General features: G+C 32.3%; 2 protein-coding genes and 3 pseudogenes across 2 annotated transcripts; all 5 read left to right on the plus strand.

The window, feature by feature from the left end:
• The first annotated feature begins 18,455 nt into the window (after nt 1-18,455).
• On the plus strand, nt 18,456-20,932 carry LOC145609484 (shikimate O-hydroxycinnamoyltransferase-like). The gene is made up of 2 exons (XM_081664959.1): nt 18,456-19,161; nt 20,231-20,932. Exons 1-2 carry the CDS (start codon nt 18,456-18,458, stop codon nt 20,911-20,913), a joined length of 1,389 nt encoding a protein of 462 aa, XP_081521085.1. The 3' UTR covers nt 20,914-20,932.
• A 6,592-nt stretch (nt 20,933-27,524) lies between these two features.
• On the plus strand, nt 27,525-29,231 carry LOC145606911 (anthranilate N-benzoyltransferase protein 3 pseudogene; annotated as a pseudogene).
• A 2,655-nt stretch (nt 29,232-31,886) lies between these two features.
• LOC145606912 (anthranilate N-benzoyltransferase protein 3 pseudogene) lies at nt 31,887-33,862 on the plus strand (annotated as a pseudogene).
• A 14,857-nt stretch (nt 33,863-48,719) lies between these two features.
• LOC145608003 (remorin 4.2-like) lies at nt 48,720-53,168 on the plus strand. Its single transcript, XM_081663597.1, has 2 exons — nt 48,720-49,751; nt 52,645-53,168. The coding sequence occupies exons 1-2, from the start codon at nt 48,984-48,986 to the stop codon at nt 52,834-52,836; spliced, it is 960 nt and encodes a 319-aa protein (XP_081519723.1). The 5' UTR covers nt 48,720-48,983; the 3' UTR covers nt 52,837-53,168.
• Nucleotides 53,169-57,933: 4,765 nt separating this feature from the next.
• LOC145606914 (cytochrome P450 81Q32 pseudogene) lies at nt 57,934-60,566 on the plus strand (annotated as a pseudogene).
• The last annotated feature ends 6,394 nt before the right edge of the window (nt 60,567-66,960 follow it).

The raw sequence follows: 66,960 nt of genomic DNA on the forward strand, positions 1-66,960 counted from the left end.
ACCACGAGCAACCATTTTTTAGAATATGAAGACCCCACTTTATCCCCATCCAACCCCAGGACCCTGATGTCCTATTACACCACTTGTTATCAAAAAGAGATTTCTCATCAATGCCATACTTAGCACGGTACACTTTGCTAGATCAATGTATCAGTTTTCTTGATAATTCTCCAGCCTTGTTTTGCTAGTAATGCCTGGTTAAAAAATCTGGCATCAAGAATTCCCAATCCTCCTTCCCTTTTAGGAGCTGTCAAATGTTTCCAGCTCTTCCAATATACTCCTTTACAGTCCTTGTTTCCCAACCACCAAAACTTGGCTATAATACTGTTGATCTTCTTGAGTACTCCCATAGGACACTTAAAAACAGATAGAATATAAGTCCCTAAACTTGAAAGCACCGATTTGATGAGAGTGAGTCTTCCTGCGGATGAGAGAAATATAGAGTTCCACACATTAATTCGTTCTTTCACCTTATCCACCATGAATCCAAAAATTTCTCTCTTTGTAGAACCAAAGTCAGCAGGAATTCCAAGGTACACTCCAAAATTGTGACTTCTTCCTATACCCAAGGATTGACTAAAGTTTATAATGTCCTGCTCCTTGGAGTTTGGACTGGCAAGTAACACTGATTTAGCTTGATTAATAATTTGACCCGAAGCCTTACAGTGGTCACTCAACACTCTACTTAAGGTAGAAACACATTTCTCGATCCCTTGAATAAAGAAAACCGAGTCATCAGCGAAGAAGAGATGGCTAATATTAGGTGCCCTTTGCCCAACACTCAAACCCCTAATGTTACCAGAGTTTTCTTCACGCCTAATCAGACCCGAGAGTGCTTCCATACACAAGATAAATAAATATGGCGATAATGGATCACCTTGGCGAAGACCACATCTTGGTATGAAGGCCTTTTGAGTACTACCATTAATAATGACAGAGAATGACACTGAGCACACACAGTTCATTATTGTTTTCACCATCAAGGTAGGAAAACCGAAGGTGCGAAGAACCCTTTCTAAAAAATCCCATTTTATTCTGTCGTACGCTTTACTCATGTCTGTTTTGACAGCAATTTTGCCTCTAACCCCTTTCTTAGTTTTCCTTATATTTTCAAGTAATTCATGAGCCAGAAGGATATTGTCTGAGATAGCTCTTCCGGGGATAAAAGCATTTTGAAAACAACTCACCAGATCACAAATAACCTTCCTTAATCTGTTAGTGATGCACTTAGAAATTATTTTATAGGTTACATTGCATAGTCCTATCGGTCTCATTTTATCCATTGAATCCGGGTTGACACATTTAGGAATTAGAGCAATATGAGTAAAATTTAGCTCTCTCAAGAGATTACTAGAGCTTAGAGCCGATTGCACAGCTGCAATTACATCATCTTGGATCCACGACCAATTCTTCTGGTAGAACCCAGCAGGAATCCCATCCGGTCCGGGGGCTTTCCAAGGTTTCATTGAAAAGAGTGCATTCTTAATTTCCCTTCTTGTATAAGGTCGTGACAGCATGTCCTTTTGATCCTCGGTGAGAGAAGCAGAAATACCCCTTACCCCTAACTCAATTTCATCCTCTCTATTCTGTAGCGGAGTGGCAAGATTGCAGTCATAGATATTTTTGAAGTAATCTATTGCAATAACAGCGATGTCCTTATCCTCTGTCATCCAGTTACCTTCATCATCTTTAATTGCCTCCAATCTATTCCTAGCCTTCCTTCCTTTCACAAAATTAAAGAAGTACCTCGAGCACGTATCACCCGCATAATCCCAATTTAATTTAGCACGTTGTCGCCAATAAATAGCTAAATTTCTCGAGTATTCCTCTAATTGTTTGCTAACTCTATGAAAGTCCCCTGACTCTCCATCACTTTCAAGTATTAGTTGAGCTTCAAGCATATCTTTTTCAAACTTATCCCACTGCTCATTCCATTCACTTCTTTTATCCAAACTCCATTTTTTAATTCCCAGTTTAGTTTGCTGAATTTTCCTAGCCAATTTATGCATAGGTGAACCACTTTGTGATTTATTCCAATTATTACGTGCTACCTCAATACAATCTGCATAATTTAGGCTCCACTTTTCTAATTTGTAGTTGCTCTTTTTCCTTGATTTAATGGGAGAAGTTTGGAAGATGATCGGGGCATGATCAGATATTTGGATTGGTTGGTGAGTGATTATCAAGTGAGGGAAAAGGGAAAGCCACTTACTGTTTGCATAGCCCTTATCTAATCTTTCAAGAACCAAATCTTCCCCCTCCCTACCATTAGTCCAAGTAAATCTAGGCCCCTGGAAATTCATATCATGCAAGCAATTATCATCTTTCCATTCGTTAAAAATATTCACCCCCTAATAAGAGAAGCATTATGTCCCGTTTTATCAAGTCGGGAATCCACTTGATTAAAATCCCCAACTATCACAATTGGCAAATCCAAAGAAGAATTAACCCAATGGTTAAGACAATTCCAAACCTCGCCTCTAAGCGACGTGCAAGGTTCCCCGTAAACCAAAACCAACCTCCAACTTCCATTAATAATATCATTGACGGTTACAACCATGAAGTTAACACAAGAGAAAATTACATCAAAAAGTGATTTGTCCTTCCATCCTAACCAAAGACCCCCACTTAGACCCTTAGCATCGATACCTTTAAAATTATTGAAACCTAGACTTCTTAAGCGATTAAAAACTAAGACCGAGCTACATTTAGTCTCCGTAAGAAAAATAAAATCCGGTCCAAAAGACCCAACTAATCTTTTCAGTTTAGGATTATCGGGGTTGTTGGGCCTTTAATGCCCCGACAATTCCATAAGAGTCCAATCACTGAGCTAGAGGCGGTTGATTTGGGTCAACCACCGCAAGCTCATCACCAGCATAAGAAATAGTAAGGCAAGCATCAAACGAGAGAAATAGACCTGGCCCAAGCCCAGGCTTAGCAGAAGACAATCCAGCAGCAGCCTCCTCTTCAATTAGGCCCTTCCCTTTTTTGTTTTTTCTGATCATGTGGGAGTCAGCATCATCATCAGTTTCTTCTATAAATTGAATAGAGACGAGGTCAAGATCTGAAATAGCCTTTCTCTTGAGAGGGCATTTATCCTGCTTAAATCTCCTCTTCTCCTTCCCTTTCTTGAAACGCCTGTTTCTAACCCTTCTTCCTCTTCTATCTCTCTCACCCCATTTTGTGAATAAGATCGCACTATCCGACATAGTTTCCAAAGGCACATGTGAATCAGCCTCCTTAGATCCGGTGACAACCACCTCCATGCGATCAATTTGGGGGCGATTTTGCAAAGGTTGAATTGGCTGTGCTTCTAAGCTATTTTCTTCAATCTGATTATCCTCGTTAACTTCAACATCAAATTCCCCTTCCCACGGATTCAAGGGGTTCTCCGGTACTTGACCGATTGGAAAAGCATCGTCCTCTCCTTCCCCTTGGAAATCCATCGGATCATAGTTCGGTGAATCGTACACCGGCGATTCAGGCTCCCTTATCTCCACCGCCCTTGGGTTGTTCTGGTTGTCAAATTCCACAACAAATCGTTGGTTGTACCCTGAGTTATCCAATCTTCTATGAGCAATATCATCGTTCAATTCCACCCTCGATTGAATCGCCGAGCCCATTAGTACATCAAAACGGATTCTTTCAATTTCTGGCCCGTAATGAGGAGCAGCTGCACCGGATTCTCCGCCTTGAGCTAGCGCGTCGATCCTTCCCTGCTCCGAATCCGCCGCTGCTGCAGTCTGATACAGATATCCCTCCTCCACATTCATAAGTGGGTTTCCAACGGAAGCAGATCCCACCCCTTGAGCTACCTGAATCGCCTCCTCTCCTTCCGGCGCAGCGTTTCCTCCCTCCACATCCATGGCAGCCGCATTGCTCTGCTGATTAGATTGTTGCGTAACCCCTGTTTCACTCACCACAGGACCCCGAAACGGCGCACCCATGGAGTTAAAGTGCTGACCTGGTCGTGCGACCCTTCCCCCATTTTGAATGCCTAAATCAAAATCAACAAGAATGTCAGATGCTCTGAAATTCGGCGATGGGGGTCTATCTGGATCCTCCACTAGCCGAACTCCCGTAGTAATAGATCGTTCCGATGCCGGAGTAGCCCTTAAATCCAGAGAGAACATAGAGAACTCCTCTTCCACTTCCACTGTCGGAATCCCCCTCGAAAGGTATTCCATCATTTTGTGATCCACGTCCTGTTTGATAAGTTCCTCGTGCCTCCTACAACGAGTGTACTTGTGTCCAATTCTTCCACACCTAGTACAATATTTAAAGAGTTGTTCATACCTCAACTGTATCCAAATGAGAGCATCGTCGTCCAACTTGAGAAAGAACCCCGGGATAAGGGGCTCTCCCAGATTGAGCATCACGCAAATCCTGAGATAATCATTTCTGGGAATGAAGCTAGGCTCCAAATCAATCTCAAAGGGCATGCCAAGCATTTCCCCTATAGTTTCCGCCATATGCGAATTGAGATATTCACATGGCAATCCGCAGATTCTAACCCAGAATTTAGCTCGTCGGAATCTAACTGTTTGGGGCACTTGATTCAGCCACCAAGGAGAGAAAACCATCAGCGCTCCGTCAAAGCAAGCCTTAGTCATGTCAAGCATCTCCCTCCTATCGTCATCACTCGCACACTTGAACACATAGAGATCGTTCATCTTGAACACCTCAATGTGGTCTCTCTTTCTCCATCTAGAGTTGATAAAACCGCTGATCGATTGCGCGCTTAGGCTACGATAATCCACTAAATAGCCATACACGCATTGCTGCCAAAATGCTCTGCTCCCTTGAACTCTGTAAGATTCAATCTCATCCAAAGGAGCAGCTCTGTTAGTGGCATTGTGATTATTAGATTGATGATTCATGATTGTGAGTTGGGAAGTGTTCAGAGAACAACAGGGAAAGGAAAGGAAGGTGGACAGAGGCGATTAAGTTGTGGAGAGGTTGTGATTTAGTGCTACTATTTATACTAGCCACCATGTCAAGGAGGCTCTTCAAATCCTGTCTTGGTTTAGGAGACAAAACCATGCAGATTAACATTGGAGAAAGTAATAATTACTGCCGTAATTAAATTACCATACCGTAAAACGAAAGCGAAATACGAAGAAATTGACTTGTCTGATTAACGTCGTTAGGAGAATTAAAATAACACAGAGACAAAAGAGAATAGAGTAGTTTAACAGAGTATAAGAGAATTAACACTGTTAGAAGCTAAATGATTACACTTGAGGAAAGCTATTGGCCTTTTAGAAAGGCACCAACTAACAATGCCAAGTGGCAGCACAGGGTGAAAGGCAGCAGAGAGAGATTATCCGCAGGCACTATTCACCGTAAAAAGGAAATGATGAGCTGAGGAGTAATTAGAGTTGGATAATTGGGTGGCTACCACCCTCTAATAAAATAAAAAAGAAACTCTATTTCTAGAGTGAGAAGCTCTCTTTCTAGAGAGAGAAAATTACAAAGTTGTACAAAATACACTGATAGTGATACTCATTGCAGTTTTAGTGGTACTTATAAAAATCCTCAGTGGTACAAAATATACTCTCAGTAGTTGTGGTCCCAATTTTTTTTGTCGTTTTTGCACGTGAAACCATTTCTGACTCAAAAGGTCGGCCCTAACTCACCTTTTTTCACTCTCTCTATCTCTCTCTTCCTTTCTCCGATCCCTCTTCCTAGTACATTTGCTATATTATTTTATGGTGTGAGACATTTTATTTTGTCTCACAACCCTTAAAATACATACTTCCTCCCTTTTAAGCTCTATAAACATGCCAAGTCATCAATATATGCCACGTCACCTTCACAACACGAATTAGATTTGACATCTAAAAAATGCTTATAGCAAGACTTGAACTTGAAACCAACAAGTATCACAATGCAAGTCTTACCGCCTTAGCTATCCATATATTGTGTAAATTTATCCAACAAAATAATAATTAACTTGGATAAGATGATTAGTCCTTAATTGTACTATTTGTTTATCATAAGATAATTTAACAACTTGTATTAAATTTTGTTACAAATATTAAATACGGTTCTCCTAATACAAATCTTTTTTCAAAATATTAAATTTTGAAGATGATTTTTAATACATTAAGCAATAAATAATCAAACGTTAATTACAAACTAGCAACTCGGGGCATCGCCCGAGCCACACACTAGTTTTAATTTGAATCTTGTACCTTAGCCACTCCGTAATTAATGTGGGCAAAATACAAGTTTATCATCAGGATAAAATAAATAAACATTTATCTAATGTCATTTTTGTAAATAAATTAATAACTTTTTAAAAAATATTGGCCCACAAATGTTGATTTATTTACGAAAATAACATGCTAACTAAATTTTTTTTGTTGATTGATTTACATAAATACCACTAGATTAATGTTTTTTTTTTTTTGGAAAATTTGCAAATTGCAGCCATTTAAAGTTCGTATTTTGCAAATTGCAGCCATTTAAAAAAAATCGTATAAATTGTAAATTGCAGCTTAATTCAACTTTTTCATTGGTTTACAAGTCAAAAAATCTTCGGTTAAGGTTTAAGGTTTATTTTAGACCTTAGAGGTCCAAATTGACCTCGAAATTAGCAAAAAATAACGTAAGTGTCTCATGTTTACAGTTTACCACAAATCGATACATCTTTGTTACGCAAAATGAGGCACTTACTTTATTTTTTTGCTAATTCCGAACTCAATTGATCCCTAAGAACTAAATTGGACCCTAAAACCTTAACAGAAGATTTTTGACATGTAAAGCGATGAAAAAGTTGAATCGGGCTACAATTACAATTTATACGAACTTTTTGGGCTACAATTTGCAATTTTGTTTTTAAATGGCTGCAATTTACAAAATACGAACTTTAAATGGCTGCAATTTGCAAATTTTCCTTTTTTTTATTGTTTTTATTTCTCATGATGATAAAATTGGGTTTCCTCATGCAGTTATTTAATTTGTTTCAATGTGTGCCTTAAAGATCATATGTTTATAATTTTTAGGAAATTTTGACTTTTACCACCTTTAGATAACCACTTAATTGAATTTACCACCTCCAAAAAAAAAAGATTTACTTTATCACCACCAAAATTTCCAAAAATTCGATTTTACCACCAACTAACGGATTCCGTCCCGAATCCGTGAGTAGGGCCCACATTTTTGACGTTGTTCTTCATCTTCCCCGATCTTCCATGTCAACCAACCAGCAACGAAATCAACTACCTCGATTGGTCGGAATTTCATGTGGGTTTCGCGTTTGGGTGGTGGTGGTTTTGAGTCGTAATGGTTTCGCGTATGGGTGGCGTGGTTTCTAGTATAGGGTTAGGTTGGTTGGGGTGAATTGCGGTGGTTTCGCGTCTGGGTGGTGGTCGTTTCGGGACGCGGTGGTTTCGCGTCTGGGTGGCGGCGGTTTCTGGTCTGGGTTTGAATGGTGGTTGAGTTGGTCGTAGCTGTTAGGTGGTGGCTAGGGTTTTGAGGTCGGAAATTGGTGAAAAGGGTAGAATTAGGTGCGGTTGTGGTGTGCGGTGGTAGCGGTTAGTTGGTGGGGTTGGCCGTAGTTGTTAGGTGGTGGCTAGGGTTTTGAGGTCGGAAATTGGTGGAAAGGGGGTCGAAATCAGTGCGGTGGTTGTGGGTCCCGACGGTGGTTGGTAGCGGTTAGGTGGTGGGGGCTGGTCGTAACGGTTAGGTGGTGGAGCTGGTCGTAGTCGGTTCGGCGGTGGTAGCAACCACCAGTTTATTGATGGGGATTTTTAAAAAAAAAATTTGTTTTTTTAAAATTTACCCAATAATATGGCGACACGTGTGCAAGGTAGGCCCTACTAACGGATTTTTGGACGGAATCCGTTAGTTGGAGGTGATTGGTGGTAAAACTGATGTTTTATTTTTTTATGAGGTGGTAAAGTAAATTTTTTTTTTTTGAGGTGGTAAATTCAATAAAGTCGTTATTTTTACTATGATAACCAATGGGTAGTGGCAGACATGCATAGCTTAAACAAGAAATTATGAAAAGCAAAAAATGTATATACTTGTAATTCATTTTATTCCAATAGAAATGTTTTGACTTTTACGCTATTTGCATTCCTCAATTTTACCACAAATTTAATTAATAATTCCCCATTCATCTAATTGCATCGGTTTGACTTTAGCTCGTTTTAACGTACACATTCCACTATGTACGACACAATAATTTATACTTAAGAAAAATTTAAATATATAGGGTCTTGTTAGATACATCTGAGTTTATAATTTAATTTTATGCGCGATATTATACTATTATAATTTTTACATATAAATACGAAGAGATTCAAATGATTAATATTATGCATTGAGAACCTTGAAATGAAAAAAGTTGCAACCAACCAAAATAAACCCAGAGGAAGTACATAAAACTATCTCCTCATATACTCATATATTTTGATTACCCTCATGTATTCATATTTTTTTTTTTGAAGGAACGCGCGACAAGCAAATTTATTAATCAATGGATAAAGTGTCCGAGAGTACATAAGGGGCAGTTTCTACAGGGCAATGGTTAACCCATGTTTGCTCAATACCAAACGGAATGACTTAAGCTAAATGGTGTGCTACATTATTCCCCTCCCTCTTTACCCTCATGTATTCATCTTATGTAAGAGATTGCTGCATTAATCTGACATTAATGTGTATTTAATATTAGACTATAATAATAATAATAATAATAATAATAATAATTAATATAAAATAAAAGTTTGGACCCCTCACGTAGTCACGTGGGCCCATATTCATTAAATACGAAAATTACATACAAAAATGCCCTTATTCAAACCAAGAACATGAACACTCCAGAACCGTGCATAGCACACATCCCGAGAAACCCTAATACAACCCAGCAATGCCTAATACGGCCCATAATGGCTAGAAACCCTAATTCTAACACTAATCCTAACCCTAACCAAGTTAGTTAATCCTCTCCTATAAATACTAATCTTTATAAATTAGTCAGGTAATTAATTTTCTCCATTTTCTCTCTCTACAAATTTTCTCTCTTTAAATATAGTTGACTGACTTGACCATCGGAGATGCAGTTAACTTTCTTTATTTTGCAGGACTCGGTTTGACCAGATGAGCAGGCTCCCCTCCACAACTCAAATCTTGGAATTCTATCGCAGAAACAATGAAATATATTAATTTTTCTATTTTGATGAACGCATTCATTGTTAAGTACTCTCTTTGATTCTTTTTTCTCTTCCCATTTAGAATCGAACTATTCATTAGTTACTAGTAAAAAAAATTTAAATTTACTCTCAATGTGTAAATCATAACCTAATCATATTGGGTGTTATTTGAGTCCTGACAATAAAAATGTATTGGAATTTGGAAATATTGGGTCTTTGGCTTAAGTAGTGCTTAACCTAAGGATCTTTCTAAAATCAATTACTACCTCTGTTGCAGGTTATGTGCAACGATTAGACATTTTCCCTCTCTACTTTATGTCAAATCGTTGCACATAACATGTAACGGAGGTAGTAATTTCAATTAGACAACGTATCCCAACTCCCACCTGCCCACATTATCAAATCTATATCATTGGGCATGCTTTAGGTGATTTCTTCTAAAATAATACAATGCAGTTTTACACGTGTTCAGTGCATACTGTGGAATTAAGATTTGATTAAGTATAAAAAACTTATAAATAAATTATACCAATTCAATCAATAAAGCAATTACTAGTATTATTTAGTGAAATATTAGAATTTATTTCTTAAGTTAAGTAACACCCATCACATATTACAACTAAGAAAAGAAGAGAGAAAACTTAAGGGATTGTTTGGTTGTACAAAGAAAATGAGGGGAGTGAAAAATCATGGGAATTGGAAAATGGGTGAATTGTTTGGTTGACATTAAAAAGTGTAAATGAGGAAACTGCAAATTCATGGGAATTACGACTTCCCACAAAACATGGGAAGTTAATTACCCAACCCCCCTAGGTAAGTCAAAATTCCCATGATTTGCAACTTCTTTCATGTCAATCAAACAACTTCATACAATTCTCATGAATTTGATGTAGAAATTTAATACCCATGAAATACAAATTATTATGGGAAGTAAATTCCCATAACAAGTGGCATGATTCTTTTACTAGAGACTCAAATTTGTATACATGCATGCAATGCTACCCAAAAACAAGTCGTTGTCATTTATATTCCAAATGTAAGCAATACATTTACAAACAACTTTCATACCTTTGAGTAGGTAGTAGACATGATTATAATTAAAACATCTCATAATGTCCTTATCACTGCTTTTGTAACTTTATGTCTTTATCTATCTCAACTATATATTAAAAGGCGTTTCTAAAAACGTCAATGTGCCACGTAATTCCCTTTTTTAATTTGTTGCGCCACGTCATCTTTCTAACATCTATCTCTCCATACTAAAACGTTAGGATAAGGACTTAAGGAGGATCGAACCTCAAACTCTTACAAAAGTGATAACTAATTCACCATCTAAGCTAATTACAAAATATGTTATTAATACGTAAAATATATATATATATATACACACACTACAAGATTCAATTAAAAAAATATATATATACTTTAAAAAAAATAAAAAAAAAAACTCAATTTTATTTTGACAACGACAATTACAATTTAAAAAAGTTTGTAAAAAATATTTATCAATTACACGTCTACAACAGTAGAAACCCGGGGCAACGTTAGGACAACTCACTAGTTATTTATTAAATCAAGGAAAACAAAAGATAGTCTAACAATGTTCATTGTTAAGCCTTGGCCATCAAACCTATTGAGCCGTACGCTTACCTTGATTCCTGCGTTAGTGTGATATTGTCTGTCAATATCCATATATATATATATATATATATATATATATATATATATATACATATATATATATATATATATACATATATATATATATATATATACATATATATATATATATATATATACATATATATATATATATATATATATATATATATATATATATATATATACTCCCTTCGGCCCTGAATAATAGTCACTTTTGAAGAAAAATCACAGGAATTAAGGAGAATTAAAGAAAGTATATTGAAAAAGTAAATTTACATTGGGTATGTAAAAAAGTAGAGAGAGATAGTAATTAAAGTACATGGAAAAGTAAAATTTACATGGGAAAGTTAAATTTGCACAAATATTCATGCAAATGTTAGAGAATTTTGGTAAAAAAATAATATTAATGGTACTTGAAAAAAACAAATGTGACTAACATTTTGGGTCACTAAAATGGCAAAAGTGACTATCATTCGGGGGCGGAGGGAGTATTATTTATGACAAGACATGTTATTTTGCCATGTGTCATTAATTTTGTCATTTGGCATATCATGTGACGTCACATCTTACCAGTCCTTTAATGATTGGAAAACTCCATGCATTAACCTCAATGTATTAATGTTTAGTTTAATTAAAAAACTCTTCATATGCATAACAGTCTATATAAATTTTCCTTGAAATATAACTCCTTAATATCGCACAATAATATAATTTGTAAGAAATTAAACATTACTCCATTTTTTTTTATCAATTTTTTTTACAACGGATTTGATTTATCATTAAACCTTTATTTATTAGTTTAAAAAAAAAATTCTTATAGTCAAACCAGATCATACAACAACAAAATAGTTAAGCTATCATCTTTAAATAATATAAAATGAAAACCCACCACTTAAGCTCTTAGTGACAAACAAGATTAAGGGTTTGTTCACTTCAGCTTAATTTCAATTCAGCTCCAATCAGTTCAGCTTAGCTCCAATCAGTTTAGTTCTCAATGCCCTCTCTCATAAAATATTCATTTTAGTTTTATCCAGTTCAGTTCAGTTCAACATATTTTAGTTCAGTAAATGTGAACATGCCATAAACATATATAATTCGATTAAAAATTTACAATGACCCGGGACATCGCCCGCGCCAATAACTAGTTTTAAACTTAACATATATGGATTTGTTTTTGGGCACCTTATCCAAAACCCTCTTATACTGATAAAGTATGTGAAAACTATAAGCACGTACAATCTTCCCCTAAAACCAAGGCTAGATACACATAACTCTCATATAACCCATGGGTGGTGATCATCCAAATTGAGGTCACATTCACATACTCACATTGTCACGAAGACCACGTATCTTCAACTGTAAGGTCACATTAGGACTTCCCACATAAAATGTAGCCCACTCTCCAAGTCCAACTCTCGAGAATTGTAAGCTAATAACTAAATTGTAGTAGTTTATCCCTAGATCCAAGACTAGGCACCTATACCTACACCCCCTTTCAAATGATGTGCATAATACCCACTGCACATCAACTACTACTTTTTTTTAAAAATAAAAAAAAATAAAACCACAATTTTCATTTATTCATTTTAATTTCTCTACACATTCTATCTCCTCACCCATTCTCTCTCCTCACCTATTCTCTCTTCACATCATTTCTCTTCCATTTTCTCTCTCATCAAAAACTTTTATTGTAAAATTATTACAAAATTATCACAAGAAACTTTTCTATTACTACAAAATTCAATAAAACAAAACAAACTTTGAAAGAGTAAGTTATTTGTTCAAATTTGAAACGAAAAATACTATAGTTTATTAACTTTTTTGTTGCAATTGTATTTTAGAAACATAATTGAAACATCAACATTGGAAAATGTATCATCGTAAGTATCATACTATTGCTTTAGTATTTTTTTTTTCAAAAACTAGTAAATTAAACCAGTGCATTCTTCAACTTTTTTTTACAGAGCGAAGAAAACAGTAGTATTAATAATTAGTTCGTAGTGATTTTTTTTGGACAAATATTCATTTTCATTTTGATAAATGGTCATTTCCATATTGAAAAATGTGCATTTATATATTAGTATACTATAATTGACATAATAATGTTAATTGTTTTTCAAAGTTTGGAGTGGAAAATTATTTTGATGGTTCAATTGCATAATAGTACATAGTCATTCACAATTTTTCATATTAATTAACATTTTGATAAAAGTTTATATTTGTGTCATCTTCTTCCCAATATTTCATGTTCATTTCAATTTTGAGTTTCAATATATGTTTTTTCTTATATGAATATATGGTCAATAACATATTGATAGCTTCAAGGTTTATTCACGTATATATTTCATGTTCATTGATCGGTATCTCTATAATAGATGGTCATTTCAAACTGATATATGTTCATTTTCAACTAATATATGTTCATTTATATATTAATAGATGTTCATTTCCATAATAACAGATGGTCATTTCAAACTAATATATGTTCATTAATATATTAATAAATACTCGTTTCCATAAAAATAGTTGATTATTTTCAAATTAATATATGTTCATTTAAATATTAATAGATGTTTATTTTCATATTGATCATGTCAACTAAGGGCCTGTTCTCATTGACTGAACTCAGCTAAACTGAACTGAACTGAACTGAACTCAGCTGAACTGAACTGAACTGAACTGAAATGAATATTTTATAAGAGAAGGAAATTAGGAGCTGAACTGAACTGAACTGAACTAAACTGAACTGAATTGAGCTGAACTGAACTGAACTGAACTCAGCTGAACTGAACTGAACTAAACTGAACTGAACTCAATTTCAACGTAAGAGAACAGGCCCTAATATATGTTCATTTATATATTAATAGATGTTCCTTTCCATAATAATAGATGGTTATTTCAAACTAATATATATTCATTTACATATTAATAAATGTTCGTTTACATAAAAATAGTTGATTATTTCCAAATTAATATATGTTCATTTAAATATTAATAGATGTTTAGTTTCATATTGATCATGTCAATTGTTATACTCATCCATGTTCATATTCATATAAAAATTGGTTCATTTCAACACTTATATTCTTGTTCAAATCTAATGATTTATATGTTTATGTCTATTAGTTAAAATAATTCATGGATATATTAGATCAAGCCACACAATAGCATGAAAAAATGAAGATGGCAAACAGAAAAAAAAAAAAAAAAAATCAAGAAGGCATGGAGTCGTTTAGCAACTTAAACCAATAACACAATTATCTAGAATTGTTCGAATTTGGATTGAGAAATTTATTGTGTTTGATAATGTATGTGGAATATGATGTATATATAAAAACTAAATATTCATAACAACTTGAATTGGTGATTGGCATTAACAATTGTAAATTTTAAACCTTCACTAACTATATATATATTAGAATATTTGGGAAAAAAGTTATACTTTGTATGTCATAATTCATACAATATTAAGTAATTGTTTATTAATCATTATCAACATAATAAATGTTCATTTACAAAACTAGGTTTAAACCAATAAAGAAATACTCGTATAACCTTAGCAATAAAATAATAAATGATAAAATGTTCATGAACCAAAAAGCATATGATAAAAAATAATTACAGAAAATCAAACACTTAATAATAATTACTAAAACATAGCTACATACAAAAATGTTCATTTATTATTACATAAATGAACAAGTTTCCTAAACAACAAATTTGACATAAAACTTGTTTGTTTACCAATCTATTCATTAATTTGAAAATGACATTTTAATCGCGATAAACATTTTTTTTTGAAAGAAACTAGTAAATCAATATTTATTTTCCATGAACATGTATTATTACCCCACAAATTAATTAAAAAATAAGTACAAAATATGTAAATGTAATTCATTTTTCTATAATAATGGATCACAATTAAAATGTTCAATAATAATTAATTATATGTTCATCTGAAAAATATTATATGTTCAATATGAAATAATTACATGTTAATTTATAATTATTATTAAAAAAAAATGTTCATTTACAAAATATTGTATGTTCACTTATAAAGTCAAATACGTTCACTTATAAAAGTTTTACATCTTTGGTTTAAAAAAAAAAGTTTTATATCTTTATTAAAAAATAAAAAAAGGAAAAATCAATAAATATAAAAAAGAGGAAAAAATTTAAAGGAAAAACACATCTGTAACTTTTCTCTTTTTCTTTAACACTATAGCTACCTTATGAAGCTTCAAATTTCTCTCTCATGATACTCATACCATAAGAATTCATCAATGGAGGGAGTAACTACATATCCAATTATTTACCACAATCCCAAATTACACTAAATAACTTCTAGATTTTAGTCAATATTCACTCTAAAATTTCATGATTTCATCAATAATTTCTTCAATAAAAGGGGCACCTCAAAACAAGCTACCTCCCATGGAAAACAAACACACCTCATAATCAAAACCACACCTTCAACCAAGTGAAATTAACCATCATAAACCCTATTGTTTAACTAAATAAACACAAATATAATTATAATGAGCAAATTAAATATTTAAAAGTCAACTATTGTTGCCTCGTCGTTGTCACTACTACAACAATTCAACAACAGTAGGCAATTTTGGATCAAATTATTTGAACAATTATTGTGTTTGTTTGTTGAAATGGCTTCGTTGCGGCGGTGGTGGAAATTAAAGCAGTGGTGTTTCATTGGAGTAATACTCATGAGTACATAGGGGGATTGGGAATACTAATTAAAACTGTAGTTTGATAGGAGGTGTAGGTATTACTAGATACACCAGGGTCTAGAGAAAAATTTGTAAGCTAAAGTGAACGTAACTCGATATCTGTTTAGGGCTACTATATATAGATTATAATAGTAAAAAATGTCTTCTAGTTGGGCTTTGAAATCTTTGGACTATAGCCGTGTATCCAATGGGCTTGGTCTGACTAAATGAGGCTCAATTCACATTAGCCTGTCAACATTTGATATGATATATGGCTATCAAATCAGATTAGATTAGATTAAAAATATTCATATCAGACCAAATCAGATCTTACATCGACTACATCACCTTATTTAAGATGAGGAGAATCAAAGGTGCTCTTTACCAAAAGTTAGGTACTGCAGATCACTAGCCAAGCTGTGATACTTAGTTGGATGTAAAATTTAAAACAAGTGACCCGAATGGAGTAAATAATGTAGGTGAACAATATTTTAATCTATTACATTACATGCATATAGACCTGATGTAATTTTAATGTGGAGAAAGATAGATACTAGCCAATTTCCCAACAATAATCATAAATTTTATAATAGCAATGCCAACACCTGCCAGAGAAAATCCGATACTGGCTCAGAATAATTAATGTAATATTTACGCGAAAAAGATCTGATTTTAATTACGCATATTAATACTAGTCCGTACAAGATAATGCATTTCTTGATCTGATTATAGATTGCATAATCACTAGTCAATCTTGTGATCTTGTCGCTAATATTGTCAAAATCGAGTAGGAGGCTAAGGCCCTGTTCACTTCACTTTAAAAAAGTAATATTAAGTAAAAATAATTTCAATTCAGTAAAACTAAGTTCATTTCAAAAAAAATAATTTCAGTTCAGTAAAAATAAAGTTCAGCTCAGTAAAATTTTGTTTTCTTAAAGAAGAATTATAATTGAAAATCAGTAAAAAAAAAAATAATTTCAGTTCAGCAAAAATAATTTCAGCTAAGTAAAATTAATTTAAGTTCAGTAAAAATAATTTAAGTTCAGCAAATATAATTTTGTTTCAGTAAAAATAATTTCAGTTTAGCAAAAATAAGGTAAATTGAACAAGACTTAAGACTTAAAAATGTTTGTTAATTAATGCTATTATGATATTGTTAAACTTTGTTTTATTTAATTGTGTACTATTACGTATATTGTAAATATTCCCCTAAAATATCTCCTAAATTGATCTAAGTTCAGCTGTTGACAAATTTTACTCTATATTATATTGTACTTAGATTGTATTTGATAATAATAACTTTTAAGTTCATGCACGAGTTGGTACTTATTAGTTTATGTCAAAGATAAGTTGCGCGATGTTACATGTGATGTTAAGGTTCATCTTTCTCCTCCCTTATGCACTCTTTGTTGTTTTAGAATAATTGATACATTTTTTTAAAAAAAAAAAAAATTATTTCTATAATAATATAAGCCAAATTACGGGGGTTGTAATATTCCCTATAAATACAATTTATACAAAAAAATATTCTTCTTCTAAAAATAAAGTTTAGATAATAAAATACAAATCACCAATCAATAAAAAAAAAAAAAAGAAATATCAATCAATCAACAAAAACCATTACTCCCTCCGTGTTTTAATAAGTGTTACACTTATCAAATCCGGCTGTGTTTTAATAAGTGTTACACTTCCTTTAATGAAGGAGTTATATCCACTCAAAGTTGACCTTCAAAACTGACCAAAATTGACGAAAGTAGATCACTTCCAAGATTGTGATGAATTGAAAAAATTTTCAAAAACCTTGGTCGCTCTTAATACCAATATAATTTGGTGTGGATTAAAGTATAATAAGGGATACTAGCAATTAGGGTAAACTTTATTCAATAAAGTTTTAATCTTTTCGACTCAAACAAGAAGAAAAATAATGCAAATTTTGATCTTTTCGAAAGAAAAACAACGTTTTGAAATCAATTCGATTCAGTCGAACTAACTCACAATTTTCATAATTTCATAAACTTAACCAATCTCTCTATTCTCATCAACAAAAACAAATATTTAAAGGCGTACAATCTCATGCCTGATAGGATAAACAAATCTAAAAGATTAAATTAAATTTTAACACTCTAATAATATTTTATAAAAGATAAATATTCCTAATTCTTTAGCCTAAATAAATCATAGGACTATGGAAAAATAAATCCTAAGGAAAATAAATCAAGACTCTTGAATTCTTGATGCTTTATCCGCATCACTAAATCTGTTCTGTAATCTGTATTCCTCAAGAGCAATAAACCTTCTCCTTTTTCTGTTTGTGAATGTAGCCAATGCATTGTTAGTAGTGAAACACGTAATCTGTGTGTATTTATTTGTTGATTTCGCTTATCTATCTCGCAAGATAAACTCACCAGTATTTAATGACAAACCTTTTGTACGTTGATAGTCTTTGTTTTTTTTTTTTTTTTTTTCCCTTTTGGTTTGTGCGTGTGAGTGATCTTGAGAGAGGACGGACTTGTCCTAAATTCTATGTATCTTTCTATATGTAAAAGAATTGTAAATACTATGACTATATGTGACTTCATGCGTTACGTATTTCATTGTGATCTTGTGGAGAAATCAAAGTGAAAATAAGTATGTAAATGGAGAAAATATCTAATGTAAAACAAAACAACCGCCTGCCAACTAAATTGACAAAACTTGTACATGTATTAATTTGTTGTATTATATAACCTCACCGAATCACCAATGACTTATCTACCTAAAAGCTCTTCTTCCATCATTTTCAAGTAGTTTTTAATTCCATACTCTAAGTTCCTCTTTAAAATTAGCGAAAAAAAAAAGGTACTCGTAGAAAATAGAAATAAAGGTAAAAAAAAAATCAAAAAACAACAAATTTCTAACTTGTAAGATGAACATCAAGGTGAAAGAAATAACAACTCTTTGCCCGGCAAATGAAGATACTCCAAAGGGAAGTCTTTGGCTCTCAAGCTTAGACTTAGTCACCCGGTCGCCTTACACACACACTCAACTTTTGTTCGTCTATCAATCGTCCTCGTCCTCATCCTCATCCTCATCTGCATCTTCATCAGCATTTTTCGATACCACCCTTTTAAAGGAGGGACTTAGTAAAGTCCTTGTGCCATTCTACCCAATGGCAGGAAGACTAAAAACGGGGTGGAAAAATGGTAAAGGTCGATTAGAAATCGATTGCAATGCAAAAGGGGCCTTATTTATCGAAGTTGAGACAACACACGAGCTAGACAATTTTGGTGATTTTAGGCCTAGTAGTGAGCTCCGAAAAGTGGTTTTTCCTACGTATGACTATGTAGGGGGGCTTTCGTCGTTCCCCTTGCTAATGGTGCAGCTCACACGGTTCAAATGTGGCGGCGTAAGTCTTGGGATTGTGCACCATCACCATGTAGCCGATGGTGCTTCGTGTGCACACTTGATCAACTCGTGGGCGAGACTAGTAAGAGGGCTTGACCTCGCGGTTAAACCCTTTCATGATAGGGCTTCTTGTTTATCTCCTAGTAAACAATTGCTAGGGAAAAATATGTTTCGGCATTTGGAGTATGAACCACCCTTGCCACCGGTACCACTTAAAGGCTTTTCAGGTGAGTTTCATGATGACATCGTCAAATCTATATATTATTCTTTTATTCAATATTATTTGCAATATTTTTTGTATTGAAAATTATCATAATAATTGCTGCAAGTAACTGAGTAATTATTTTATAACGTTTAAATATTTTTTATTTTATTTATTTTATATTATTTTTTTATTGTTACACATGTAATTATTGACTTTTTATTAATTATTAGAACTTATGTATAATGCACTCTCCTTATACTCCGTATTATTTTATTTTAGGTGAGCAAAATAAGACCTAAAGTGATGAAAACAAGATCTATTAATATTTTTTTAAAAGATAAAGAAAATAGTGCATAACAATAATATGTTCATGAATCATGATTTGATTATTAAAACCTCAATATTAAACGGCTTAACAGCAATAACTTTTTTTTTTATATATAAATACATAGTTGATTGATAGATCTGATATGATTCTAACGACCCGCAAGTACAAGGTAAGATGGACATCCAACATCACCCACAAGTAGTTCATGTGTGAGGTCGATCAATTTCACCTTTAAGTTTGGGTGTGTTTTATTCACCTGAATTTCACTGATCTGAACTTACCTGAACTTATTTGAACTTATTAAACTTTATTAAAACTTATTTTAGTTGTAATTTATAATTGTGTACCCTTATTAGAACTTATTAAACCTGATCTGAACTTATCTGAATTTATTACACCTGAAATAAGTGAAAATAAGGTGAACTGAACAAATGAAAAAAGAAGATAAATGTACTAACTTCAAAAACAAATGAAAATTAAAACTATCATCATATGTTTATACATGTATAAGAAAATGTCACAAGTTTGCAATATTAATGGTTCAATTCGTTGCTAACCTCACACTAGATCGACCACGCATGCTTTTGTCAATTTTCAACTTTGTAGTCTTTGTTCATATTATTTTATTGTTTTAATATTAAGATGCATATATGCATGGTCAGTCTAACATTATTCTTCTTTGATAAATATATATAGCCTATATTTGAAATTGGCTGAAATCATGCTTAAGTCCTTAATTGTAACATCAATTATTATGCATTAGGTGCAATGCCCACAGTAACAGAGCGCCACTTCAAATTTTCCAAGGAACAAATCAACACCTTAAAACTACTAGCAACATCTCAAGGAGGAACACCGCCTTTCAAGCTAAGTACGTTTGCCATCGTAGCTTCACATGTGTGGCGCGCAGCATGTAATGCACGAGGCCTCAAGGACGAACAACACGTGAAACTCTACATACCAGTTGATGGGCGATCAAGATTAAAGGACAAAATGCCACCCGGCTACTACGGAAACTCAATCTTCTTCACAGCTTGTGTTACTAAAGCTTGTAACATAAGGAATAAGCCGTTATGGTACACTGCTAGAATGATTCACAAGGCAGTGAATAAAATGAACAACATTGAGTATTTAACGTCAGCAATTGATTACCTTGAATCACAACCAAATATGGATGCTTTTGTTCGTGGGGCTCACACTTTTACTTGTCCAAATTTTACCATTAATTCATGGGTAAATATCCCATTTAACGAGGCTGATTTTGGATGGGGTGGGCCCAAATTTGTCCGACATGGTGGGATTCAATATGAAGGCCAATCATATTTGATTGCTAACCAAAATGGAGATGGTAGTATTTCATTGGCTATTAAGCTTTATACTATCCATATGATTCAATTTGAGAAATGTGTGTATGATTTCTCTGCTCCCCTTGTTACTAGGTTATAATATGAAGAAATTGTACCTCTTTTGTTTTAAAATGATTGACATGTTCTTTTGAGCACGTAGTTTAAAAATGTGTTGATGGAAGATTATAAATTAAATTAAGTTGTTTAAAATAAAGTTAGTGTATTTATTTTATGTTGTGAGAATTTTGAACATGTGAGAATGAAAAAGTAAATGGACCATAAGAGATTGGGTTAAATCATTAACATAATGATAGACCATGTTCAAAAATAAATTGTATTGATTATTCTGAAATGTCTAAAAGAGGGAAGTGCATCAATAGATTCTTGTAAGTTTTGCTCATTTGTAACTTGCACGATTCTTCAACGCATAGTACACATATGACTAATTGTGTATTTATTTCGCATAAGACCAATTGTGTATTATACCAAGTAATACTTGATCTAATGATAAGGATTAAATCTCACAAGTCATAACCTTATTAATACAGGATTAATCCTCACAAGGACAAGTTGAAGGTGGGAACCTTAGTGAGGATTCCTTAATCCTTATGTCCCCCCCCCCCCCCTCCTCCTCAACTCCCTAAAGTTTTTCCAGCCAACTCGAGCTTCGTTAACTTGTGAGAGATTTCACTCTAATTAGCCCTCATTAATTAGTTTTGATGTAGAACAAGTGCTAGAATTGCTCATATAATTCTTGGTTGCATGGCTGTGCAGCTAGAATAGCTGCAACACTCTTAAACACAGGATATTCTTCATTAAACACAGCCCAAACTCAAATCAATCAACACAACTCTTTGTTTCCTTTTTTAAATTCTTTGTTTCCTTCTTCCAAATTCTCTCTCTTCTGTTTTCTTTCTTATAATAATTTTGATCCAAATTATCATCAAATTTTTCAATATAATTTCTTTTTCTCTTTTAATTTGTTCTTCATTTTCTTTCTCCTCTATTTTTTTCACTTTTTTGTATTACTTTTTTGATTGAATTTGTTTCTTACAACATGGAATTAGTTGTTATTCCCAAAGAGATCGTCAATTGAGATTAGTGTTTTGTTTTGTTGATTTGCATTGTAATTTGTTTTTTTTTTTATGTTAGTTTCAATTGTAATTTTTTTTTTAAAAAAATTTTTGGTTAGCTTCGATCAATTTTGATTTATTATATATGTATGAATTTGGTGTGAATTTCGATTTATTTTGTAGTGATATTGTGCTTAATTTTGATTGATTAGGTTTTATCTGATTATTTGAATTTATTTGGCATTTGGTTAGCTTCGATCAATTTGATCTATATATGAATTTCGATTAAAAATATGAACATGCATTAAAAATATGAGTATATATTAAAAATATGAATATGCATTAAAAATATGAATACATGCATTTAAGAAAATAAACATACACATTCAAAATATGAACATATGCATTGGTTCATTTTTTGAATGCATATGAATATAAGCATTTCAGAAGGTGAACATATACATAAAAAATATGAACATATGAATTTGAGAAAGTGAACATATACATTTCAGAAAGTTTACAAAAGCATTTTAGAAAGTTTACATAAGCATTCAAAATATGAACATAAGCATTTAAGAAAGTGAACATATGCATAAAAAATATGAACATATGCATTTCAGAAAGTGAACATAATCAAACAAAATATGAACATATGCTTAGGTTCCCTAGAAGTGAATATAAGTTTTTCAGAAAGTGAATATAGACATAAAAATATGAACACATGCATTTCATAATATATATATGAACATAGGCATGCTTTTCAGAAAGTTAACATAAGCATAAAACATATGAACACATGCATTTCAAAAAGTGAACATACCATTGAAAATATGAACATATTAATTGTTTTCCTTAGTGAATGCATAAAGAATATGAAACATATGAACATCTGCATAAAGAATATGAACATATGCATGAAAATTATGAGCATATGCATTTCAGAAAGAGAACATATAAACAATTTTCATAAAATCTAAACATCAATTTCACTAATTAAAAGAAAATTTTCCAAGAACAGAGTTTTAAAATATTCAAATAAAAATTCTCATAAATTCGAACAAAAATAAGAGACAATTTACCTTTTCTTGGGATAATCCTTTTGATTTTGCGTCTATACTCGTATATCCATTGTTGATTTTTTAGTTTTTAGTGAAGTAAAATCATGTAGAGGAGAGAAAATGAAGTTTGGAGAGAGAAAATTAAAGAAATTAATTGCAGAATTTTATTTTTGAAAAATTAATGAGAATTAAAACGATTTTTTTCTTAAAAAAATAAGTTGAAAACCAAAATATGACAGTTGTAAATTGATGGTTTTAATTTGGAGTGGGTCGCGTTTGAATTGGGAAGTGAGGGTTTGGGTTGCGTTTTCATTTTGGGCGAGTTTTGCAACTGAGCTTCTTTAGTGGGCCAATGTTGCATGTTGAATAGCTGCACAAGGGTGTAGCTTAGACTAATTGCTAGACTAGGACTCGTAAATAAAATGTATTGAGCTTTAAGCTGAGCTTGACAGGCCCATATGAGACCAAGATATCTAATTCTCAAGACAACATCGACATATTGGATCTTTAATTTTTTTTTTGTTTGAATAGCAAAAATATTTCATTAATTAAAAGCCATACAACATCTACAATAGAGATTCGACGTTAATAAATACATAAGATATTGTATCAAATAAATTTTTTTTTCATACAAACTACGATCGTTGATAGGTCCTAATTTGTACATATTTTAGGTGCTTATCTACACTCAATTGTTTATGGATTTAGAAGTCTAAGTTGTATTTTTACATTATTTGCTTAGGTTATGCTCTACTACTCTCCGTTTGTGTGTTTTGATGAATTTCAGGTGATTTAGATGCAAATGGATTATGGTTAGCTAATCTTGAGTATAATAATAATAAAGTATGAAGCTACGTTGCTCTAGGATCTCATATCATGTCTTCGAGATGAAATAAGGATAGAAAGAAGCAAGGACGTTGATGAAAGACTTGGCAAATATGAGTCCCGTCCACTATTTTGATCATAACTTTTGATCTACAAATGATATTGGAGTGATTCAAATTGAATTGGAAAGTAGACTTCAAGATCTTTCCAACGATATATTACACGCCTCAAACAAAGATCTGGAGCTCAAGTTATGACCGTTTTAAGAAGAGCTACGCGTGCAGCAGCGAGATACACGAACGTGCCCTATGCTTACACGCCCGTGTGTGGACAATTCTTGGACGATTTAGCCCGAATTAGTTTCCTAATTCTATCCTAATTCCTAGCTTTATTATAAATACTCCTTGGCTTTATTATCCCATAACCCCCATTAGTTTAGAACCCTAGTTTTCTCTCTAGTTTTATTTTATTAATTCAAGTATTATATTTTCTTCATCTCTTTCATTTATTTTATTTCTTTTATTATGTCAGAGTAGATTATTATTCTAGGGTTAGGTTTAACCCTAGCCATGATTGATACTTGATTTATTCTTTGAAATTCTCAATTAATTGTTATATTGTTCATGCTTAATTAATTGTGCTTATGCCAATACTAGATTAGAGATAATTGGTATTGTGATTATTCCTTTGTTTTAATCGCAACGAAAGTTGGGTTTTAACGGAATCGAATAGATTAATTAAGGGTTTGAAGTTCATCATGAAAATAGTTGAATGGATGATTAGGAAGTTAGAGTAATGTGCTTAATGTCTCTAATTTGCATGATTCCATGAAAATAGGCTTGATTGTGATTAGAGAAGCCATTGATAACTCGAAAGAGACCTTTGGTATTATATCTAGGGATTACTTTTCCTTGTGAACATATAATTAATTGGTTGGGGTAAGAATTTGTCTTGCATTGATTATGCTAGTGGTGATACTTAATTCTAGATGTTTTTATTATTTGATTTTCTTGTTTTAGTAGTATAATATTTTGATATTTTCAACCCTATTTTGATTGACTCGACTAATTTTAATTCATAGTAACCAATATTGATACTACCTTCTCTGTGGGATCGACCCTGACTTACCCTACTACATAATTAGGAGGTTTAGTTAGGTATTATTTTTGTTAGGTGTGCGACCGCCTATCAATCGTCGAGTAGATCTTGCACTGTGGAACATCTTCCGCCTATATCATTGGAAAATAAAGTCTTGTTGTGATAACACGATATTATACATGATTTATATGTGATATTTGGTCATATTTTATTGTGTTTTCTTCATTTTCCTAATCTTTTAGAGTTATTATTCTTCCTATTTCTATATTGCTCTTCTCGGTTTGTTTGTTTTTGTTTTTATAGGAATAGGGCTCGATTTGTGTGGAATTCAACTTGGACGCGAGATAATCTTCATATGGAGCGTTTCTAGCATCCACGAAGCTTCACGGCAGCCTAATCCGCAGCTTGATTGCGGTTCACCACGATTTACCGCAGCTTGCCTACGGCGCACTTCAAGGGAGAAAGAAACACAAGGCTGGCAGCCTACTCCGCAGCCTTACTGCGGCACGCAGCCTTGTACCGCAGCTCGGTTGCGGCCACTTATTTACCAACAAATTTAGCCCAATTTTTGGGATATTAGGAGTCCTAATCTTATGTAAAGACTGCTACTACTTTCCTAAATTCCTAGCATATAAATAGGTTTTAGATAGTCTTTTATCTAACACTTTTACATACATTATTTTAAAGCTTTTTAGTATTACGTTCTTGAGGATTATTTTCTAGGGTTCTACTTTCAAGATTTCATAATTAATTCCAAGTATTGATTTCTTTTCTCAATTCTCTTATTTTATTATTGTTATTATGTTTTCTTTAATTATTTGTCTTGTTATTTCTATTATCATGTGTGAGTAGTTTCATAATCTAGGGTTAGGTTGAACCCTAATATGGATTAATGTGTTATTTAATTTCCCAATTCCCAATTTAATTAATTTATAATTCCTCTTTGTTAGGGTTGGTTTTATTATCAATGATTAACTAGAAATAGAATTATTGAATGTGATTAGGTTTACAACGAAAGTTGATTCTTAATTGATTTTAGAACCCTAATTAAAAGTTGGAGCTTTTATGCATGAAAATAGCTAATTGTTCTTGCTAGGACTTATAAGATGTCGTTCTCAATGTCTTTAATATGTATGATTCCATGAAAATAGGTATGATTGCATGTTAGGGAAACTATTAGTTGATCGAAAGAAACTCTTAGTATTGGTTTAGGGAGCATCTGTCCTGTGGAATGTTTATTGATTTAATTGAGGGAAAGGGATTGTTCTATTGTATTGATTCATATTAATGGGGATACTTAATCTTATTAGATGGTTTTAAGTTCTTGATTAATTCTGTAGTATTATTGCTTATTGCTTATTAGCTAATATTGTTCTAGTATAGATTCCTCAATATTGTTTGGTTACTTGCTTAGTAGTTGCTTGAATCTAATTAATTAGTTGAACTATAGTCTCTTGGGATCCGACCCTTACTTGCCCGTCTACATAGTAGTGGCCTTGTTAGGTTATTTTTGTTAGGTACACGACAAGCCTATCATGTTGGAGAGACAATCTAACGACGCTTTGTAGCCGTGATGATGTTTTCCTTCTGATTTATCTTTCTGTATTCGAAAATTTGATAACTTCTTCACCAACGAAATAATTTCACAATCGACAATCCATTAGATTTAATATCATGGATTCAAAACTAAGAAATTTCTCCCCCCAAAAGAGGAGATAAACCTTGTCTATCAAAGAAGGTCGAAAAATCCTTGTCTCTGAAGGAGATCGGAAACCCTTTCTTTCGAGGGAGAAAAATTCCTTCCAAAAGGAGGAAGCATTATTATAAACCTAAAATAAACTTTAGAAAAACCAGGATTGGAAAACCAGTGGAAAGTCCTTTCAAAATTCAAGAATGGAGGCTAGGGTTTTTTTTTTTTTGGGTGCAAATGAGTCATACAAATACTTATACTAATTCAAACAAATTTGCATCATCTGTACATGATAACATGTATTTCTAATATTACTTTAAAAAAAACAACTATATTTAAATTTTAAAAAATCAAATATTGCAAAAAGTCGAAATTTGACAGATGTTTGATAGGAGCACTTCAAACAATCAAGTGTATTAGGTGCAACATCTGCAATCAATGACATCTTCAAAATTAAAAAAGATATACCTCTACTAATCATTTTTTAATTCTAATGATTCCAAACGAAAACAAATTTTGTGAGGTATATTCTCAATCATTCACTAAAAAATATCAAAATCCTCGTACTATATTCCCAATTATTCTAAGTACGACATTAGACAATATTCCAATTTTTTTGTTTATCTTATTAATCATCAATCACTAATTCAAAGACAAAGCATGACTCACTCCATCCACAATATAATACGAGTAGAAGTTTAATATTATTCATTTTTTTTTGTTTATTTAGTTACTCCCTCCGTCCCTAAATTACATTCCTACTTTTCTCTATTATGTAAGGAATAAATACTAAAAATAGGAATGTAATTTAGGGACAGAGGGAGTACTAGTTAACCTAGCTTTTGATCACTCTTAAAAGTCAACGCCAATTGCATCCCAAGCACTAATTCATAATAAGCTCCCCTCCATTGTTAAGCACTTTTTAAGCTTTAAACATAAGGTTGAGAAAACAACAAATATTACGAAAATGAGCGTGATTGTAAGAGAGTCGACCATGGTGTGCCCGGCTGAGGAGACTCCGAAGCGAAACCTTTGGCTCTCGAGGCTAGACATGATCATACGCATGCCATATTCCCACACCAACATTATAGCTGTTTATAATCCATTAAAGGATAATAACGGTCCAACATTTTTCAACACGAAAATTTTAAAGGAGTCCCTAAGTAAAATTTTAGTGCCATTCTATCCTATGGCGGGAAGATTAAAAAAGAATGAAGAGAATGGTCGATACGAGATCGATTGCAATGCAGCCGGTGCCTTGTTCAAAGAGGTGGAAACAACGCATACTCTTGCGGATTTAGGTACCGATTTTCGCAAGGTAGTGATTCCTACGTGCGATTTCTCGGGTGGTCTTTCGTCGTTTCCCTTGCTAATGGTACAAGTCACACGGTTCAAGTGTGGTAGTGTAGTCTTGGGGTGCGCTACACATCACCATGTAATTGATGGAGTTGGGTCTGGCTACTTCCTTGTATCATGGGCTAGATTTGCTAGGGGGCTTGACCTCCCCGTTATGCCCTACCACGATCGGGCCGTTTATGTTGCTCCTCGTGATCCGCCTCAGATCAAGTTTCGACATTTGGAGTATGAGCCACCTTTGCCACCCATGATACCTAAGGGTCTTACAGGTTCGAGTCACATTCTAACACAAACTTTGATTTTTTTTTTATTTTTTTTTATTTTTTTATTATGTTTACGCAATTTCGGATGGTTGACTCATTTCTATGGTTAAAACAAGACATGTGAATAATGCAAAATCTATATGAAACGAAAAGTTTCAAATATTACTAATCTACTAGAATTAATGAAACAAAAATTGCCTATTAACCAATTTAAATTACGAATTCATTTAAATTGCCCACTAGAATTTGTCTATTTTAAATTCGCGTGCTTTGAGCCAAAAAAAAAAAATAATAAAAATAAAAATAAAAGAAATAAAAAAATTATATAGCAAATAATGACTAAATTCTTGAGGTGGCTATGATTTTAATTAGGTGAAATGGCAAGCGCAAGGGAATGTATGTTCAAATTCTCTAAACGCAACATAAACAGCTTAAAATTACAAGCAACATCACAACCACAGGAGGTACAAACCTACAAGCTAAGTACATACGAGGTGCTAGCAGGGCACATATGGCGAAGCACGTGCAAAGCACGCGGTTTAGCGGGTGATCAATATGTGAAACTCTATATACCCACAGATGGGCGTACAAGATTGAAGGATCCAACTCTACCACGAGGATACTTTGGTAATGTAGTTTTCTTTGCAGCTTGTATTGCTAAGGCGCGTGATCTCACGTGCAAACCGGTATCGTATGCCGCGAGTATGGTTCACGAGGCGCTAAAGAAAGTTGAAAGCACGGAATATTTGAGATCGGCAATTGATTACATAGAATCACAACCTAATCTAGATACACTCGTACGTGGGGTGCAACATGTTACATGTCCAAACCTTATGATAAATTCTTGGGCTAAACTCCCTTTTAATTTAGGAGATTTTGGTTGGGGAAAGCCCAAGACTGTGGCCCAAGGTGGAATTAGACATGAGGGGCAGGCATTCTTTATACCAAGCCCAAATGAAGAAGATGTCATTTTATTGACTATTAAGCTTTACAATGATCACATACCTCTCTTTGAGAAATACTTGTATGATTTTGAAATTACTCCTAATTTATAATTTTATAAATTTGGAGAATTTGAAACATTTCAATGTTGTGTTATTTTCTTAGAAGTTTTGTTTGTGCGTGTTCATGTTAGCCGACCCCATTTATGGGATTAAGGTTTTAATTGATTGATTGATGGATTGATTGATTTTGTTTGTGCGTTATGAAAACAATGTGTTGATTGTGTATTTTCTCTTCTACCGTATATTTTCAACTTTTTATTCAATTTGGCTCATTTCTATGTTGTACATATGTCAAATAAAAAAAATTGTTGCAGATGTCAAATAATTCCTTCAAATCAAAATAATTGAAATGGTTTTATTAATTACATATGAATTAATTGAAGGATCCAAACACATGTTGTGAATTTAATGATACGGCTTACCCTAATCTGAATGTCTGGCTCCCATTTATATAGATACTACGTACGATGGTACAATCACTAGAATACCCTTAGTATCCTCCATTACATGTAAGTAATTCTCTTAATGATCATAACTCAAGCTACGATAGATAACAACTTAAAGATCATATCAATGATATCATCATTCAATCCAATTCTTAACATGAATTTTATCAATACAAATACTTCACATATGATTCATACAAAGTATATTGTGTTGACATTCATAATTTTTTTTTTAAAAAAAAATAAACATGTCAACTAAAAAAGATCAAATGAAATAATGTTTAAGTCGAGTTATTTGTCCACTAGTACGATTGGATGAGGTCCTAACGAGATCGGAGCGGGATTGCAATGTTAGCTGGCTTGATGCATGACTTGTCATGTACTTCCTCCGTTCTTTATTACTTGATCCGCTTTGACTTTTACACTATTTACCACCGCTCTTTTGACCGTCTTTTGTGAATAATATGTAACAAAAAACATATTCATGTGAGATCTTTTTGAATTCGTCTCGATAAGTACTATCATAATATATTTTTTTTATAATTTTTACTTATGAAAAATTAAAGTTATTAATCGTTAAAGTTTTGCATTGGCAAGCGTGATAAAAGAAACAGGTCAAGTATGTGTTTGGGAGGGTGGATAATGTATACTTGTATATTCATACACGCACGTTGTTTTGTGAATACTGAACATATATACTAGGGTAGTAGGGTGTCATCTTAGACTTGTTTCTCGTAAAAAAAAAAAAAAAAAAAAAAAAAAAAAAAAAAAAAGAAATAAAAAAAAAAGAAAAAAAAAACATCTTAGACTTATTTCTCAGCCGACAATTTATAACTAATCTGTTTGTTCGTTACTGATCTAATACAATCATTACAATTAATCAACATTTTACAATAATTGCTTTTATTCTTTATTCAGTTATATAATATATACTACTCCTCATGGATGGTGCAAACGATTTTCTTATTCATAATAAGAACTTACTTCGCAATACGGAGTAGTATACTTCATCTTTATAATCATAATGAAGTATTAACAGCTTGTTTTATTTACCTTTTTTATTACTTACACCTTATTGTTGAGCCCATGAACAACCTACATGTGAGCATTCTCTTGTCCCACGCTAAAAACACTAAGAGGGAGTGTAGCTGTGTAGTGGTAAATGGTAATGGAATCCCACATTGAAATAATTCAAGAGTTTCCACCACAATATAAGGCTAAGGGGCTACTCATCTCATTGTCATATGTGTAAGATGGTGTGAAACTCCTTGTCCAGCATATTCTCATTCATCAAATATATAGATTACAACCTAGGAATATCAACAGGTACAATCCTAAGTATATGAGAAGATGCATTACACCAAAGGTCATCAAGTATTTACTTGGAGTATTTATTGTGAGAATACTAATCATATTCTCTAACAATATGGTTTTGGGGTGGAACCTCCTTGGTCTTATAAAGTGGTGGACTTGCACTCTCCCGTGACGGGTACGGCCCAGACCCATATTTAACACTTATTTTCATAATTATAACTAATATAGTTTAATACGTAGTGGATTCAACACTAATATACTATAGCTACATCATCATCGGCATAACCATGAAATTTATTATTTACTCAATATTAATTCTACGAAATAATTTTAATAACATAAATTTTTGTTTTAATCAGTTAACAAACAATTTTTCTGCTAATTTACAGAATAAACACTCTTTCCGTTTTTATTTATGTGCCTTAATTTGACGTTGATACTATTTACATGCACCACTTTAACCTTGCTTAAATTATATCTGAATGAATATAAAAGTGTTCAATGTCCAAGTATTGAACATGCATATCTTTTGCAATTTTCTATAATGTTTTAAATTATGCATGTTTTCTTTTAGTATAATATTATATTAACTTCATATAGTTGTACAAAATATCTTTGGTCAAAGCTATGATTTTGTTTCGCATTAAGTATCCATACATATTTTTAGACGATACTTCCAGTTTGCGTCCTACTGTACATTTTAATAAAATACTTCAACTATATCACCAATAATAATAATAATAATATTAATATGGTGCCATAATGATTTTCACGCACATTTATATTTTAAAATTTTATAATATAATATGTATACTAGCAAAGTTATTGACCAATATGTAAAGACTATATATATGAAGTGCATCCCATGCACTAACTTAAAAACTCTACATTGTTAAGCACTTCTTAAGCTTCAAACATAAAATTAAGTCACCTATAAAATTAAAGAATGAGCGTGAACGTAAGAGAATCGACCATGGTGCGCCCGGCCGAGGAGACTCCGAAGGGAAGTCTTTGGCTCTCGAGGCTAGACATGATGATACGTGCGCCCTACTCCCACTCCGACGCTGTAGGCGTTTATAGTCCTAAAGAAAATAAAATGGGACACAAAATTTTCGATACAAAACTTTTAAAGGAGTCTCTAAGTAAAGTTTTAGTACCATTTTATCCGATAGCGGGGAGACTAAAGATGAACGAAGAGAATGGCCGATTCGAAATTGATTGCAATGCGGCCGGAGCGTTGTTCGTAGAGGTGGAAACAACGCATACTCTTGCGGAATTGGGTGCCGGGTTTCGCAAGATAGCGATCCCTACGTGTGATTACTCGGCCGGTTTGTCGTTAATCCCCTTACTAATGGTACAAGTCACACGCTTCAAGTGTGGTAGTGTGTGCATGGGTTTTGCCACACATCACCATATAGTTGATGCATTGGCATCGGCATACTTTGTTGTCTCATGGGCTAGAGTTGCTAGGGGGCTTGACCTCCCCGTTAAGCCCTTCCACGATCGGGCCGTTTATGTTGCTCCTCGTGTCCCGACTCAGATCAAGTTTCGACATTTGGAGTATGAACCACCTTTGCCACCTCTGACACCCAAGACCCTTACAGGTCAGTGATGTGATAATTCCTCTGTTTTTAAATTATAGTCATTTTGATCAATTGTAATATAATATTTCCTCTATTTCAAAATAATTGACATATTCGGTTTTTTTTTCTACATTTTGCATACTAAGTTTAATCATAGTTTTTTAATTACTTACTAACAACAAAGTTTCTCATGAAATAAATAGGTTGTTAAATAGGTATTCGAATAAATTAAAGTTGTATATAATTATAACCCATAATTATATTCATTAAATTTGAGGGAATTTTTTTTGTTAATAATTACTTTGTATATACGTTGACAAACATCTTTATTCTTGTAATTACATGTTCAAAGTGAGGTTTGCCAATTGTCAAAGATTTTGTTAAATAGGAGAGAATTTTTCACTTGTAATTAATTACCTTGTAAGAGTGAGGTTTTTCAATGACTCAATGCATGTTATACAATATACATGCCGGCACATTGACCGTTCAAATTAAAATATCTTATTTTCTAGATCATGCATCGCATGCACAATATATATATAATGTATTCTCATTATCTGTGTATCACTAATGTATGTTATGTATCTTATATATTGTCATGGTGTTATAATATAAAATAATGACGACTAAAATCTTTATATGACAATATAAATCAGGTGAGATGCCAACCACAAGGGAGTTTATATTCAATTTCAGTAAATGTTACATTAACAACATAAAACTACAAGCAACATTGCAACCCCAAAAGGCACAAACCTACAATCTAAGTACATACGAGGTGCTAGCCGGGCACGTATGGCGAACTACATGCAAAGCACGTGGTTTAACAGGTGATCAAGACGTGAAACTCTACATACACATTGATGGGCGATCAAGATTGAAGGATCCAACATTACCACAAGGGTATTTTGGGAATGTTATTTTCTTTACTGCTTGTATTGCTAAGGCACGTGATATCACGTGCAATCCAGTATGGTATGCCGCGAGTAAGATTCATGAAGCCCTAATGAAAGTTCAAAGCACAGAGTACTTAAGATCCGCAATTGATTACCTAGAATCACAATCGGATCTAGATTCAATCGTTCGTGGGGCCCCACATGTTACATGTCCAAATCTCATGATAAACTCTTGGGCCAAACTACCCACTGATTTAGCGGATTTTGGTTGGGGAAAGCCCAATTTAGTGGCCCACGGTGGAATTATAAACGAGGGACAAGCGTTTTTTATATCAAACCCAAAAGAAGAAGGTGCCATTTCATTGAACATTAAGCTTTTTGATGATCACATATCTCTCTTTGAGAAATACATTAATGACTTTCAAATTACTCCTAGTTTATAAATTTTGAAATAATTAAATCATTTTTGTTTTGCTTTTTTATGTTGTTTGAGTGTGAAAACAATAATGTACTACATATGAAATTTCTTTGGTTCAATTTTCATTCAAAGAATTATTAATGTCAACTATTTATTCAATTTGATGTGATGCATTTCAATGTTGTACATTGTCTATTACTATTACTCCCTTTTTCTTTTCTACTCAATTCTGTCTTAATCCATTCTTTTCTACACGTTTTTACATTCTTTTTTCTGTTACTTTATTCACCTTTTTCTTATACAAACTCACTTTTTTTATATATACAAATGATACGTACTCTCTCTCTCTCTCTCTCTCTCTCTCTCTAGCATGAGGGTGAATGAGATTTGAACTCATAATCTTTATATCGCGTTGAAACTTGATACACATGTGCATGCCAGTAATTGTCGGCCCATAGAAAATGTATTTAGGAAATTTGTACTATGTATAACCTTAGATTTAGTATTGACTTAAGTATGACAAATTGACAATGAATGACAAAATCAAAACAATATCGACACATCACATCAACTATTGTATTGCTCTTACTCCCACTTTAATGCTTAATTGTAAATTAATAATAATACGAATCAAATCTTACAAATCGTAAAAGTAACACGATAAAATTCATAGTAGTATTTTAAACTTAGTAGATACTTTTAAATAAAATGACGTATTCTCTCCATCTTATACTTCCCCTTTTTAGCTCAAGATCTCTCAAAATTCCGATGGAGCAAAAACAAAATAAGCAAAGATTTTTTTATTTTAGGGACAACTTAATTAATACAAAAAAGAGCCTATTAAACTAAGATTTATTTATGTTTTTCATTGTTTATATATGTTGAACAAGCTTTACATATAATCTAATCACATAAAATGGTCGTCATTCAAGCTAAAAAAAATAATGTATGATTAGTGATAAACGACAAGAATTAATTATGCTAAAAAGTATGATTAGAGAGAAGATAACGTTGATTATCACGTAAGACGTGGGCATCTAGTAAACCTGAAAATTTTCCAAAACTTAAACCGCACACGTGGCGGAAGAAGACGAGCTAAACCTCAGCAATTTGCATGGAAGGGACCTACGTAACCACTAATTGGGTCCCGTAATAATTAAAGTTCGTACACGTGTAATCAACTATGTGGGTAATTGATCTGTCATATGCTTGACACGTGGATACAAGTACTGTTCTTGCCCAATTACTAGTGAGTATGAGGCCTTCCAAAGGAGCTTGTCCTAGGCCTTCCAATGGGAAGTTAGTGATGTATGAATAAATGCATAACGAGGGGCATGGGGGTCATTTCACGGCGTAAATGCATTTCTAAATTTGGAGTAGTACCACACTACTTCTGGGTGATCAATAGTATCACTAAAGGATTAAATGGTATCATTGAACATTTCAGTGGTACTATATATGTATGTAGTGGTACTATATATTTATTCAGTGATACTCACTCCTTGTAGAAATAGTATCACTACATAGTCAATGGTACTATCTAAGCTTTCAATGATACATTTAATAATGACCCCACTTACCCATCTGTCTCCTCCTTTTTCTTACCCCCATGTCCTTTTTAATATTTTAGTATTTGTTATGCATTTGCAAATGCATAACTAACCTCCATTACTACTTCCTCGCTTGTCCTAATGGAGTTTTGTTATGCATAGAAAAATGCAGACAAAGGACAAGGGTGTAATTACACGTATATACATATTCTGAATTTAGAGTAGTACCATTGGGTGATTTTTACTACCATTGGATGATCAAAGAGTACCATTAAACATTCAGTAGTATAAAGTATATATACAGTGGTACTATATATGCATTCAATGGTACTAACTATGTGTAGAAATAGTATCACTAAATAGACAGTGGTATTATATAAGCTTTTAGTGGCACATTTAAAAGTGGTCCCACTTACCTGTCTCTCTCCTCCTTTCTCTCTCTTCCATGTACTTTTTAATATTTTTGTATTTGTTATGCATTTGCAAATGCATAACAAAACTGCATTATTACTTCCTCTTTCCAAAGGGAGGTTAGTGATGTATGAATAAATGCATAACGAGGGGCATGGGGGTCATTTCACGTAAATACATTTGTGAATTTAGAGTAGTAGCACTAGGCGATCAATTGTATCACTAGATGATTAAATGGTATCATTGAACATTTCAGTGGTACTATTTATGTATGTAGTAGTACTATATATTCATTTAGACACAATATGTGTAAAAATAGTATCACTACATAGTCAATGGCAGTGGCGGATCCAGGATTGTGGGAATGGGGGTACGAAATTTGGCTCGTGAACAAAAAATACAAAACATGACAAACTAAAATATCATATCTATTGTTTATTTTCATCATCTAATTAATTACATCAAATATATCCCTTACTCCGTATGTGTTATCCATAATTAGTCCAAACAAATAAAACTAATAAAAATTATGGAGTAGTATAATTAAAGGCCATATTTTTACACTATTAAAAAACTTCTAGACGAATTTTTATTTTAACAAGTCAACGATCGTATGTAAAAATAAACTTAATTATACTTGTAGTAATTTAAAGTGTAACTAATTTACTTACTTTAATTCCTTGTCACAATCTAATATATGAATATTAGAATTGAGGCATACTATATAACTATTTATTAATTATCAATAGTAATTAAAATATGTAAGTTTTATTCAAAGGAAAAAAAAATAATAAAAAGCATATATATTGATTAACATACTACATTTAGAAGTTATAATGCGCAAACTCTTTCAATAAGAAATCATTAGACAATCCTAGAATATTAACAATATATCTTAAGTAAATATATCTTAAATAAATATATCTTAAGTAAGATATTATATAAAATAATTGATATTTGATAGTATAGTAGTGTTATAGACTTATAGTAGTATAAACTAAAAAATTACTACTAGGTATGATATATAGTTAGTACAAAAAGTTTTTCATAAAAAAATAATTTAAGTGTTTTGGATAAAAACAAATAAAAAAGGAAAGGAAAAAAGAAATAAGAAAAAGGAAAAAAAAAAAAAAAAAAAAAGTCTAGCAAAACAAATTCTTCGTGTACTTGGTAAAAAAAAAAAAAAAAAAAAAAAAAAAAAAAGAAAAAAAAAAAGAAAAAAAGAGAGAACAGTTGTCTTAGTAGGCGGTCACTTTTCATATAATCTACAAAACCAACACATCAGTCTGTCAGACGCTCAGACATGTTGTCAGCGTGGTAATTTGTATGACAATACTTAAGAGACCGCCTGTTGCAAAAAACAGGTCTCTTTTCTCAACAGTTTTTTTTTTTTTTTTTTTTTTTTTTTTTTTTTTTTTTTTTTTTTTCCGAGAATGGGGGTACAACTGTAACTCTATGTACCCCCTTGGATCCGCCACTGGTCAATGGTACTATCTAAGCTTTCAAGGATACATTTAAAAAATGGCCCCACTTACCCATCTTTCTCCTCCTTTCTCTCACCCCCATGTGCTTTTTAATATTTTAGTATTTGTTATGCATTTGCAAATGCATAACTAACCTCCCTCACTACTTCCTCGTTCTCATATCGGTGGCCTCACCCTCATCCCAAAATTGTTGAGGTGACTAAAATTCAGGTCGAGATTTAACATTAAATGTCACCCCAAACTCATATAAAAGTGGCAGTCTTTTTGATCTTTTTTTAATTAGGAAATTTATAGGTTTGTCTAAATCCACGTGGTGGCAGGTCGAGCTAGTGAGTGATCACCTCTACAAATCCCTAATCCCTTCTTTTGTTTTTCTATTTAGCTAATAATCCCTTACATTTTTCATTATATTTATATATATAAAAAAAAGATAAAAAATTCCTTTCGTCATAATTAGAAGACCATCTCAACAAAAAAAGCTTAAGATGACCATTGAAGATCAAGATTGAAGCTTTGAACTAGGGGTGAGCATGGGACAGGTACCCGTACCGTTAGTACTAACGGTTCGGGTACCCGATAACCAATATCACTAAAAGTGATATCCATAACCCGAACAGAAAAGTTTGGGTACCCGACGGATTTTCGGATTGATTATTGGATACCCAATAATTATCCAATAGTGATAATTAATCTTAAAAAATTAGTTATTATGATAATTTTTAACACTAAATAAAAACAATACCTCATGATCTTGACCAAATTATTAATAATATTACTAATTATTGATATTATATAGTGAATTTGAAGTAAAGTAAGAGTTTAAATATTGAAAAGATGATTTAAGTAGGAAAAAAAAAACAAAACAATTGCTTATCGGATCGAAACGGGTAACCGTTAATTTTAAAATGATACCTAAAATTCATACCCAATAACAAATTATCGGGACGGGGTACCCGAACCGTTATGATTATCGGATCAGGAACCCTAAATTTCAGAACGGTAACGGAACGGTTTTTCGGGTAGTTTTGCTCAGCCCTACTTTGAACTATGAATGCAACATGAGCCCTTCTACACAGTATGTTCGTACCCAATAATCAAAATTCAATTTTGAATGGAATGGGTGGATGAGTTTTAAATCCAGGACCTTTTATGTCACATTGGCGCTAATTAATACCATGTTAGAGAGCCAAGTCAACTAAAAAGTTTAGGTGGATTGTTTAATCCCATGAATGGATTATATGCTTTAATTTATCAGTCATTAAAATGAATTTGTGCTAATACAATATGTGTAACACCCCAATAATTCTCCCTTTTTCAAACCACTTACTTTAAATAAAATAGTGGAGAACCATTGACATGTTACCGCCACGTGTTAAAACGTTAAGGCTTTATCAAAGTATCGCAGCGGAAAAATCAAACTTAAGTATTTAAAATAACACAATTTAGAAAACGAATAAGTCAAAGCTTACAAATTGGAACCATATAAGGCCCTTATTTAAAACCAAACCAATATTAAAAATCCAAAACATAAACGAAATAGCAAAGCATAAATAAGTTCAACACAAGAATCGAATACTCTCAATCACACCAATCCCTTGACAATGCGTTTGTCAAATCCCTTAACTTCACATCATCAAGCTAACCTGTGCATACTGCTCCCCAATAATACGAGTGTAATAATTGGATCATCACAGGGTCATTGAAAGGCGAAGGCCATGACCAAAAGAAGGACACACACACAAAAGCACGCAATCAGCAAAGCTGAGTACATACAAGCTTCAACGCACAAAACCTAGCATGCTCAACTAATTAAAGTAAATAAACATATAACACAAATTTATTTAATCAAGACTCCACACTTAAACAATTCAACTGACTCAACTTACTTACTAACTAATTCCAAACGATTGACTCTTTATATTTAATTTAATTAATTTAATTTGGAGTAAGCAATAGACCAGGTTGTCCAATCCAGGTCCCAAATGACCATTTGAAATAAAAGTTTAGCGCGATGCAAGAATGGGCGCGACTCCATTCTCACAAAGTTAGTCTAGGATCCCATCTAACTTTCATTATAAAATAAAATGTAAATACCAAAAGAGAAGAGGACATGTTGATCAAACAAGCCTCGAAAAGCCACGGGCTACCACCGTGTACCCCAACCCATAATTGTCAATACTCTAGAAGTGCACGCTTTCCAGAGTTTTATTGCTCATCCATGTTTCACTTTACGTGATTACAATTTTAATTAATAGCCAACTCAATCAAGAAGACCATACATAACAATCATACATCAATTCGTTTTTAATCTTATTTAGGACAATGGTGATCACATCACAAATTAACCTTTAATTCCATTAAACTTCCAAATTATCCAAAATTGTTGAACATAGTCAACTCACCTAGCCATTTCGGCTTAATCCACCTTTACTCAACATACTAACAAGTTATGATTGAGTAATAAATAAATAATAATAACCTTGTGGAATAATTAATAAATTCATTCCACTTAAACCATTCAATTCCAATCCTTTAATAAACCAAATGTGGTTGACAAACCAATCCAATAAAATTATGCTTGTATCAACATTCCATACAAACATTTTATCCAATATAATTCAACATGTTTGCATCCATGATTCCATACAAACATAATCAATTCACCAAAACATGTTTCATAAACATAAGCACATGAATTAAATCAATGCGTAACCAAACAATTTTCATCCAAGTGTTCCCTAATCATGAAACTAAGTTCTTTCCTTTTGGTACCTAACACGATACTACTTATAACGAAGTAGACATGTACGTACCTCGTACAAACAATCCTTTGAGCCACTTTTAATCACTTAAAATTCTCCTAGGGAATAATCATCACTTCCTAGAAAACAACCAACAATTAATATTACTATCCCAAGTAATTTCCAACAATATAATATGATGAAAAACTTATTAAAATAAAAAAACACATATTTATATGCTTAATTAACTTTAAAAATAATTAATTTTATTAATCAAACTCAAGGATAAAATTTTAAAAATAAAAAACTTCGTTAAAAATGAAAAACTGCCCGAAAATCATATTTAGAGGCAGAATTTGGCCACGAGAGGGTGGTGCTCACTACAAAAGGTAGTGAGTCTTTCTTAAAACATCGTTTCCACATGGAAAACACTACTTTTTTGTCAAAATCGGATGAGTTCAGAACCTGATCGGGATTAAAACGGGATTAATATTAACGAACCGAAATCTAAACATTAAAATACGAATTTACGTGTTCAAAATAATCTGGAAACTAATTAGTAGTATAATCACCAAAATTTCAAAACATCATTACTATAAAAGCCCTAAATCAATTGTTCATAAAAACCCTAAAATCATGATTTTCAATAAATTGAAACCCTAGGTTTATAATTCATAAAATATGAAATTTATAACATAAATATAATCTGAAATTTATAATCTTTATACCATTAAAATATAATTTAATACTAAAAATATAATCTTTATACTAAAATCAAAACCCAAAACAATTAAAATAACATTAAGCAAAATAATGAAACAAAGGAGGATGAAAATAAGACTAACCTTTTTGTGTGGGAAATTTTGGGGATGTATGGGGTATTTATAGGAGAGAGAGTGGTGTAGGGTTAGTTTTAAGATTGGGCCTCATAAAATTAATGGGCCAATTAAGAAAAGAAAGTGGGTTTGGTTTGTTTGCTGGATATAAATTAGTGAAGAAAGGTTCATAAAAAGTTCTTTGTAATAAAATCGTTCATCAAACCCAAAAATAATTTGAAACTTTTGAAATTAAATCCGAAAAAAATACAAATAAATATTATGAATAAAATATAATTTCATTACTAATATATATAAAAATACGGGGGATTACAATCTACCCCTCTTAAAAGAAGTTTCGTCCCGAAACTTAGCACAAAATCCCTTAAATTGCAAAACTTTTGCATAAAGCCATTTCAAAAATTACAAAATTATATCCCAATTGTGTCATAATATCGACACTAATACTTTATCACCATTCCAATTTACGCACTTCACTAGATGCGTAAACAAATAAAATCGCTATGAAAAGCATGAAAACACCATAAAATAGCATAAAATAGGGTAAAAAGCGTGAAATTATACGCATTCTACCCCCCTTAAAGAACAAGAGTTACGCCCTCGTAACTCACCTCATTAAACAACTTAGGTTATCTCTTTCTAATATCATCCTCGGCCTCCCAATGGCTCATGTTTTCCTCACTTTTCGAGTATACCAAAATATCATCAATAAAAACAACTGCAAACTTGTTCATGGAATACTCGATTCATCAAGTCTATAAAAATTGCAAGTGCATTGGTCAACTCAAAAGACAAAACTGTAAACTCGTAGTGCCCATATCTAATCCTAAAAGCAGTCTTAGGTATATCCTTATCAGCCACTCTTAATTGATGATACCCCGAACGTAAATCAATCTTGAAAAACACACTAGCTCCCTTCAATTGATCAAACAAATCATCGATCTTGGGTAGTGGGTACTTATTCTTTATTGTGACATTATTTCAACTCTCTATAATCGATCCACAATCTCATGCTCCCATATTTCTTCTTCACAAAATACATCCAAAACTCATTCACAATTGGCACATCTTCCACATTCACTTACTACTCATTTCCAAGTCTTGCACACAACAAAAGAACAAAGGATGCCCCTTACGTACAAGTTTTGACAACTTTAACGCAGAAATAATCCCAATACCATTTGGTTTCCCAAAACGTCTGTAATACACAATCTCCCCCAAAGAACTCCTTAAGTAAACATTCTTTATCTCACAATCAATCTTATATTAGCTTATAAGTGGCTAACCAATCTATTCCCAAAATGACATCAAGGTCATCCAACTCAAATTCTATAAGATCAGATGGAAAATCAGTCTCTCCAATCCTCAAAGGTAAACCCTTATGTATCTTGGTGCACCTCACAACCTCACTAGTAGGCAAACTAATAAGCAAGTCAATCGAATTTGGTTCAACTAGTCCTAATAGCAGCAGCTAAAGCATCATTGTTAGCCATCCTCCTTCTCTACCTAGAAATGTAACACACTCTTAGGCTGACATCAGCGCGAAAAAAAAAACTCTTCTTGCTTAATAAATCACATTCATAATCATCAAATATATATATTAAGGTAGAAAGGTGGACACGGCCACACAATCGCCCCTAATAAGTCACTTTCAAAGGAAATGATTATTTATTTTTAATCATTCCTACGCACACGAAAATTAAATAAAATAATTCCCTTGATTCAATTCCACCAAAATTCATGCATTAAGTGCATAACATCATTAAATTAACACACATTAGTAGACACATAATTACATGCTTCACACAAATAAATTAAATCATTTAAACATTTCACATTACACAAAGAATCTCATTCCATTCCATTCCATATGACATGCTTTAATCCTTAAACATGATACTAAGTGATCACTCAAGTTTGCACCATTACATGAACATACACAATTAAATAACTTGCATGATCACTTCATACAATATAAAAGCATTAAGTAATTAATTACAATGCATAAAGAAATAAATAATCTATTCTATACGCCCTTTCTAATGCTACCCAAATCTCACCGATAAGCAAAATAAGCACACAAGTTAGGAATAAAAATAAATAATTAAATTCATTTTATTTCAAAATAACAAAAATACTTTGAAAATATATAAAACAAATAAATAAACTTTTTTTTATTAAATGCCGAAATAAATATATTAGAATAGAATAATTTTTGAAAATCTAAGTTAACTTTAAATAAGGTAGTCGAATAAACTCATTAGATTTAAAACGTTAGGCGCCTAAAAACTTTAAATTAAATTTGGTGGTAATTAAATCGAACCTAAGCTCCCAGATACCACTTTGTAACACCCCAATAATTCTCCCTTTTTCAAACCACTTACTTTAAATAAAATAGTGGAGAACCATTGACATGTTACCGCCACGTGTTAAAACGTTAAGGCTTTATCAAAGTATCGCAGCGGAAAAATCAAACTTAAGTATTTAAAATAACACAATTTAGAAAACGAATAAGTCAAAGCTTACAAATTGGAACCATATAAGGCCCTTATTTAAAACCAAACCAATATTAAAAATCCAAAACATAAACGAAATAGCAAAGCATAAATAAGTTCAACACAAGAATCGAATACTCTCAATCACACCAATCCCTTGACAATGCGTTTGTCAAATCCCTTAACTTCACATCATCAAGCTAACCTGTGCATACTGCTCCCCAATAATACGAGTGTAATAATTGGATCATCACAGGGTCATTGAAAGGCGAAGGCCATGACCAAAAGAAGGACACACACACAAAAGCACGCAATCAGCAAAGCTGAGTACATACAAGCTTCAACGCACAAAACCTAGCATGCTCAACTAATTAAAGTAAATAAACATATAACACAAATTTATTTAATCAAGACTCCACACTTAAACAATTCAACTGACTCAACTTACTTACTAACTAATTCCAAACGATTGACTCTTTATATTTAATTTAATTAATTTAATTTGGAGTAAGCAATAGACCAGGTTGTCCAATCCAGGTCCCAAATGACCATTTGAAATAAAAGTTTAGCGCGATGCAAGAATGGGCGCGACTCCATTCTCACAAAGTTAGTCTAGGATCCCATCTAACTTTCATTATAAAATAAAATGTAAATACCAAAAGAGAAGAGGACATGTTGATCAAACAAGCCTCGAAAAGCCACGGGCTACCACCGTGTACCCCAACCCATAATTGTCAATACTCTAGAAGTGCACGCTTTCCAGAGTTTTATTGCTCATCCATGTTTCACTTTACGTGATTACAATTTTAATTAATAGCCAACTCAATCAAGAAGACCATACATAACAATCATACATCAATTCGTTTTTAATCTTATTTAGGACAATGGTGATCACATCACAAATTAACCTTTAATTCCATTAAACTTCCAAATTATCCAAAATTGTTGAACATAGTCAACTCACCTAGCCATTTCGGCTTAATCCACCTTTACTCAACATACTAACAAGTTATGATTGAGTAATAAATAAATAATAATAACCTTGTGGAATAATTAATAAATTCATTCCACTTAAACCATTCAATTCCAATCCTTTAATAAACCAAATGTGGTTGACAAACCAATCCAATAAAATTATGCTTGTATCAACATTCCATACAAACATTTTATCCAATATAATTCAACATGTTTGCATCCATGATTCCATACAAACATAATCAATTCACCAAAACATGTTTCATAAACATAAGCACATGAATTAAATCAATGCGTAACCAAACAATTTTCATCCAAGTGTTCCCTAATCATGAAACTAAGTTCTTTCCTTTTGGTACCTAACACGATACTACTTATAACGAAGTAGACATGTACGTACCTCGTACAAACAATCCTTTGAGCCACTTTTAATCACTTAAAATTCTCCTAGGGAATAATCATCACTTCCTAGAAAACAACCAACAATTAATATTACTATCCCAAGTAATTTCCAACAATATAATATGATGAAAAACTTATTAAAATAAAAAAACACATATTTATATGCTTAATTAACTTTAAAAATAATTAATTTTATTAATCAAACTCAAGGATAAAATTTTAAAAATAAAAAACTTCGTTAAAAATGAAAAACTGCCCGAAAATCATATTTAGAGGCAGAATTTGGCCACGAGAGGGTGGTGCTCACTACAAAAGGTAGTGAGTCTTTCTTAAAACATCGTTTCCACATGGAAAACACTACTTTTTTGTCAAAATCGGATGAGTTCAGAACCTGATCGGGATTAAAACGGGATTAATATTAACGAACCGAAATCTAAACATTAAAATACGAATTTACGTGTTCAAAATAATCTGGAAACTAATTAGTAGTATAATCACCAAAATTTCAAAACATCATTACTATAAAAGCCCTAAATCAATTGTTCATAAAAACCCTAAAATCATGATTTTCAATAAATTGAAACCCTAGGTTTATAATTCATAAAATATGAAATTTATAACATAAATATAATCTGAAATTTATAATCTTTATACCATTAAAATATAATTTAATACTAAAAATATAATCTTTATACTAAAATCAAAACCCAAAACAATTAAAATAACATTAAGCAAAATAATGAAACAAAGGAGGATGAAAATAAGACTAACCTTTTTGTGTGGGAAATTTTGGGGATGTATGGGGTATTTATAGGAGAGAGAGTGGTGTAGGGTTAGTTTTAAGATTGGGCCTCATAAAATTAATGGGCCAATTAAGAAAAGAAAGTGGGTTTGGTTTGTTTGCTGGATATAAATTAGTGAAGAAAGGTTCATAAAAAGTTCTTTGTAATAAAATCGTTCATCAAACCCAAAAATAATTTGAAACTTTTGAAATTAAATCCGAAAAAAATACAAATAAATATTATGAATAAAATATAATTTCATTACTAATATATTTAAAAATACGGGGGATTACAATATGCGTGTGTGTGAAAATAAATTTAAGTTTATGATTGGTATAGATTAAATGTATATGCTTAATTGAAAATTATAGCTATAAATATTTCAAATGCGTAATTTTTAGTTTACATTATGAATTAAACAAATATATTTACAATTCAATTTGTATGTAATAAAAATGAGAAAAGCTAAAGAAGATGAGAAATACAGAGTATAATTATACTTTTTTATTATTCTTGAATAACCAACAAATTGGCAAATTCAATTTGTAAATGCATTAGTTTGACCATTAATTAAAATATATATTTAAAAATTAGGATTTTTTTTTAGAAATCACTTACTAAAACTTAGATTTTGTGAGAAATTATTTAATAATAAAAATTTTGTAAGAAACAAGAAATCAAAAAGGAATATGTTGTAAGAAACTAGATAATAAAAGGTAAAATGTTGTAAAATACTACTTTTGTTGGATTTCCATCGTTGACGCACCTCATAACACACCCGAAACTACTGCATGCTATCTTCCCCAAAGCCAACATAGTCTGCTTAAAATTGCCTCCACCACGCCGAAACCACCCTCCAACCTCAAAACCTCCACTTCTCTAACCCCAAAGACCACCATCTCGAAGCATGAAAATACCCTTACCAATTCGGAATATCCTCCAATCACGCTGAATACAACCTTTTTACCTTGGAGGCCAACCCCCATAGTGATTTTGGTGGGTGTTTTGAGGTGGGTAAATGCTGTAAAATTAGGTCAACTGTAGAATTTTGGCCAAATATAGTATCTTACAATGTTTTATTTTTTTTAGAGAATATTTCTTACAACTTTGTTTAAGGAAAAATAGGAATGAATAAACCTAGTTTAATTTTGTTTTATCTTCTAAAACACAATCCCACCTTTGACAAGAATCTTCTTTTAACAATCCATGACCGATTTTGTTAGGTTACTGGTAACCTGTTATTAGATGAGGTAACTTCCACGTGTCGATAGTTTATTGATCAATTTCGCTTTCTTAACCTTATTTACGTTAACATAATCGTTAACTTGAACATGAGTTATTTGTAATGTTAGTAATTTCTTTTAACATTTTTTACTAAATTAGGTTACAAAAGTGAAGTTTTCAAAGTAGAAGGCTACCATGGATAATTTTTAAAGAAATTAGCTACCATTAGAATTAAACAATAGTACAAGAATACTAATGAGAATTTTCCAATTCATTTTTATTAGTTTCTCTTTGTTTCAAGATACTAGTAGATCACTGTGGTTGATTAACTTTTATTTGTTTCATTCATATTTCTGCGTAAGCGGAAATTTTCAAAGGCGTAGCACTTATTCACTTAATATTGTAATTTATTTTATTTTATTTTTTTAAAAAAGAAGAAAGTAATTATCAATATGACGTGTGAGATTAAAAAGGCTATTTTCACCGACATGCACTTCTAAATTTATAAGGAAAACTATCATAATCATTACAATATTGTCAATCCATAGTCCAATTTTCCCAAATATCATCATATTGATAATTACTTTTATTCAGATAATCAAATTATTTTCACCCTAAATATCTTATTTATACATTTTTTTTTCTTGGGTCCATTGTCCATTTCCCCTCAAAAAATAAATAAATAAAATAATAATAATAAAAAATAAAATAAAATAAATAAAATAAATAAATAAATGTCCATTGTCCATTCACTTTTTATTGAAAACAAATGAAGATTATAGAGAGTGAATAAGACAATAATGTTGGGAGACTAGTCAAAAATAATAATTTTAGCAATTATCAATAATCTAATTTTTCATTCAATAATCCAATATTCTCAAATATCATCAAATCTTAATTCCGAACCCCTATCCTTTTTAAACTCGCCTTAAAATTATCCCCAAAGAGTATTTGGCATCTACCTTAACCAAGCCCTTAGTCATTCTTTTTGTGTGAATTGTGTCAACTACCGCTAATGTTGGATTATAAAAACAAACACTATATAAACATATGTATATTATGCGGAGTCTTAGGGCCTGTTCACATTTACTGAACTGGGTTGAACTGAATCGATTGGAGCTGAACTGAACTGATTGGAGTTGAACTGAACTAAACACAATTGAATATAGCTGAAATGAATATTTTATGAGAGAAGGAAATTAGGAACTAAACTGAAGTGAACTGAACTGATTGGAGCTGAACTGAACTGAACTAAACTGAACTGAATGGTGCTGAACTGAACTGAATTGAAATTAAGCTGAAGTGAACAGGCTCTTAAAATTCATTTTAAAATATCCACACACAAAATAATACCACTGTTTTATTACAGAGTAAGGCCCTGTTCTCTTCACCTTAAAAAAATAATATTAAGTAAAAATAATTTCAGTTCAGTAAAAATAAGTTCAGTTCAGTAAAATTAATTTCACTTTAGTAAAAATAATTTCAGTTTGGTAAAAATAAGTTCAGTTCAGTAAAATTCAGTTTTCTTATAGAAGAATTATAATAGAAAATCAGTAAAAATAATTTCAGTTTAGCAAAAATAATTTCAGTTCAGTAAAAGTAATTTAAAATCAGTAAAAATAATTTCAGTTCAATAAAATTAATTTAAGTTCAGTAAAAATAATTTAAGTTCAGCAAAAATAATTTCAATTCATCAAAATTAAGGTGAAGAGAACGAGGCCTAATTTATTTATTCCATTTACTAGTCCAAAAAATCGTGTATATGTATATAACAATTTTTAAAAAGAAAAAAAGAGTTTGAAAAGTAAGAATATTATTAAATTATTCAACTTTAAATTTCTTAAAAGAAAACAAATTAAAGACTCTACATTACACTAGTAGTCACTATCAAATCCTAGCATATGGCCTTCCCTAAATGAATCACTTGTCAATCTCATACTTCCAACCTTCAATTTTTTTTTTTTAAAACTAAAGTTGGTCATAAGTAGTTTCCCTTCTACACATTTTCATCACTACTTTGTTAGCCTATTTCCTCTTTCCTTTCTTTTCTTGAAATCTCTAAAATTTATTTCCACTATTAATCAAATTAAACTCACATATATCCTCATGTGGTTCATATCACTTCATCTCCCCTTAATTAATCAAAGACGTTAACACTTCTTTTAATGATAGTAAATAATCATGCAAATTAATAACCCCTTCTTTTTCTCTTTACTACCAATACTAGCAAAAACACGTCAACAACTATGAACCCTCAATCACCAACCACAAGATCACCACCACTACCACAACCCAACAACAACCACGACGATGACAACGATGATGATATTCGTGACATCCACGCTTTAACACCGCCTTCTCACCCCGTGCCTCCTAGTCGACAACGTATGTTTGATGCTATTAGTCATCGATCACGATCATCCAACCTTTCCGTGGCAAGTGACATCACCAACTCTAGTGAAAATTTTACTACCATGAGTAGGGAGTTCAACGCTCTTGTTATAGCGGGGTCCACTATTGATCACAACGACTATAGTACCAATAATACTCAAGTTGGTGGAAATAACGGGTATGGGTATGGAAATGGAAATGGAAATGGAAATGATCGGAATAATAATATAAATTTAGATAGGATCGGAGAAGAGGAGGGGGAGGCCGAAGAGACTAATCCGTTGGCTATAGTGCCGGATATTAACCCTTTGCCTTCCCCTCCCGGAAGGCAAGGAAATAGGAATGATTCATCATTAGGTCACCATTTAATGGGATCAAGTAGTCGTAGTACAACTACCAATAATAATAGTAACAGTAATAGTAATAGTTATAGTAATAATAATAGTGGCGGGGAGATGACTATACATCATGTTAAAAAAGAGGAGGTTGAAACAAAGATCGCGGCATGGCAAACCGCTAAGATTTCGAAAATAAACAATCGATTTAAGAGGGAGGATGCAATTATTAGCGGATGGGAGAATGAACAAGTTCATAAGGCTACTTCTTGGATGAAAAAAGTTGAGGTAATATTTTTTTACTTTCTCATCTTTTTTGTGTTAGTTTTAATTGGTCTATGCTTTATATTATAGTATTATAAGTTGGATGATTGGTTAAGGTTAGCATTTTAGTATGGGTAATTCATAATTGGGTATGGTTGTCATCCATAATTATGTAAGTGATTAGACTTTAATTGCGAATTCAAATGCGTAATAGGAAGGTAAGCGAACTAGTCATAGCATCATGATGATTTTGAAAGTTGATTAAGAAATTGATCTTGATATTTCATCGAAATCGTTACTAGGAGGTCAACTCTTCGATTAATTATAGATGGACTGTGTTTCAAAATTAGTTAAGAGTTCAAATTAGGCATGTTCTATTGATGATGATCTTAAACATGTTTGGTAAATACATACAATCTTCATGTAGAAATAAGAAGTTATTTTACTTTGAAATAGTAATGATTTATTTGCAATTAACTATTTTGGGCCAAAAGTTTAGAAGTTTGACTTGATGTTATAATTGAGGTTATATCTATTTAGAAATTATGGTTTGTTAAAAAAAAAAAACAAAAACCCAAAATTCCATAAATTTGGTCACTAAAAATAACATAAAAAGGAGTTTATTCAACAATCAATCCAAAAGGTAATTCATATAACCCACTCTTAAACAGTTAAACCGACTAATAAAATGCTCTATTTCATACATCTTTGATCTTGATCGTTTTCTAATTAAATACTTAAGCTCAGGGAAGGATGTTTAACCGTGTCCATAATTAAGTAAAGTTAGGATATTTTCTGATTTACTGAGCTGAACTGAATATTTTATGAGAGGAGGAAATTAGGAACTGAACTGAACTTAAGTTGAAGAGAACATACTCTTATTAGGACTCCTTTGATTTCCATACTTTTGTCTTATTATGTTAAAGTTAAGAAATATTGGAGAAAACGGCTTAGCCCTTGTATTGATTATAAACACATATATATACACAATACATAAGGAAACCTAAATAGCCTAAAACTCCAAAACAAGATAGACTTTCCAATAATACAATATTAACATATAAAACCAAACTCTAATATATTAATCAACTAAACCATACATATCACCTTAAAATTAAATTAATTAGAAGTGTACGTACAAAAAAATGTGTTATTGTGTGTGGAGAAATTTCGTAGTATGATCAACTTTTGGTATCAATTAAGTACCAACAAAGATACAATTTTATTTATTGGTGTGGATGTAGTTAAAGTTGGTGGTCACTGTCTCAGTGATCCCACCAATAGACAAGGAAAACAGCAAGTAATGCCAATAGAAGATGATGTATCATTGGCCTAATTCTTCCTTGGATCTATTAGATATACGTAATTATAAGTATCCATCAAAAGGGTAGAATGGAGTGGCGCACAATTTTAGAGAGACAGTATAAAATATTAACTACATTAAAGTGGTATATAGCTCTGTATAACACTAACAAGATCATATTAACACTTGATAAAAAAAAAATGGAGATTATTTTTTAGAAAGATCTATTCCATACAACAATAATATTCCATTAAATGAGAATTGAATTGGTAAGAACCCAAGTTTCATGGCTCTTGATTGTCACCAAAGATACTAACCATCTATGTTACTCAGACTCAGGTACTCGTGTCTGACACAAGTATATATCCATTTATTTGACTAAGCTATTTTATGAAGAAAATTTTTTTTTTATAATTTGTCCCAAAATATAAAGTGTTAAAGTGTCCAACACATGTTATAGTTTCCATTCTTTCCAACAGGATTTGATACGGTTTATTGAGATGAAACTAAGAGTTCGAGTAATGTAGTTGGCTATGACATCCTTGCTAATAGTCTAATAGATTTAGTGGAAGAAGAATTGATGGGTTGTAGTATTGTACGTGATAGAGTATAAAACATATTCCTGGGCCTCAACCATCAGCTTAAGCTTTTAGTTGAGTTGGTCCACTAACATGGTATCAGAGCCAACGTGACACAAAGGTCACGGGTTCGAATCTCATCCACCCCTCCTTTAAAGTGGAATTAATTCGCATTAGGAATAGAGTATAAAACATATTCCTGGGCCTCAACCATCAGTTTAAGCTTTTGGTTGAGTTGGTCCACTAACAGTATGACTGTTAGGCGAAAAAGAAAAGGCGCTTAGGAGTGGGGGGACCTTTTAAAGTGTGCTTATATTACTTAAACATATCGTTAGGATTGTGCCCTGTGGTCACATACCATACACCTTTAGCGTCAAAGTTTTATAGTTTAATGGCGCTTTTTATAATTTTATGGCGCTTATTGTATTGCTAATAGTGAGTAAAATATATAAATGGGAATTCTCCTTATGAACCACTTGAGTTCTCCTGTTTTGTTGAGCACGTCGTTTTATGTCAAATGCGTGTAAATCTGCATCGTTAGGGTATTGTTTAATTTATGTAAACAAGGTTGTTAGCAATGCTACATAGGTGTTATGTTACATTAGTAAATACTATAATTACAACAATATGTGAATCAAGATTATGACTTTTTCATATAGGATCTTAAGACGTAGGGCTAATCTTGCTCTTAGCCCATAAATAAATGATCTTAAGACCTAGACAATATTTTTTCAATGCTCTAAACACAAATAATGGTGTACCTTGTGGTATCATCTTCACTTAGAAAACTTTAAATGAAAACTAGTTACTAATTTACAAAGCCATCTATATTGTGATATGAGTCTTCCAATTTGTTGTATAACAAATTGAAATCAAGTGATGTCTATTAATTAGTATGATCTTTTCCTTAACACTTCCAAGTCATGCACACTAGATTTACAATCAATTTTGATATGCTTGTTAGTTGTTACTTACAAGTCAAACTAATTTTTGTTCATCTTTGTCAAATCAAATACTCGAAATTGTGAATGTGCAGAGAAAATTGGAAGAGAAACGAGCAAAAGCCATGGAAAAGACGCAAAACGACATAGCAAAAGCACGTAGAAAAGCCGAGGAAAGGAGAGCATCAGCAGAAGGAAAGAGAGGAACCAAAGTGGCTAGGGTGCTTGAAGTAGCCAACTTAATGAGAGCAGTAGGAAGACCACCAGCTAAACGCTCTTTCTTCTAAGCAACCTCTCGTTATTTTTATAATTTTTATACGTCGTAGTTTGCAATATGATATATGGAGTAATACTACAAAGTACAAAATTTACTAGCCACTAAAAAAAGTGCTATAAATTTTAGAATCCTCTGTTTTTTGGATACAGAGGTTTCCAAGTTTAAAAAAACATGTTAGTGTGGTGTGTTTCAAGAGGAAATGCAAGTTAGCGTTTCTCTTTGTTAAACGTTATGGGTTATCATGGTAATGGTGCCTTGAGCTGTTGTACAGTTTTGTTGTTGTAACTTGTAAGTTACAAGGAACTTAATTTACAAAGTATGATGCATGTTTGCAAATGAGAATTATGGTGTATACATGCTTGTTATCATGTCGTCTAATTCAGTCATAATCAAGAATGTACTGATACTAGGCCTGAGCAAAACTATCTGATTATCCGATAATCCGAAGATCCGATCCGCACCCGATCCGAAAATTTAGGATAACCGATCCGAAAACATTTTCGGATCGGATACCCGATCCGAAATTTTCGGATATCGGATATCGGATATCGAAATTTCGAATTTCGGATATCCAAATATCCGAAAAATCGAATATCGGATCGGATATCCGATCCGAAATCCGAAAACATACCCTGTCAGCAATCACTAAATTCCACCAAAGGCCCAAATAAATAGCCCTAAAGCCCAAAACCCAAACCCAAAAACCTAAATAATTCCTTAAACCTAGTAATCTACCGCCCCCCTCCTCTCTCTCTTTGACCTCTTTGACTCTTTCCTCTCTCCACTATCTTCTCTCTCCTCAAGCACTAAAAACCAGTGAAACCCATGTCTTGTTCTCTTTCATCCTCTATTTCTCTTGGATCTCTGCAACCCCACTGCCCTTATTAGCTACTCTATCTCTTACCTTTCATCCTCTTGAATTTTCCTCAATTTTCCTCCACAAGAACCACCAACAAACCGGCTTTCTCATTCGAACCTCACGGTCGCTTCACCCCTCGGCCCACGCACCACCCTCCTCCAGCCGCCGTCATATGAAACGCAACCGAGGGTGGTCACATCCTCGAGATTCCAACCCGCAACACCAAGGACAAGTCGACAAATTCTCAGTCCATTGAAATTTATTTGCATATTTATTTGAAATTTCTTTGATTTGTGTAAAGATTATTTTTATTTTTTTTTTGTGAAAATTATTTGTTGGGTTTTTTTATTTATATATTTAGTCAATTTTATCTTCTTCTTGTTCAGTTGCAATCAACTTACTTATTTAAGAGAATTGTTAGAGGCTTACAGAATTTTTTTTGTTGTTGGTTTGAAATGTACAGATTTGCTTGCTCAAGTTCAATTTTAGCATATATAATATCAATTTGTCTTTTAAAAAAATAAATTTAGCCATTAAATTAACAGGAAAAATAAAAAGTTATTGAAAGTGTCGGATTTCGGATATCTGAGCTATCCGATCCGAATATTTCGGATATCCGATAATTTCGGATCGGATACGGATATCAAATATATGAATTTTCGGATACGGATATCCGATCCGAAATTCAGTTTCGGATCGAATATCCGATCCGTGCTCACCCCTAACTGATACTGTGATACTATTATTATCGATTTATCGTATGACAATATTTACCTTTTGAATTGAAGTTGTTGATAGTGGTGTTATGTCGACTGTTCTTCTTCAACTTCGGGGGGCGTGACACCAGAAATACTGCATCACACCAGCCTTGCAGCGCCTTGACATCTTAAACTGGAATTTAGGAAATTTTTATTTTGATCATTTTTTTTTATTTATCCCGAAGTCAGAATGAGACAAAATAATATATTGTTGGAGTGTGTAAGTGTGTTGTTGTTGGGCCGAGTTTAGTATTTGGCTTATATTTTATTCATTTTAAATTGGAATTGGGCTTATGATATATTGTTGAAAATCTCATTTCAAGAGATATCCAACCATATATGATTGAATCGAAGTTATTGGACACGAAAATCAGATTTGCTTAGTTTTCAACTTTGGTCAAGAAAAAAGAAAATTAGACTAAGAGTTGTGGAATATGGGCAATGAAAACTACTTAAATGGATAACGTTTGGGCTAGGAATGGATTGGATTTGGTGGATTAAATAAACAAGGGCTGGGAGTTCAATTATTAATAGTTAATTCCAATGCGCAGCCTGCACAAATTCTTAGCTAGACCCTTGTGTAGCTAAGCTAGCTACACCAGTAGCATATATATGAACATATAGTACATCAAAAATGAACATGCATTTTTTTTCTTTATGTCTTAACTCTCTTTCTTCTCTTTTCTTAATTCTATAAATTTTCTCGCTCCTCTGGTTTTTCCTCATTTTGAAACTTTCTCTCTCCATTATTAGCTCTATAAAAATGAACAAGTAAATACCTCACTTTCCTTCAATCATTACTATTCTTCTCTGTCCTTCTATTTCGAGCATTCTTCAATTTGTCACCATTGTAGCATTCTCCATCGTCATCATCTTCATCGCAATTGTGAATCGTGAGGTAATTTTGAGGTTTTTTTTTTTTTTTTTTTAATATGTGAATTATAAAATTGTTGATTTCTATCAATTTTCACTTGTGATTTTTTAATCTATCATATTATAAATTAGTAATTATTTTCTCTATGATGAACCAAGATAAGATTTAAGGTGGATATTTAAATTTTTTGAGTTAAAATAATTTAAATCTAACTTGTGTATAATTTTCGTAAAATAAAAATGAACACGAACATGCAGTACAAAATGAACATTTATTACCCAAAAAATGAACATTAAGTGTAGAAAAAATGAACATATTTTAACGATTTATTATTATATGTATATTTCGTTAACAATTATATATAAAGAATTTGAACCTATATGAATACATGAAAACCATGTTCATCTTTAATATACTAAATGTTCACAACTTTTGTTTTGACATGTTCATTTTTTTTTTATTATTTTTTTTATAAAAAAAGTGTTCATATTTTTGTATGAAATGTTCATTTTATTAGGTATGGTCTAGCTATTCTATGATTGTATGATAAATGTTCATTTTTAATATACTAATCGTTCAATTTTTTTTACGTTTTCATTATTTATTACTAAATGTTTTGTTTAACGTGTTCATTAAATTTATTATATATATATATATTACTTAATGTTCATTTATAAGGTCATGGTCTAGCAATTCTATGATTATATGATAATCATGTTTATTTTTAATGTACTATATGATCATTTTTTAACATATTCACTTATTCATACTAAATTTTTATTTTTTATTACTAAATGTTTATTGTTTTACGTGTATTTCTTTTTTTACTACATTTCATTTTATAAGTCGCGGTGCATCGATCTATCCTATCCTAGCTACACCCTGGTGCAGCTAAGATTTATTGCGCAGCTTGACCAATTAGCAGTAAAAGGTCACTCATTACCAAGTTTGGGTTAAGGAGACACAATAAGGTGCCTATAGCACTTGTACTACTATTGTACTATATACATTGCTTTGAAAATATGATTTGTCGATATACATTGCTTAATTTCTCTCTCAAAGTAGTGTGTGCCAAAATGGTACGTTTCTTTTAAAAAAAGGTGAAGCATTAGTATCTTTATCATAGAATTGAAAATGATACGTTTCTTTAAAAAAAAGATGAAGCATGAAGCATGAGAGCAAGTGTTTCTATGGCTAGTCATGCATGACCGAATTATGACTAATGCGAATAGAGTTAAGAGGAACTTTGCTAATGATCCTTGGTGCAAGACTAGTAGTACGAATGAGGAGACTACCCTGCATGTTGTTCGAGACTGCAAAGCAGCAAGGGAGGTATGGAGACAGGTGGGAGGTCCAGCCCACTCACATTCATTTTTTCAAGGTAATTTGAAGCAATGGATTACTAATAATATTAAAGTGCAGCATCGTAATGACCTTTCTCCAGAAATATGGCCAACATATTTCACAATTATTATTTGGTGGATTTGGCGTTGGAGAAATAATGTTGTCTTTGATAGAACTCAGGAGATTCCAATTGACATCAATCAGTTTTTGCTTGCTAAGTTTGAAGAGGTGTGGAGAGTTTTGGGTGAAGAGCCTAGCACCTTGCAGGGACCTGGTAATACAAGGAGCGAAGTACTTATAAAATGGATAGCTTAGGTTGGCTAGCCTTGAACACCGATGGGGCTGCCAAAGGTGCACCTGTGCCAGCAGGTGGTGGTGGTTTGGTTCGAGACAGCACAGGGAAGTTCTTACATGGCTTCTCTATTAAGCTGGGAGCCTGCAACGCATTTATGGCTGAGTTACATGCTATTGAGTATGGGTTAGAGCTAGCTAAGAGGATGAGAGCTGCTAAAGTGCAAGTGCAATTGGATAGTCAATGTGTTCTAGCAGCCCTGAAGAATGAGGTAGTCCACCGAGGTCCAGGCTATCATATTATTCAAAGCTGCAAGAAGCTAATCGAAGAAAGTCAGTGGCAAGTGCATATCGTTCATATCTATCGAGAAGCTAATAGAGCAGCGGATTGGCTAGCGAATCAAGGAGTCGTCCAGAACAACAAAATAGAGTTGATTCAATTCCCTCCTACGGCGCTACGACGTATTTTACATGAAGATCTTGTAGGAGTGGCTTTGCCACGTTTTATTTCTGTTTAGTTTGTTTTAGTTTTTTCCCGGGGCTTTGCCCCTCGTGAGCATCAAAAAAAAAAAATCATAGAATTGAAAATACTTCTTTTCAAATATTTAAATGTTAATCAATCAAAGAGATTTAATATACTTAATTTTTTGTTTCCTTAATAATTATTTACATATTTAAGAGAATAATCAAATTAAGATATAATTTCATCTTACCTTTTTTAAATTTAAATATCATCCTTGTATGTTAAGAATCATTAATTTTCTAATAAATATCATTGTATTTTTATTTCCTTACCTGCCAAAAGGCACACATGCCTTACATGCATTGTCATCATTTTTAACCACCACATAAGACTAATGAATATTTTAATTGTTTAATGTTGTGATGTTTGACCCTTTATTTCGATTATATATACTATCTCACTTTCAAATGTAACAACATCCTTATTACAAGCACCCACATTCATACAAAAAAAAACCCATGGGAATGGAGAAAATGTACTTGTTCCTATCTCTTTTTGCAATCATAATTTTCCTTAAAAAAATATTTCTACCCTCTAAAGCAAAGAACATGAAACTCCCACCAAGTCCACCATCAATTCCTATATGGGGCCACCTACACCTACTTAAGCCTCCCTTCCACAAAACACTCCTAACCCTTGCCGACCGTTACGGCCCAATCTTCTCCCTTCGTTTGGGCTACCAGCCCCTTCTCGTTGTCTCTTCTCCATTGGCCGTCGAGGAATGCCTTAACAAAAACGATATCGTATTTGCTAACCGACCTAAGTTCATTGTTGGTGAGATTTTAGGATATAACTTTTCGACGCTCAATTGGTCCCCGTATGGGGACCATTGGAGGCATATCCGACATGTTGGGGACTTAACTTTGTATTCCTTTCATAAGCTTAATGATGTAAGCCCTATCCGGATAACTGAGATCCATAACATGATCTTAGATCTTCTAACCGAGTCCGAGGGTGGGACTAGGAAAGTGAACTTAAATAATATTTTATATAAGATGACGCACAACTTTGTTATGAGGTTAATAAATGGGAAGACATGGGATAACATGGATATGACACCAGTACCACCCTCCAGTTACATGACAATGTGTGATTTCTTTCCCATGTTGAGGTGGGTAGGTTTTGGAGGGATTGAGAAAAATTTGAAAAAGGTTATGAAGAAGAGGGATGAATATTTACAAAATGTGCTTGATGATTGTAGAGAAAGTATTAAAAGAGGATCATCTTGTGGGAAGGAAGTTGCGACGAAAAATTTGATTGAACAATTGCTAGACTTCCAGGTTGCTGAACCTGATTGCTATACTGATGAATTTATAAAAAGTTTCATTTTGGTAAGATTACTATTACTCCCTTTGTCTCTAGAAATACAATGTTAAAGTGTTCAAATATTTAATTAATTGCTACAATTAAATATGATACATGTCAATGCATGAATTTGATTACTCAAATAAGTAATGTCATTAACTATGTATTTACTTAAATGATAAGCTATGTCCGATTCAAATTATTTAAGTTGATATTTATTTCGAGAATTATCATTTCTCTTATTTGATTTGATACTAAAAGATCTTTTCTATCAAAATATCATCTAAACATATTTATCCTTACATAAATCATAACATAGAATCAAACAAAAGTTTATAATTAATAAATAATAAACGGGAGTTATATTTTAATTAATTTGTAACTTAGATTTAGCAAAAATATATAACTATTCAAAAAATAAAAAATAAAAAAAATAAAAAATAAAAATAGCAAAAATATATAAATGTTAATGGTCGAAATGCAAATTAAAATTATGTTTATCACAAATTTAATGTGGCAAGTGTGTGGCGAATAGAAATAAAGAAGTGGCAAGTAAAAGAAAATGAAAATAAATAAAATGATAGACAACTAGAAACTCATATAACGTACTAGAATACTTTTAGGATAAAAACAAAGGTAAGAAAAGATTCTATCCTAATTTACTTTAGTATTTATGAAAATTGTAATAAATGCAATATTTATTTATAAGTAAAATATTTGACTATGTAGGTTGTTTTTAGTATCCCTTATTATTGCATAAATTATGGTTGATCGCCATGATCAGTAAACATGATCACAAGAAGTAAGGACGACCAATTGCTCATTAGAAGAAACAAATATTCATTAAAGTAGTGTTAATAATGTGAGGAGGAGTGTAATATTTGTTTAAGTATAGATTTCTCAAACATCAAATGTAAGTACCTCACTTTGATTTTTTTAAAAAAATGAGAGAGTCAAACATTTTACTTCGTGTAAGACTTTTGTTGTCACATTGTTGGGTGATGAAACTTCTTCTACCGATAAGTGTGTATCTCATATCTTTAACGTTAATATTTATAAATGTATTGTGATGCTGTCATACTAGGAGTTAATGTATGAAGTAGAAATTATAAAAATTTCCTTTTACTATAATAAATGGAGGGAGCGTTACTCATATAAGTCATGTGATGATTTCCTATATCAGATGCAGCTATTAGCGGGACCAAAAGGTATATTGCATACCTTAGAATGGGCAATGTCAAACCTAATAAACAACCCAGAAATCATCATAAAAGCAAGGGCCGAAATTGATCTAATTGTAGGAAAAGGAAGACTCGTAAACGAATCTGATCTACCAAAAATGAGCTACATACATTGGATAATGTATGAGACAATAAGACTTTTCCCACCAGAACCAATTCTATTCCCACAATGCTCATCCAAAGACTCCACTGTTGGAGGGTTCCATGTAAATAAAGGCACAATGCTCTATGTCAACGCTTGGGCTATACAAAGGGACCCTAGCCTATGGAACGAGCCAAATGTGTTTAAGCCGGAGAGGTTTGCATATGAAACCCAAGGGTACAAGTTTTTTCCCTTTGGAATTGGGAAGAGGTCTTGCCCCGCGAGTGCCTTTGCTACTAGGAGTTTCACTTTTGCTTTGGCTACTCTTATCCAATGTTTTGATTGGGAAGCGCCTATGAAAATTGGTGTCAATATTGGTCCCAAGGAGAAGCCTCTATTAGAGGCAATTTGTCACCTTAGATCATCAATGGTGGATGTCGTTGCTCAACTCAAAATTAATTAAATATGTTTAGTTGTTATCTAGTAAAAATAGGAGGGTGCTTTTAAAATTTGGATGTATAATCCATTTGATATTATCTCATATGACTTTATTTAATTTATAAGTTCTTGTGTACCCTTAATCAAATAGAGAGCTAAGACTCCATATTACTTAAATCCTTGCTATTATGTACTGTTATATAAATCCATCACTATTTTTTAACCCAAGGGGGAAGCTGCATTGCCTACCTAATAAGACTAATACCCCTCTTGGCTTATACTACAATAATATTGAATAAAAAGGATTAGAAAAAGAAAACAACTTACTCCATCATCTTTTATTACAATTAACTTTTTTTTTTTTTAACAAATTGAGCAATTTTATGAGATTCTAATATAATTTTGCTCATTTTGATTGAAGTATTTGAATTTTTTGTAAATTTTAACAGTTTGAACTTTAATTTTGCTCATTTTATTTTAGTTTGCTTATGTTATTTCAGTTTGCTCATTTGAATTCAGTTTGCTCATTTTAATTTAGTTTGCTTATTTTAATTTTTAAATGTATTAAGTAAACCTTGTAAATTTTCTAATTCAAAATTAGGCAGAGAATGAATGCATAATATAAACTAGTACATGGTTGGTCTCTTATGATCCAACAATTGTTTATGTTTTCTAATACAGTAAGGCCCTGTTCCTTTGAGCTGTTCTGCTCTACTCAACTGAAATTTGTTCTACTCTGCTTAAATTTGCTCTGCTCTACTCTACTCTACCATGCTCTGCTCTACTTAATATAATAATTAATATTTATAATAATAATTAATTTTTATGAAAATAAGTAATATTTAATATAGTTAATACTTAATAGTTAATAATTAATAATAATAATTAGAGATAATAATAATTAATAATTATAATTAATATTTCATATTTAACAAAAATAATAAAAATTAAGATTTAATAATAATAAATAATATTTAAAGATGATAATAGTAGCAATAGTAAAGATAATAATAATAAAAATAATAACAATGATAATACTTCTTATATTTTTTAAATATTGCAGCACTTGTCTTTTAAGGAAGTTTCACAAATATTGCACCACATACATTTTAGAAAAGAAAACATTTGTGTTCACACTATTAATACCTTATATACCCTTACACTTAAGGAAAAATTGACGAGAATAATCTCAACTTTTCTCCATTCGCTCAAAATAATCCCAACTTTCGATTATTTTTTAATAATCCGAACTTTAATATCAGTTTGCTTCCAATGGTTCCAAGTGACCTTTAACCTGTTCAACAGGTAATTTTTTTTAAAAAAGTTTAATGTACATGTGTCATTACTTGATTGGTCAAATTAAGTTTAATTTTTAATTTAGTTGCTAATTAAACCTTAATTCTAATATTATTAACTACCACCTAAATCAGCACCACCTACCAGCGGCTAGCACCAGCCACCTCCCCGACCCCCACCCACCGCCTAGACCAGGAAAGTCGTCACCCCACCGCTCCCAGACCCATTACCCTGCCCCGCCCTCGCCGTCGCCCTTCCCCCTAAACCAGCATAAGCCCACCACGAAAACTTTTCCCTCCCTTCAAAATCCTTAAAAAAATCCTTCCCCACCGCTTAAACTGCGCATCGCCCCTCCCCCAACACTTGAAACCCCTTTTCTCTAGGTTTCCGAGGATGGGCGAGGTGAAAATTGGGGGTTTTTGCGGCCTGGGAGGTTTTTTCTCAAGGATTTCGGGGTTTTTGGGGATTTCAAGGATTCAGGGGTTTTGGGGTGGCAGACGACAACCAAGAGTAAAGGGAAGGGCAGCGACATTGTCGACTGGTGCGGGGTGGTGGGTTTGGCCGTCAATGTTGCGGCGGGAGTGTGGTGCCGGAGGGTGGCTGGAACTGCTGGAAGGTGTTGGTGGACTTTAGTTAATTAATTTTGTTTTATAATGTTTTTTTAAAAAAAATTCTTTTTTTTTTTTGACCAATTACGCCTTTACACGTGTCAACTAACTTGTTATAACAAGTTAAATAACCGGTTGAGACTATTGAAAGCAAGTTGATATTAAAGTTCGGATTATTAAAAAATAATAAAAAATTGGGATTATTTTGGGCGAATGGGACAAAGTTGGGATTACTATTGTCAATTTTTCCTACATTTAAACATTTGATCCTCTACTTTATGCTTATAATCACTTAGGCGCTTTTGTACTTTAACCTTTCTCTCTCTTCCTTTTTCCCACTACCAAAAAATTTGTGTCAAACCCTTATGGTGCAATATAAAAAGAACGGAGGAAGTAATAATAGTAGTAGTAGTAGTAGTAGTAGTAGTAGTGATGAACTGATGATGATGATGATGCAGAAATCTGCTCTACCTTGCCCTACTCTTCTCTGCTGAAATCTGCTTTACTCTGATGTGCTGATCTTTACTATGCTTTCTGCTCTGCCAAAAAGCTCAAAAGAATATAGCCTAAGTGACTTCAAGGTTTTATATTAGTTTGAATGTTTTAGAATTATTGCTCATTTGATAAATGAACAAAGAATTAATGCTCATTTTGATAAATGAACGAAGAATTATTGCTCATTTTGATTAATGAACAAAGAATAGTTGCTCATTTGATAAATGAACAAAGAATTGTTTCTCATTTGATAAATGAGCAGATAATTATTTGCTCATATGATAAATGAGCAAAGAATGGTTTCTTATTAGATAATGAGCAAATAATTATTTTCTCATTTAATAAATGAACACAAAATTGTTTCTCATTTGATAAATGAGCAAAAAAAACAAAACAAAACAAAAAATAAAAAAAAATTAATGTAAATAATTTTTTCCTCTCATTAGACAATGAACAAAGAATTGTTGCTCATTTGATAATGAGCAAATAATTGTTTGCTCATTTGACAAATGAGCAAAAAAATTATTACTCAAAATGAGTCAAAAAAATGAAAAGGTAAATTATGGGGGTTTGTTTGTTGTAAAATTACATTTTTACCATTACTATGTGAGTAATCTAAACCTTTGGATCATGTAAACCAGCGAAGGCTGGCCTTAACCCTTGGGAGCCTTGGCTGGTGATAAGTTACGAATAAGTCATTAATTAAACTATCCTATCATATTAGGGCTGCAAAATATTCGGGCCAAGACGAGTTTTAATTTAATCTATTTGAGCTAAACTTGATAAGAATTATTCATGTTTGAACTATCTCAGGTTTTAAAATTTTGTTCGAGGTGAGCTCGTGAAGAATTTTGCTTGTTCGAGCTTTGTTCTCGAACATCCTTGTTTACATTTTGGGTTTATGTTCGAGGTTGAACGGAGTTAAATTGGGTTTGATTAAATAAAAGCACTAGCTGATCATTAAAAAAATTATTTCTTTTAACTATTAACTTATCCATTTAATTTTATATAAAATATTTTTATTCTTTCTATAGAATAAAGTAATGACGGAGTTTTCATGCTTTTCATGATGAAATAATTTGTCCTTCTTACAAATAGGTTTGAACAAAAGATATACTCTTATAAGTTGTTTGAGTTTTATTTGGGCATGAAAAACTTATAAATGGACTTTTTTATAGGCAAACTTATAAATGGACCTTAAAGAGCACTTCATGAACATTATCGAGTCAAACATGATATTGTTCGAGCTTTGTTCATCTATTTGACCACGGTTAAGATTTTTTTCAATCTTGTTTGTTAGTTTAAGGTTTATGGTCGAAATCGACCATTTAGGCCCTAAACCGGCCGACTACAACCCTTAACGACCGTTATTGGTGGCGATTTTTGGCTGTTTGAAAACGACCGCACATTTTAGACGTTAGTTGGGGAGCGGCTGCCAGTTTTAAGGAGGGAAGGGATTTTTCGGTGGCTTAGGCTGGGAACAGGGGTGTTTATTAGGGGGCATAGTGGGTGGCGGTGCACAGCCGGCGGTGGGGATGGGGTGGCCTGGCTGGTTAGTTAAAGGTTTTTATTTTTTTGTTATTGTTTTCGTCCAATAATATGCTGACAAGTAAGCATTGTGGTCCCCATTAATGAATTCAATCCATGAATCAGTTAAGTGGTGGTAAAAGCCAAAATTTAAAATTTTGGTGGTATTAAAATAAACATTTTTTTAGTGTTAAAAATCAATTTTGTGTATTTTGTTGTGGTGTTAAACATCAAAAATTTCTTACATATATATTACATTATTTTTTATATAAAATGGTATTATTGTAGGGATTATTTCAACACCTAATTTTGAGCCGAACTATGATCATGCATTCAATTCTAATAGATTAGGACTCAAAACAACCTTCTAGATAATTCTAGAAACTTGTAATAAATCCTAATGGGTTTAGGATTAGGATTAAGGTTAATGGACCCTCCACATGATCATTGGGTCCATAGGTAAGGTTCGATTTGGCCCAGTTTAGTATTTTGGCCAATAAATCTACAAAAATAGCAGGATCACACGCGATTGTTCAGATTTTTTACTAGATGTTCTAAAGTATAGGTGTGGTGTAGTGTTCAGATTTTTACTAAATGTTCAAAATTTACAATTGTTTGGATTTTTTGGTAAATGTTTAAAAATATAGCACTACAAAAATTTGACCTTTTAGCAACAGGTAAAATCCATTGCTAATTCCTAAAAATACGTCGCTGGACATAGCTAGCTACGGATATATCGACAGATCACTTCGTTGGTAAAAACCTTGTCGCTATATGGATTTAGAGACGGAAATTAAAAATCCGTCGCTAGAATTAGCAACGGAAAAAAAAATCCGTCGTTGGATTTAGCAACGGCAAAATAAATCCATCGTTGGATTTAGCAACGGAAAAACTATATCTGTCGCTAGCTTTAGCGACGGATTAAAAAAATCCGTCGCTCATATCAGCAATGGAAAAAAACAATTTGAATCTAAAAGAAGTTGCTATTTAGTTCGACCTCACTCGGGTCAACTCGACTCGGCTTTGCATATAAGACTCGTCGAACCCCTAATCACAAGAATTGCAATTGGTGGGAGTTGAACACGTGACCTCAAATTCACATAGTGAAACTCTTACCAGCTATAGCAAATATTATTTGTTTACTTCTACGCACATAATTGATAATAAGTAAAAGAAATATTAAAGACGAAATTTAAAATCCGTCTCTAGTTTAAAACCGGAATTTCAAATTTGTCTCTAGTTTAGAGACGGATTTAAAATTCCGTTTCTAGTTTAAAGACGCATTTGAAAATCTGTTTCTAGTTTTGAGACGAATTTAACTCACATAATTCGTCTCTAATGTAATATTTTACATAATTAGTTTCAAAAATTATTTAGAGACGGAATCAAAAATTCGTCGCTCATATTAGCAACGGAAAAAAAAATCCGTCACTGGATTTAGCAACGGAAAAAGAAAAATCCGTCTCTAACTTAGCAACGGAAAAAAAAAATCCCTCTCTAAACTTAGCAACGGAAAATAAATCCGTTGCTAGATTCAGCAACGGAAAAAAATCCGTTTCTAATTTAGCACCTGAAAAAAAATCCGTTTCTAATTTAGAGACTGATTTTCAATTTCGTTGCTAATTTAGCGACGAAATTTTTAATTCCTTCTCTAATTTAGCAACGGATTTTTTTAATTCCTTTTCTAAATTAATTTAGAGACGGATTTTTTGATTCCATCTCTAATTTAGAAACAGATTGAATTCCGTCGCTAGAATTCCTTTTCTATATGGACATTTTTTTGTAGTGTAGGTGATACATTGTGACTTTTACACTAAATGTTCAAAATTTGCAACGTTCGAGTTTTTTTACTAAATGTTCAAATTTGCAATTGTTCAAATCTTTTTAATGAATGTTCAAAAGGATAGGCGTGATACATTGCTATTGTTCAAATATTTTTACTAAATGTTCAGAATTTTTGATGTTCAGATTTTTTTTTACTAAATGTTCAAAATTTGCAATCAAATTTTGTTTACTAAATGTTCAAAATTGTAGGTGTGGTACATTGTGATTGTTCACATATTTTTACTAAATGTTCAAAATTTGCGATGTTTGGATTTTATTACTAAATTAATTGATCAAATAAATGAGAACAATAAAAAATTATCAATTAACCGATCATAATGGATTAGGAATTGAAATCGATTGAATTAGCTTCAATAAATTCAATTGATCTGATATTAAAATAATGATTTCATTCACAAATTCATCTCAAAATACAGAAAAATAAATTAATATCGATCACAATGAATTCATAAAAATTAACCTTGATGGATCTCTTTGGAAATTTCAATTAGTTCCATTACTTTAAAAGCAGAAAGTTGATGGAAGAAAAAAAAAATCAGAGAACATAAGAGTGAGAAAATAAGCATGTGGAAATAAAAAAAAGAAAGTATTAAAATCAAGAAAGAAATAAAAAGAGGTAATATAAAAAAAAAAAAACAAAAGATTTTG

This window comes from Chenopodium album, chromosome 23, assembly GCF_948465745.1.
Source record: "Chenopodium album chromosome 23, dcCheAlbu1.1, whole genome shotgun sequence".
NCBI classification, from domain to species: Eukaryota; Viridiplantae; Streptophyta; class Magnoliopsida; order Caryophyllales; family Amaranthaceae; genus Chenopodium; species Chenopodium album.

Excerpts from the sequence above, each read along its gene's own strand:
- LOC145609484 (XM_081664959.1), top strand. The coding sequence starts at position 18,456 with ATGAACATCAAGGTGAAAGAAATAACAACTCTTTGCCCGGCAAATGAA. Across the intron at positions 19,162-20,230 it reads ACCACTTAAAGGCTTTTCAG|GTGCAATGCCCACAGTAACA; the intron begins GTGAGTTTCATG and ends ATTATGCATTAG.
- LOC145608003 (XM_081663597.1), top strand. The coding sequence starts at position 48,984 with ATGAACCCTCAATCACCAACCACAAGATCACCACCACTACCACAACCC. Across the intron at positions 49,752-52,644 it reads CTTGGATGAAAAAAGTTGAG|AGAAAATTGGAAGAGAAACG; the intron begins GTAATATTTTTT and ends GTGAATGTGCAG.